The 72,089-nt window shown below is 42.5% G+C and overlaps 1 long non-coding RNA gene across 3 annotated transcripts; it reads left to right on the plus strand.

Moving 5' to 3' along the window:
* Window positions 1-8,024: 8,024 nt before the first annotated feature.
* LOC135579520 (uncharacterized) lies at window positions 8,025-39,662 on the plus strand. 3 transcript variants are annotated; one of them, XR_010472721.1, is made up of 7 exons: window positions 8,025-15,235; window positions 17,122-17,239; window positions 28,751-29,148; window positions 33,541-34,667; window positions 35,133-35,224; window positions 35,569-35,744; window positions 37,837-39,662. It is a non-coding gene; the product is annotated as an uncharacterized LOC135579520 (long non-coding RNA). The 3 variants fall into 3 exon arrangements; XR_010472720.1 differs by having other exon boundaries at window positions 8,028-17,239; window positions 33,541-33,589; window positions 34,585-34,667; XR_010472719.1 differs by having other exon boundaries at window positions 8,025-17,239.
* The last annotated feature ends 32,427 nt before the right edge of the window (window positions 39,663-72,089 follow it).

The following is a 72,089-nucleotide window of genomic DNA, read 5'->3' on the forward strand; positions in this document are numbered from 1 at the left end:
ATTGCTTGCAAATGTCCAGACTGGTGAAATTATAACCCAGAAATACTGCAGTCCCATTTATTTTCTGTTACGTTTAATCACCACTAATAATTCAGTCGAGGGTAATTAATCTTCACTGATCAAAGTACAGGAAAGGGCTGAAGTACGGTAGCTGCATCATAATGATGTGTAATGCTGATGCTGCACAATCGCCTGTTTGCGGAGAGATGTGAAATTGTCCTCATTGGCATACAGTCAATGAGCATGGGTTCATTATCACTCAGTAGAGGACAGCGGCTCAAATAATGAGGTAAAGAAGCACAAAAATACATACATAGGCAGATGCTTGCAGCTAGAGCTCAGCTCATTCTCTGATCTTAAGAAGTGTGTTTGGGGAAACCGTGGTAGAGACCAGTGAGGGAAAAGACATTCAATAACCAGTGAGGAAATGACATTCAATATTTTTTAATTTTTTATTTGCTCTATCAGGATGAAGTCCAGCTTATGCTGCACTGAAGGAAAAAGGAAGTTTCACTCCCAAACCCCTCAGTTTCTCAAGAAAAAGGTCATGTTCCCAAGTTCCTTGTATCAGTCTCTATCAAGATAGCAGCTTGTTGTCTCCATGGAGCCAACTGGTACTTTTTTGGAAAGGACGCCTTCTCTGGGTGACTTGATGTGGCCCAGATGCCTTGTGCGTCTTCTCTTGAGAGAGGTGGTTCCTGACCAGAAGGTGATGGACTGTGGGCAAGAGATCCTGCAATGAAAGCAGTGCATAGCTGAGAAATCAAGAGAGCAGGCAAGCAAGGCGTCCATCTTAGTTCTTCTTTTACCACCTTTTTTCTATCCATATGGCCAGAGAGAAGGGACAGGGGCATGTTGCTTCCTGAATTACTTCAGCTAAATATTTGATATATAACATGCTTGAACTTACAAGGCAATGCTGTGCTGTCTTGAGTTTTGCAGATGACATTTAAAGAATCCCAGCAACTAATTTCTTTAGTAAGGGTTCATTCATTTTAATCTTTCAGACAAGGCCTTGTTTGGGAACTTTGATCTGATAGTGGTGTTTATTTTCAAAGTACCAAAAAAACCCCTTTCCATGTCTGAATATTCTATTTTAAATTCTTTTGATATTCCCTTCTATTGCTACTGCCACCAAACATCAATGGCGTTAAAAAAAACAACACCTATTACTAAAAAGACAGACAGTATTTAGAGCTACAATGGTCCTGAAGCACAGTGAATCAAGACTGGAAATCCATCGGTTCTTTGGCTGCTAAATGATTTCCATGCTGTGCTGGCATTTATCTTCTAGAATAGAGAAGCCTTTCAGAGAACAGCAAATATCTGGCAGGGGGCCAGAGGCCTTGGATATAAGACAATTAGCACAACAGGAGGAAAGAAGAGCTTCCGGAATTAGAGATGAATAAGAAATATTTGGAATGTGCACTTTAAGTTGTTGGTTTGACCACTTATTTCTCTTGGTTGCAAGTGTAGTGCTGTATTACTTGTCTGGTTTTGCGTTCTTCTGTAATTAGTTTCCCCACTCAGTGGTAGGACTGGTACATATCACACTTGTCATCCTCTTCTTCATCATTAAAAGGCTACTTGTTTGGTTCAAAGTAGTTAAAACAGTAACTTGCTGGTTGTTGCAAAGATAGACTGCTCCCTCCTAATCTGTTCTCTCTCTCTTTCCATACATAGCTTTAATTAGACATGAGGATTTAAGCCTGTACATTCTGAGGCATGTAACAGTCAAACTAATAATTAAGAGGATATATTTAGATAGTTTTACTGTACTTCTAAGAGTAAATCTTGACTTTTAAAAGTGCCAAAGGGTTTCCAGGCTTCTCACAGTATCACAAGCTGTAAATTTGCTCTTCTTATTGTCAAAGGAAAATATCCCAATCACAGAATCTAAACTGACTGTCAAATCTCAAATATTAAGAGGTTTCAACCATCTTATGCTACTCTGTTAGAAGGAGAAGGTATAGTTTCATTGATTAAGGTCACATCAGCTGAAATTCTGGAATTTCTCTAGTATTTACCTTATGAAGGTAAAGAATTCATGATAATATAATATCATAATCTTGGCTAGCGTTAGGGACTGAAACAAGAATTTACTTGAAAACTAACAGAGGTGAGACTTGTGAAGGCATCTTGCTGCACTATGCAGCCTTGACTAAGCTTTGGCTGGGATATCATGTCTGCCCTTGGACACTGCACTCCATGAAAAATGTAGGTCAGCAGAAGGAAGGTGGTTTGGAGAACTGAAAACTTGGATCTGGAAAAAACTGACAATATTTAGTCCAGAGAAGAGCAGACTCGTGTGTGATTTGGTGATCTTCAGATGTCTACCAAGCTGCTGGAGAGCAGAACCAGCAGTCTGTTTTCCACAATGGACAGAACAAGGAGTAATGGGCTTAAAGTTCAGAAAGGGAAATTTCATTAAGGCATTAGGAAAATCTTCCTGATGTAAAGGTGGTTAAGGACTGAGTGAGACTGTCTGAGTTAGCTGTGGAGGCACATCGAAGGTTTCCCAGAGCAGGCTAAAGCAACGTCTGTTAAAGATAGATTCATGTCCTCATTGACATGAATGGTTCTTGAAGTTGCTTTCATCCCCATTTTCTATGATTTTCACTAATTATGCTCTTCTGTCACAGGTTATCATGCTTTGCTGATAGGACACTGGGAAAATAGCATTTCTGGCCTTACATGTCTTTCTGAGTTCAGCATAAATTTGGGGTTATAGACCGCAGTGATGATCAGAGTAGATATTTTCCACTTATCTATGTATCTGTTAATCTATGATGATGAAAATGAAAATGTAAATGAAGATGAAATAATTTTTTCTTTGAAGGCTGCCATGTGATAATATTGACTATTGAAACCTTAAGCATTGTTTTCCTGAAAAGTGCTCTGTGGGAAAACAAAACAAAAAATACTTCATTTGGAGTTGAGCTAATCCAAGTGAAAATATTCTACTTCAGCAACTCAGTGGAGAGTGCCTGCTTGCAGGCTTTTGGGAGTCACAGCTTTGCTTCCCAGAGTGTGCCACAATATCTGTTCTTCTGCCTCCTCATGGTGTCTCATTGCATTACCTCAATGGGAGGCTGTAAGACCTCCAGAATGGCATAGTACAACCTGGTTTATGTACAGTGTTGAGGAACTGAGGAACCCACACTACATTTCCCATGGGGCACAGCAGTGGTTTCAGATGGACTATTCGTGTTTTTGAAATATGAAGTACTTCACTTTGCAGAATATATTGAAATTTAATCTTTTTGGTCAAAACTGGCCCCTCTTCAGTGGTTTCTAGGTGATTATTTTGATGAGTTTCTTTTTTTTTTTTCTGACAAAAAGCAGTGTTTTACATTGAGAAGACTTGTTTTTCGCTTCAGAAGATGCATGAAAAGAGAATATTTCACAGAAAATTGTACTTTCGGTGAAAAAAACCCAACCAACCAACCCTTCCTTGCCCTGTTACTGACTCTCATTCTGACCACACATGGTGAATTCCTAGAACTGAAAGTCTTCTTATGGTGCTCACTGCAGAATGTAGCGCTAGGATGTAGCCAGGAGCTTCATCCACTTCCATGGGACCAGCCCAGGGAGACAAGTTCCAAACAGGTGAGTGAGCAGTGATAGTGGGAATGACCCTTGGTTTGTGATTGTGCTTCACCGTGCGGGAGGACAGGGCAAAGGACTTTTCTGAATGACTTTTCTGCTCCCTTGCTTGGGATACTATCAGATTCTCCTGAATTGTTCTGTTGGGTGAATTGAGTTCTCCTTCTTCAGGGGACACCCTGTTTGTGGTAATTCTGTCCCTTATTTCTTGCAGTTCCTCCGGTCTGTCAGGAGCCCAAGGCCAGGGTCCCCAAAGGAGGCTTGCTCCTTGGGCCTCACTGATTGCTGCATCTCTTTTGCACCAGTTAACTTTATCCCTAACTCTTTGCTCCCTGAGAACTCACTCTACTCTGTTCCTCTTGTTCAAATGACCCCAAAGTGCTTAGAAACTCTGGCTTAAATGGCTTCCTACCCTGTGCTACTAGTGGCACTAAATAACTGCACCGCAGGACACCATGACACCCTCTCTTCCTGTCTTCCATGTCAAGAAAAATAAACTGGCTCAAAGCTGTGCAAGAAATATCTTCCCCCTTCTCCCAAGCCCTTTACAGCTGTCACGTAGGAGCCATGAGCCGGGCCAGACTGCCAGCCCCTGGGTTTGCATTGCAAAAACACCTTGCAACATTAACACAGCAGCCAGAGCATAACGGAAACCTTTAAACTGCAGTTTCCTTTGTATGGGGTCAGGTAATTAGCAGGGTCTCCTATTTGATTGGTAGTAAATGTAAAGCTGTATGGAAACCAGCTATCTGTGCCCAGAGTAGTTTCACAGGGGAGACAAGCAGCGTCAAAATAAAATCTCTGCTGAGTTGACACACTGTCCCAGAGCCCTGGGGTGACTTAGGTCCCAGTCCTGTCTCTTCCAGAGACCTGGTGTTGGGCATTTGGCTATTCCAAAAGTTTTTTTCTCTCCCCACTGTAACATTAGCTTTTTTTGTCTCACTCCCTCAAAAGCTGCTGGAAGCAACAGGCAAAACCACAGTTAGCTGCAGTGAAGCCAAATCCTCACCCATCACAAACAAGCTGCAGGTTAGTGATAGATGCCAGCTACAGGCTGAGCCCCATGTTTGGAGTAGTGTTAAACCAGCCCTGTGTTTTACAGCACACGTGGGCTGTGCCTGGCTACACGAGAGCTACTTGAAAAATTAGCACACAACGGGCTGCTCTTTACCAACATCGGACTTGCGAGGTGAGACCAGCCAGCCCAGGCTGCTGGGAAATGTCAGCAGGCAGCACCCTCAGGCATGAGTCAGTCTGTTGTTCTGGGGAAGATCTGTCATGTCAGAACCTGCAGGGTGGTGACATCCTTGTAACTCCTCTGGAAAAGTAAAAAGAAGTGCAAGCCAAAGGTTTTAACTGAGTTTCATGCTGTTGTGCTGTATATAGGTACAACTTAAAGTCAAGCAATTGGGTAAAGAATGAATTAAACCCAATAAAGAACAAAATGAAGATAGTTGTTTGTTAGGTACAAGGAGGAACACTTTCCCAGCTGTAATCCTTCAACAACCAGACAGCCTGTAGGTATCCCCATGTTGAGTCTGGTTGTGCCTGAGTGTCCCCCTCCTGCCTCTCCAGTCCCTCCTCCTGTCTTTGCTCATCAGCTCTGGTACTAGCGTTACACTGACAGCAGATCTCAGAAACAGAATGGAGAAGGGATACAGGAACTTTGTCTCCTTCCTTCCTGCATATTACAAAGCATATTCTAGCTGCCAGCATTTCTAGGAATGGGTCCTTTGCAGAAAGGACAGTCCAGGGTCTGTAGTGCCCCGTGCCCTGGATGGGATCCTGCACCCCACTGTTCCTGTACAACACAGGCAGATTTCCAAATGAGGAATGGGGAGCTGCTTGGGTGAAGAGTTTCTTGGAGACAGTGGCTGGTCTCAGTGAGATACGATCCTGCCATTCTTGTGCTTCTTGTCACTCAAACCAGGTGCCTTCGTCACCAGAAGTGAAATCCTTTACTTGCTACAGCTGGTCTTAACTGCGGCTGAGATCAAACTTCAGTGACTGTAAATCATCTGCTCTCCGTCCCTCTTGACTGCATTTTAAATACATGTGTGATATTAATTATAGGTTGTCTTTTTCAGACCTATACTTCTGCATTACTTGTTGCTTTAGGAGCTGAAAAAAGAGCCACAAGAGACAATGGCTCTACAGTGGCTTTTAGCCTCTCAGGACAAATCCCAGAGCTGACATCATCTGCAATTATGGTGCACAGATCCAACCACCCTGACATAAGGTGGTGAATTATTCATGATTTGGCAGCCAGCATAGATGGAGAGTGTAGTTTAAGAAACCTCAGAACTGCAAGACTGGTTTGTCACCACAGTCCTATTAGGCCAGTGGCCTATCTCTAAAAACAATACTTTGGATGATGGTCATAGAGCCTTAGGGTAGATATATGTGGAATAAATTATTTCCCCTTGATTTCATGTGAGTTTCTTGGCTAATATCTACAGGCAGAAGGATTAAAATCCTTCCCAGATGGGTCCATGTGGCTTCTGCCCCAAAGATTTTGCATTTTAAACTGACCAAAGCTAAGTGCAGGATGAACATGCAATTGCAGCAGATTTGGTGGGTCAGTGCAGGGTGAACTAAAAACCTTGGATAGACAAACTTTCTGTCTTGTTCTAACAAACCTTTGCTCACTTCTTTACTGGCCAAAGATGAGGGACAGGGACCTTGGCCCATGGGACTGAGAGGAACAATAACCATAATAGAAACATGTGAGAACTGTAGTTGAGGCTTGCAGACCATTGAGTTTTAAGAAGCTCAGGTGAACAATGCAAATACACATCATTCTAGCTAGGGCTAAAATAAGGGTATGGAGAAAAAGGGCAATCCTTTCGCCACATATTGATCCATTATATGAGAGTCCTATCATGGGATGGAAAGTTAAACCTGCTATAAGCAACCAGTGTGACTCTTCTAGGTGATTCTGCATCATTTGACAGAGGATTCATATTAGACTGAGACCACCATGGGGGCCAGAAAGGTAGGAAATACATATTGTCATCAGTGTTTTGCCCCTGTGGGACAGGGAGCAAGCAGAGGCTTACCCAAAGGTGACAGTGCCATCATCTTGGCTGGCTGTCAGAACATCAGCACGGGTACTGCAGCCTGCTGGGGCTCTTGTAGCTCTTTCTTTCAGGAGACACCAGCAGTTTGTGTCTCACTATAGCCCATCCCTAGTGCAGGCCAGAAACAACCTAAAAGGCAATTCCTGATGTGTGATAAAATGTACTTACTGTTTGTCTTGAATCTTATACAACTTTATCATACACCATCATCATCACCGTAATGAAAACACATTTATTAATCCAGGAACCCTGGGGAAAACCAATCAGGCTATTGTTTCCTTTGTGAGGGGTATATCTTGTTACTCAGAGAACACCACTCTACATCAAATACCCTATTGATTACCCTTTTCCTTCAGGCTTTTTTTACTCAGTCGTGTTATCCAGACATAAAGTAAAGGCTGGAATAAATTTTCAGAAAATGGTGAAACTGCAAATGAACATGTACCACGGATTTTCACAGCCAGTAGGGACCATTATGTTCTTCTAGCCTGACCTCTTTTATAGCTGAGGCCAGAGAATGTGACCAAGTAACTTATTTATGCAATATTAAAGGAAACCTGTTCTTTGTAAACTGCATTTTAACTAGTCATTGCTCAGGGAAGGTGTGTTTGTTAGACTGCTTTTACATGTGCTGAAAATTTTGTTTCATTCCCTTCTCGTTTCCAATTTCAGTCTTTGCATTTCCTCCAGATCCATCTACCTGGATGTGCTGGAAACTCTGGATAATGCCAGAGATCCCAGCAGCCTTCCGCAGTGCTGATGGCATGGCATGTGCTTGGGCATCTGTTTGGAGGATACCCAACTTCTCCTCATGAGAAACTAAGGGACAGGAAGAGGTATTGCATGGTCAAGAATTACATATCCTTTCCTGAAATAAATACTGACAAAAGCGTATATAGCCCATTTGAAATTATTTCTTTCTGCTAGTGGAGATGATGAAATGTGTGGTAGTTGTCCAGGAAAAAATATAATTTGATTTTTTCAGCAGCAATGTAGAGTCCTGTTCCTAATCCAATGGGGCATAATGGAGGATCTGTTATAGTGTCTGCAGGACATCATCCAGGCAGGGATGAGCATGGTCTGCCCACACTCCTTGTCAATGAAGCCATGTGAACATGGTGCTGAGCTGCAACTAATAAGATTCAGTGACAGACACGATACATCAGCACAGGCCAAATTTGCGACTGTTGTCCATACAGTGTCCCTTGGCTCCAAGCAGAGCTGGAGTCTGCTGGTACCCTGCTGTGTATTGCATTGCCAATAATTCCTCTTTAAGCTGCAACGTCCTTTTTCCATCTGTGATCTGCCTGGCTAATTGCATGTATTAGGATATTGCATGATGACTAGGAGCAATGGAGTAACCCTTGGAGAAAGAGGACTTGGCAGATTTTTCATCGAGTCCTGGCACTTTTGGGGAAACTCTTTGCCATAGAAAAGAAAGTAAAAGTAAGTGATCTTAGAAGTTGGAGGAGTAAAATCTGGCAAGGTGAGGTTTATGGTGCTGTTTGGCATCTTAAATTGACTGTTGTAGCTACACTTGAAAAGTGATATATAGGCTGACTTCAAAGGGAAATGGTGCTATAGTCAATTTCTTCTGAAATGCTAAGAAGTGGAGTGTCCATCAAAGGATAGATTTTGGCCTTGGAGAATTAGATTTATGTATATTAAAATACATCTGAGTCATAATTTTAATGCATGATGTTTTAATGAATGGTAAATAAAGGCCAAAATTTAATGCTCCTATTAAAGAAGAAATCCATGTAAATAAGATGCGCCAGAAACAGCTGAAAATAGAGCCTTTTGCAGACAGGTCGTTTGAATTTCTGCACCTTCACATTAAAAGTTACATGAAGAGTTCTAACCACATTGCCACCTAGCAGCCAGCCAGGAGAACCAAAACATAGCACTATTACAATCTGGCAAATCCAAGTCTGTCTGCAAAACAAAATCCCAATAAAACACTAAGTTGCAGGAAGTCAACAATTTTATCCAGTTAGGCAGGATAAGTGGGCTGGTGCCAATCTGGTATCTCACACTTCAACAGGATAGACACAGCTGCAGTGGGATGCTGGTGACAATTTTTCGTCCAGCAGTCTGGGATGAACATAAATCTGCTTATAAGCATGACATTTCTGTGGAATTTAGTAGTCCCTTACCCTGCAATTCAAACTATCTGGTTTTAGAGTTTTTTGGCATCTACTCACATCTGAGTCAGTGTGATGGCTCGAAGGTAGAAAACCTGGAACTGAAAAAAACAGATCCTTCTCCTCCTTCAGGAGCCATAGATCAGCATTAGTGTGTTGCTGGCTGGACACCTGCGTTCTGCCCCCACCTTCTGCACCAATGGAGGTGGGAGCCTCACATCCACACACCCCATACCAGAGCAATCCTCCTCCGAGACCTTGTCATCCCTTTGTCTTTCTAGTCCCAGGATGCTGCCAGATGATGGCCACTTAATGGGACGTGCTCCCAGCAGTTTACAGCCTGTTTTGGAGAGTGGAAACATGTTCAGTGCTGAGCACTGCAAAAGGGGAACACTTTTGTGAGTGTGCTGGTGATCTAATGCAAGCAAGGATGCTCCATCTGACTTAGGACTGGAGGAAGCCACCCTACATGCCCAGGAATTATTCCAGTAGTGCTTGCACTCGTGTGGGTTATTTTGCCTGAAAAAAAACTCCAACAACCAAAAAATTCACCCAGAATGCTAAAAAAAGGAGACCAAATTTGATGTTTAAGCCTGTAGATATTACTGCTATATTTATAGCTACCCAGTGTCATGGGGTACCAGACATGGAGGAAGAGCCAGTGCCTGTAGCAAAAATCTGTTTGGAGGAAGCTGTAGTGAGACCCATCACTGTTAAAGGATCTGATTTACAGAAGAGGGCCACAAGATTTTCTGGAAGGACCTATGTGATAGAGCAAACAGGACAGAGAAAATATGGGGGATTTAGCAATACTTAGCAGTGCATCTTGAAAGGCAGAAACAGCAACAGGTGTCTGCAATAGTGAAACCATTTGTAAGGCTGCCCCATCACTTATCACCCCTTGACCCCTTGTATTCTGGAGACCTGGTGTGTCTGAGGGCCAGCACACATCCCCTGCCTCTTGTGATGAACACCAGAGTGAGCTTTCATGAAAAGTGGGGTGGTGGTGATGACAGAAACATGTTCTGTCAAAGTGACATTCAGTTCTGGGCCTTGCTTATGGTATGCCTGCGTCAGCTTACATCCTTGAATATTTTAAGCCTGACATTCACACCTTGTGTTTTACTACCTGCAGGATTGGCATCCTCAGTGTACTTTGAAAAAGATGCACCACTGCTCAGAAATCTCTGCAATAAATGTTGTGTTTTAAGCATTTATATATGACAGAAAAATGTATATCCAATTAATACCTCTGATATATATACACACATGTGCCAGTAACAACTTTAAAACTTTCAGCATTTGTTTATGGTGCATAAAATTCAGTGGTATTCATGCTGCAAAAACTGGAAGGATAACATGAATACATAAGGTGCCTTAGGGCAATGAAAGTTAGTTCTTAGAGATATTTGTGACACATTATTTAAAATAGAATGATTAACTTTTGTTACTCCAAATTGCTTCTGTTGGCCATGGATATAGTAAATCCATTCCTAGTCTGGCTACTCCTCTCCTTCACTTCCAAGAAATCAAGTTTTTGTTATAAAAATATACATGTAATTAAAGGACATGTAATTCAGCAGAAAGTATTTTAAATGCATAACTGATTATCTGCTTCCTGTAATTGCTGGTTTGTATATTGAAACTTAGATTGAGTTGGCAGACAATAAAAGATTATTTTTTAATTAGATATACTCATCCTTATCATTTGGGAATAGGGGGATATTTTCCACCACTGTTATTCTTCCTATCCAGGAACACACACTAATCTCTTGCTTGATATCAATGTCATTTTTTCCCAAATGAGAAACAAACAGAAGCCTGCCTCTCCTGCAGGAACAGCGTGGCTAGGCACTGTCGTTTCAGTTTGATAGGATGCTGGTAGCAGGATGTATATGTATGCATTATATGACACGCACCAAGACTACATATCAGGGCCAGTTTAAAGTACTGAGGTTCGCTTACAATCCCCAAGGATTTTTTGCATTCATTCTTCATTAGAAATTCTACTTTTGCATCAGAAGATTGTCAACACAAAATTATGACCCGCAGTTTATTCTTTTATGGGGTCACAAACTAATTTTTTTCTTTTCCTTGTGACAAACTAAGCAATTGTTAGCTGTTTTAGAAGGCACTTCATGTAACCTCTTGCCCTGCAAACTCCATCTAAAATGACAATCTCTAGAGACCTTTCTTTGCTTGATAAACTGAGTTGCAGCCTACCTCTGGTTTAATGTACAATATAATGGGCACTGGAGTGTTAGGAGCTCTCTGGTAATAGTGTGGCTGCAAAATATGATGTCTAGCTGGTGACTTGGGAGCAACTTGCCTTCAAAGTATGAGCTCTCAATTTATAATTATTTTCTCCTGTGAGGACAACATTTCAAAGTCAACTATAGGGTCCCCACACCTCTCCTACTCATCCTGCCCTCCACCATACACAGCTGCATTTCTGTCATGTGGCGACCAGAACAACTGATTTCATGGCAAAGAGTGGTTTTCCATGTACTTCTAGCTGTTCTTTTATTGTCATTCAGCCACTAGAAAAGGAGGTGGCGGAACACTGGCTAACCTTACCAAGTCCTGTGAAGAGAGTAGTATGAACCCATGTGTGCTAGCACAACCAGTGCTTGGATCACATTCTTAGTTAGAAAATGAAGTTTTGTGATTCGGGGGACGTGACAGAACTGTCCCTCTAACTGAAAACATACTGAATTTTGCTTGCTCCTAATTTTTAGTTAGACTTCTCCTTTCGACACCTGCAGTCTCCTCTGCTTCCTCCTCCAGATCTTATGCTGTTGCAGCTCTGCTGGTGTAACTCCTATTCATGCCATCCATTATAATTTTCTTCCTGATTGCTGTAAATCTCCTTCTACTGCATTTTTTTTTTTCCATGGACCTCTCTCTAAACAAAAGGGATGTGATTCTTCTCCCCCTCCCACTGGCTTTAACCTGTTGTAGCTTGACATGTCATTATTCATGATTTAAATGAGGTTAAGTGAGACTAGAATGGTGCACTGAGATTTTCATTATGACAAAGCCATGCTATTCTCTTCATGCAGGCGATGGTATTATATCACCCTGTCCCTTCACTGATTTCAAAGGCTTCCTTTTGCCCCGATCAAGTTCAATAGTATGCTAAGGACATTCAGATCTTGTTTTCGAACTTGCCTGACCCCGCTTCTCTGATCTCATATCCACTCCCACACACATTTATTTGGCTTTTCTAATCTGGCTATCTCCTGTGGCTGCCCAGCTCTGAGCATCTGGATATTCACTGTTATTTATACTTCCCATTTGTATGATGCTTCGAGCTCCTGAGTAATTTCCCCTCTCTCTGTCTCACCTTTGAGGCTTTTCTCGCCCTCCCAGCTGGTGAGCAGGCAATCCTGCCACTGTCCCTTTCCACCTCCTTGGGATGATGCTGGTTGACACCACAGGCTGCACCATGATGCCTGACTGCAGAGCTCCTGGTTGGGTTGGGCCGACTCCTCTTTCCCTTATGATTTCAAAAGATCTGGTTGCTCTTCTGACTTGCAGCAACTGTCCAGAACCCCTTTGCTGCGCAGGTGTTGGTGAGCACAGCCATCAGGACATGACCGCTTCCCTTGTCTTGTCTGCAACAAAACTCCTCACTCCAGCATCCTCAGTCTAGGGCTGCCTTCCACCTCCTCTCTGCCCTAAAGGGGACACACTGAGCAGGGTGTCTGAGGAGGGTGATGGGGTGTCCCCCAAAAGCATGTGTGGCTGTTCCCTTCTGGGCACACCAGAATCATGGGGGGTGTCTCTAACTTCAGGTCGAAGTGGCAGAACACAGGTATTCCCAGTTTGGTGAGCACCCAGGGACCCTTCTGTGATTAGAAAGTGATAATAAAGCAAGCTTTGTCAAAGCTGATGTTTTCAGGCTGCACTTTAATGCCATTTACTCAGGATTTATGCTCCTGCAACAGGATCCTCACGTGTGCAGGCGTAGGCTCCTCATTCCTTCCTTTCAGTAATTGCTTGGCTGCCCTTTATGTGGAGAAGAGAAAGTGAGAGGTGGTGAGCAGCTATGTAACCTCCAGCTGCTACTGCATCTTCAGGAGGCCTTTCCGTCTGGCAGGTGTAACCTTTGGAGAAGACATATGTTACCATCACTCTTCCTCTCCACCCACCGAGCTACAGCTGAGGTGATATGTCATCAGATGATTCAGAGAAGAACCTCAGGGCAGGACTGCCTGAAATATCCTGGTATCAGATATACTGATCATCTCTGGATGACTTCCTTACTATTAGGGGACATATTACAATAACACGTGGGTGTCCTGCTTCCCTCCTGGAGCAGAAATTTGCATGTGTATATGTGAGTCTTGAGAGGTGTGTGCACCTCCCCAGTGCAGCCGCAGATTCTGTGCAACTTTTTGTCTTCAAAATAGGTCCAGCAGTGCCTTTAGCAAAGTGTGGTATTCATGCATTTGAGATATATGTAGACAGAAAGGAAGAGAAGGCTTACATTTCTGTATAAATGACAGCATCATTGCTGGAAAACTTTTTAGGGATCTGCCACCATCCCAAAAGGTGCGATAGCACTGAGTGACTCCAGAGAAGCTGTGTCTTTTTCTGAGCCTTAATATCATGTGTGAGGCTAACAGGTCAGAGGAGAACACACTCTGACTGATTTGTCCTTCACCTGCACCCAACATTCTCTTTGCAACACATATGTGAGAGAGCTGTGGAAAGAGATGACTGGGGAATTTGACCACAGGGGAAATTGTGTCAGGTCTGTTACAGCCCATTATGCAGAGAAGATCAACCCTGGGACATGTGTGACAGTCAATCAGTTGTCTTCCATGGGAGTGACTATGGCTGGGAAGGAACAGGATTGTGCTCCTGAAATCTCAAGGTGCTTCTCTGGAGCTGACAAGTTGTTTCCATGAAATCAGTTTCTCAGAAAACCCCCAGCCTTTCTAGCTGGTGAGGCTGAGGTCTCTTCTGCTGTTTCTTCAGAGGGTTCAGGCCCTTTCTTGAGGGCTGGAAAGGTCCTGGTTCCCTCCCAGTGTGATACTTTATCTGTTGTTCTGCTCACAGCAGAGCAGGAGGGGTTGTTAAGATTCTTCTTATCCTGTAGAAGTGTTATGTTTCGAGCTATTGTACACTGTGGACACACAGTGTAAAATTCCCCTACAGAATTTTAAGTTAAACAATTATTTACCTCTGTCTGGGATTTCAGAGGCTCTGACTGCTCAGGCAGAGTAAAAGCTTCAGGTACATTTTCTGCATGTGCCCAGATAAGCTATAGAGCACAGGCCTTTGGTCTGTACACCAGACAGATGTTCTGTATGTGAGCAATCAATGCCACGTGTTTCCACGTACAGACCATCTGTGAAACATAGGCATAGAACGTCTGATACTTCCTGAAAACCTGGGACAGAAATATGGCAACCCTATGGTTGATGCTCTGCTATGTGACTGACACCAGAGTTTCGAAAGGACTTTGGACTTTCAGCTGTTGCTGATTTCAGCATATCTCCCAGAGCAGATGCTGAGCAGGGCTTGGACTCCGTGGCTGGGTCATTTGGTAGGACAGATGTTGCACATGCAGGTCCTGAATAGCAAGGAAAGGTGTGGAAGCTCTTAAATGGGAGGTGATTTGAAATCTATGCTGCAATGTGGAAGGCTGCAAAGTACAGCTGGGGTCAGGAAGATATTTTAGCATGAATCCAATGTGATGAAAGGGCCGTGTGGCTTTTTTACTGGAATTCTTCAAATACAAAAGAACGTACATACTTGTATTAATATCTTTTATTTATTCACTTATTAACCATCCTTGAAATTACAGTCTATTGTAAAAGTATCACAATTTTATTCTCCAGTGGATGCCTGATTAATATCTTGCAAACCATGCATGCCCTGCCAAATGAGAGTGATGTGTGTCCCAGCTGATAGCTGATTCTTTAAGTGAGTTATTGTCTCACTTAGCAGCTGTAGTAGACTAGACACCCACTTGATGCGCCCTCCCTGTGCGGAACAAAATTTACTTAATTTTACTCTAATTTAGAATGGTATTAGCATAAACATTCAGCAGTGAGAAATTGCCCAAAGGCTTTTCTCTTGCATTTTCCCTGTGGGGGGATTCATATTTTAAGCTCTCCCAAAGTAAAAGGTCATCCCATTTATTCCAAGCCTTGCTGGAGAGTAACCTATAGCCAATGTTTATACAGAACACTCTCATTAGCCCAGTCCTGCTGCCTCTTGAGAGTATTTTGAAGATTTTTCAAATTTGCAGCTTTCCCATATCTAGGTATGAAGAGAAGATAGCTTTTGGAGCAGACTGCCTGTTCTTGGAGAAGGAAAGTATAAACATTGGGGATCAAAATGTCCATCATCCCACCCGGATTTTCACTGCCTGTGGAGTTCCTGGAGCAGGTACCTGGGCACAGTTCAACAACGCTTCACATCCAAGTTCATCTCAGCCTCCTGTCTCATTCTTCTCATTTGCCATTCCCATTCCTTTCCTCTCCCCTTTCTCTGGACTCTCCTACCTACCAAGTCTCTGTTTTGGTGTGCTGCCTCACACTCGTACCTGCAACCACAAGAAGACGGAGGTGATATTGAAGGTATTTGTTTTTTTGAGCTTAGCTTATCTCTCAGATGTGATTTGCCATCTTTTTGTTATCATCAGCCATCCTACCATTCTTTATCACTATCATATTTGCTGAAAAATCAGTGCAAAATACCTGTATAATTTTGGGGTTGGAACCTTCAATTCTTTAAGTTCTTGCCCACTCCTTTCCTCTGAAGACCCCATTTCTATTTATTCCTGTATCTTTTGCAAGGTCTCACTCTGCTTGAGTTTTGACATTTCTCATTTTAGTGTCAAGTACTGTTTCCTACGCTGAGTCACTTTTTTCCCCATTTTTTATTGGCTCTCGGTTGATTGCTATTATCCTTTGTTGAGGTGGTTTGCCACTCACATTTAGAGTAATTTTTACAGGCTTTGTTCTACCGTGCTTTGGGACATGTGCTGAAGATAGTTTCTATACTTTCAGCTGAAAGGAATCTTGGGCCTTTCCCACATTTACGCCTTTCAGTTCTTTAGTCCAGCTGAGTTCACTAATTGTTTCCCCCCTTAATTTCTCAAATTTTGCCCATTTGAAATGTAGAACCTTAATTACAGAGCTATTTTTGTTTACTCTTTCATTTAATTTAAACTGAATCAACTTGTGATCACTCAGTCAAAGGTTATTTTCTTTGATCATTTCTTCTGTAATGTGCTCACTATTTACCAAAACCAATCCTAAAATAGCATCAGTGGTTCAGCACTCTTTGGTGAATTAATTTGTTGGCAATTACATCTAAGACTGTCTGGGCCATGCTGCCAGTAGTAGCTTCTGTCTCTGTGAAACTGTATTTATTTCCCTCAAATTTCATTATTTAATGGCATGGTACATCATCTGTGATTTTGAAAAAAAGAAGCAAATCAAATGTTAAACAATCTACAGAGGACAGAGAACACAACAGGGAGCATCTTTATGGCACTTTGTAATAGTATGCATTTCTGGTACAGCCCATCTCATAAAGGATACATCACACAGGGAAAAGGTCCAGAGATGGGCAGCAAGAATAAAATATGGAAGAGCTTCTGTCTGAGGAAGAACTGACTGGAAAAACATCTGGAGATGAGATAATTGAAGCTATTTGTACTGACAGACAGGGTGTTATAAAGATGGTAAATAAGGAAGGGTTTATCGCTGTCCTCCTACACATAAGGGTATGTAAGGAGGTATCTGAAGAAACCGGGAGATGGTTGTTTCAAAAGGGGCAGAAGGAAACGTTTCTTTGTATGTTATGTAGTTCTGTGAAATTTCTTCTTGCCACAGGTTGTTGTACCTGTTTATAGGGTTGAAAACAAACCAACCAGCCATAGGCAGATCAATGGAAGGAAAAAACCCAGTGGACAATACTGGCAGTACCTCTGACTCACAAAGCCCATGTGTGCAAGGTGCAAGTATCACTACAGGCTTTCTGTCTTATGTTCTGCCTTGGACACCTGGCCTTGGCCATCGTATGGGACAAGATAGACTTCTAGTCTGTAGGGCTGCTTCATAACTCCATGTCCAGTGATTAGAAAAGGTCTTCAGCATACTACAGATTATAATGCCTCCAAAATGATTCCCAGTTCATAAGCAGGGAAAACACAGGAAGAATAATAGCGATGTATATTTGATTTTTCTCTCTTTGGAAATTTGTACAGGCCTGGATAATGCTCAGTTCTGCATGGTAGGTACTTGCCATTTCTGCTTAATTTTCAGGCACCTTTTCAGTTGGAAATGGTCTCAGTGCCTTCTCCATGCTCCAGCAAGCAACACGTCACAGAGTAAAATGCCAGGGAAGAACAGGCTTCTGCTTGCGGTCATCTAAGGAAAAAAGGTGAGTGAGATCAAAGAATTAAGAAAATGTGATTATCTAATGACTATGACCAAGTTAATGGCCTCATGTGTGGCATAGTTGTTGCAACGGTGCTCTCAGGCAGCAGAAATGTTGTGAATATACTGAGACCACAGGACTGCTACCAACTTTTATCCTGTTCTGTGTACCTCTCTGTTCACAGATGAAGCTGCCAAAACTGAGTTCATAACATGCAAACCTCTAACAGCTTCCTGATGTTCCTTTAATCTTTCACAAATGCTGCATTCATCCTCCTTGCAGAAAAAGCACAAGTTTTTTAAATCCTGCAGCTTCCTAGGAGGTCTAAGTTTTGACTTATGATCCCCCCCCAAACAAAGGTAACTGGCAGCGTGCAGTTGTCATATGTACTTTGGAATTGCTTGAGCTATGGGTGTGAGTTCAAAGGACTGGGATCCTCTTGGTAGTTGGTAGTTGGCCCTAGCTTATACAAAGACACAGATCTGTCTTGGCACATGTGGGGAGAATAGTCTGTCTTTCCCAGATTGTTTCCTGCTCCAACCTTTTGTCTTGTCTGTTAAGGTCATTAGTTCCTTGGGCAAACTCTCTGCAGTGTTTGTTCAGAGGCTAGAACAAAGAGATCATAACTTGGTCCCTAGACACTACTGCAATGCTGCTATGAATGATCCTTTTTTTGAAAACTACACAGATCATACTGGTGAACTCCCGCTTGGATGCTTCCAGACTGGTCATATGCACATCATTCTGATGATCAATTTTCTGTGGTTGCTTTGAAAAACACCAACTTACTATGGGTTTAATATGAAGAGGAATATAAAGAAGTAGTGTTCCCACTATGCGATAATCCCCTTTGGATATTTTCCAAGCTTCCTTCTTCCTGAGGTTTTGTTTATAGAGCTTTTGTCCCTAAAATTCTTTGATCATTGTGCCTACATTAGTCTGCTTTTGGAGCATCTTCAATTAAAGCTCATCAAAAGTTGATATTTTTTTAAATTCACAGATACATTTAATAAATACATTTAAATTCCTTCCTACTTCTTCACAATCCAGAGTTCCTATTTTTTTATTACCACATTCTATTTTAAATCCTTTTAATCTTCTTCACCTTCAGTGTATCAGCCTATGACTGATTGTTTCAGCACCTCCTCAAATATATGACTGGAATTCTTCATGTCTTATTCAGCATTTCAGGCTACCTTTCTGTGGCTGTGTCATCCTTGATTTGGCTCTTAGTCATAGATATTTTGTCCTTTCATTTGTACTTTCAATCTGTAAAAATATTTCCTCAACTTTTTTCTGTGAGAGGGTCACCAAGAGCTTGCTGTCTTCATGTAGCCTACTGGTTCCTGTCTCATTTAGTGGCTTCTGAGCCGGGGTAATAGAGTGACTCACCAAAATATTTTGCATCTCCCTATATCGGTTGAAAGAGTCCTTTTGCATCAGTATGCATTTATATATAAATATGTATGTGCCATCCTGCTAACTTAGGGTTTTATTTACCTGTTCATGTGTCTATCAAACATTGTTTTCAATGGAAATTTCTTCAATGTCTCTCTGCTACTTTGAAGTGATTTCTAGACAGCTACTTATCAAAGAATATTAACATTGATGGAAGATCTATTTCCCTATTCCTGCAATTAACCATTCTGTCTATTGAAAGTGTTTTTATGGGCCCATGACTGAGGCAACAAAATGAGAAAATTGTATCTGGTAATGCAGTAATACTTTGTGTAGCAGAGGGTAGTAGGACCAAGTACAAGGAACTGAACAAATGTGGTGTTCCACTAAGCACACAGGGAGAGAGGAATTTAGCTTCATTGAATTTAGTTAGCTATTAACTTCAACAGAGCAAAGAATCCTCTCTCCCCTTCTCCCTTGCAAGATTCTTACATAACAGTTATCCTCAGAGCTGGTCTTGAGAAAAGGTGCTATGTAAGCTTTGGTAGTCTTAAATACAAAGGGTTTTTTCTTCCTTCTATTCCCCTCTTTTCTTTGATGTGTCATTGCTTTATATATTCTGAAAGTTAGTAACTGTCAGGATTTTTGGACCTGACACTTTAATCTTTGTTGATCAAGAGTATTATTGGCTACTGTAAGTCAGGCCAATTTCAGCAGAACAATTATTTGACAAGGACTATTTACTCTCTCTGGTTTGAGGCATCTAATATAGATGGTTGAATTAGGCATCAAGGCTCCCTGTTCAGTCACAGGAGTTAATCTGGTCTGTTTCACATGAAAGTTCATTCAAATATCATTCTTGGATGATGGTGGGAAAACTATGGGATGCACCTCCTGGAAAAATTATATAGGGAATGAGTTTGCATGGGGGAATAGTACTGTATTCTTGCCTTTTCTCATGGTTCCCAGAATAGACAGGCACTAAATCAAGCTCTGCAGCAGACCTGCTCTGCACACCAGTGCTCGCTGCTGCAGCTGGTATCAGCACGACTGTCGCTCTGCTCTCACTATAGCAATCCTTTCATATGATACATGAGATGTTCTGGGCCTGGATTCAAAGGGCAAAGGGGAGAAGGATAACAGTACATACTCTGGCTTTTGAGCGGTTTGTTTACTGGAACATCCTTTTAACCATTCAACAGTGCATGCTGTCGTGTTAGGGGAAAGTCATTAATGTTGCCCCTGGTAAGAGGATCAAGTAATAGTGCCATATGCTCTTGTGCAGTGAAATGCAGTCACTGCCTCGGAGACTTTACAAACTGAAAAGCCAAATTAGACTTAGTTTTGCTTATTTTTCTTTTCTCTAAGGGTTAACACCGTCGCTTCTTCACCAGTGTCACTGAAGTACCTAACTGTACTGGTTGCACCTGTGCAAAGCAGAGATCTAGAGGAACCAAGTAAACAGTTTATTCCTTAAACAACTGTTTGTCCACTGCCTGACTTTGTTTTAAAACAAAGTTTGCTTATCCACTTGTTCATGGAGTCAGAACTCTGTGCCACAACTCCTTGTTGTGGAGAGTTGCTTATCATGACTTCATCTCTACAACCTCAGATGATCCCTAAAGACCCTGCACCCATCTGCAGAGATCTGAAGCTCCCTAGATAGGTATGAAGCCTTGTCAGCTCTGTGAAGCCATTATTAAGAGAGAAGAAAATGAATCCAAGGGCAAATTTGTAGCATTGGATCTGGTGTGTTCTTTGCAAGAGGCTCAAATCTGTGTTTGCTTCCACCTTAATCCACCCCAGCTGACATGCATCAAGCATAAATCAGCACAAAGCCTGGCCCCTGTACTGTGCAAACATTAACTAATTAATCCTCCTTATAGCCATTGGAGGCTGCAAAGGAGCTATTATTATATTTCTCTTCATAGACTGTGTAACTGAAGCAGAGAGGGTAAATGATTAAAGGACACAGACATAATGATTGTCTGACTTGGGTACAGAAGGACTCTTGGACATTGCTGGAGCACTTTTCACATTTCTTTTTTAGCAGTCCCAATAGATTAATAAACAGGAGGAGCTGTATAAGCTATTTTGAGACAAGTTTCAGGGCCTTATCCTCATCTGTGTTACAATTATAAATCTAGAGAAATTCCATTTGCTCCTTGGGGGGGTTTAGAGCAAGGCTGAAAATCATAATCTGAACATCACATTAATATAAAATGTGTGGAAAAATACCCAACAACAAGCAAAGTGCAATACAGAAAATAGGTTTGTTACAAGCAAATTGGTTATGTTTGGTTTTTTTTCTACATTAATGCTGTCCAGGCCTCCCCTGTGTATTCTCAAGGAAATGACTTCGTTATATCAGTGAAGTATATTGAAAATGAAATCCGTGGTAGCACCAAATGTGCCCAGACATGACAAGACTTTTAAATAACAACAAAAGAATTCTATCTCGTTTCCTGTTTGTTCCATGTTAACTTAAGGAGATTGGTGCTGACTTTCTGGAATGGCTGCAGCAAGCTGTAAATGATATATGAAAATGAAATGAAAAATCTCTGCCCAGGCCACTGTGCACAGCAATCAACGCTGAGCCAAGTTAATAGCTGTTTGCTCCTGTACTCTCTGACGTGAAATGGAGCCAGAGAAGCCATCAGTGCAGAAACTGGAACAACTGCCTCAAAATGTCCTGGACAGGATGTCTGTTGATTCTTCACCCAACCTTATTTTTGGTGGTGGTGCCCTTCATAGGGCTGGAAGGGGAGAGACCCAAATGTTTATAACGTTTTCTGTATAAGCCAAGGGGTTCACTCGTGGGAAAGTAACAAGTTCGGCAGTGATGCCGCCTTCTCCAGTCCTGTTTTTTTCCTGCCTCTGTTTCCCAACTTTGTTCACTGTCCTTTTCCCCATTTTTATCCAACTGTATCTGTATTGCAACATCAACACCCCTGGGCTTTAGGGCTGTGCAGATAAAAGAGGTTTGCATCAAATGGGTGTAATTAAGCGAGGGCATGTGCGTTGGTATGGTTAACACCTGGTGATTATGTCAGCAATGCAATGGGCATGGTGACAGAGGGCATTTCTGGTGACCCAGTTACTGAAAGGCTCTCTGGTAGTCACTGCAGTGCAACACTGCAAACAGTCATTATTAATACCATTAAGAATTAATGCAACCCCAGGTTCTGCAAATGCTCTGCCATGTGAATAGTCTCTGTGGAGATAAAGAGGGCACTACAGCAAGCATACAAAGTTGGTGTCCAGGCTAATGACCCACTGGCTAGAATTTGCCCTTCAGAGCTTCAGGCTTGACCTGTTCCTGTGTCCTCAGGTGATGGGCTGACCGAATGTTTCAGGTAACACCCCTCATCTGCCATCCCCTTTTGGACATTTACTATGTAGATCTCTGCTCCCTCTCTTGTCCCTTTTTGGCATGAGAAACTTGTGCAAGCGTAAGTAAAACTAACAGAAATTTTAAAATAATACAAATTAAGCAAAATGCCCTTTTAAGCAAAATGCTCCTTCACAGCCTAGAAGCAAAGGCAGACAGGATTTAATTTAGGCTAGTCCTCTGCTGCATTTCAGATAAAGGATTTTTAATCTAGTTGTAGGTTGATAAAAATACCCCTCTCTGATCCTGCAGGCAACTTTTTCTGCCAATTTTCTTTGCAGAGAGGAAGAGAGGGGAAGAAATAATTGAAAGAACGCTGCCGCATAGAAAATGACACTGACAGAGTAATGTACTTTGGAACTGTGTGCTCTGCCAGATCCTTGTTTTCTACTATTTTTTTCTTACTTTTACTTCAGAAATTTAAAGCTATTGGTAACTATCAGCATGATTAGGTGATTTTTTTTTACTTTTTTTGAGCCCTAGCCAGGTAGCAGTCTTTTAAATACAAAATGATTTCTCTATTCTGGAGTGTTATTTCAGCTTTCACAGTACAGCTTGTTCCTTTCCACCCCAAGCAGAAATTTTTCAGGGTTAATTTATTCATCTAATTGCTGGATGCACATGCGGTATTGCAGTCCACAGTGATTTTATGGACTTAAGGCTATGGTAATGACTTAATAAACATGCATGTGTACATGATTTGAAGGCAATATATATTCTCTTGAATATAGCATTTCAGAAAACACGGCATGAAAAATAAAAAGGTAGCCAGAGGCATATCTCAGTGCAGGCGTGAAATGCTGAGCTTTTAGTATTTTTTCCAAATTAAAGACTCTGTTTAGAAAAGGTATTACCTGTCCAGTTGTCTGACAGTTCCTGAGCATTTGAATAACCAAAAAAACCCTCGAAAAACAACACTTCTTTTGGCTTCGTTTGCCTCCATGTTATTCTTTTGAGCCCTCTAGGCTCTTAAAGTTAGTGTGCACGCATCCACAGGAAAGCAAAGCTGAGCTGAGTAGAGAAAAGGAACAGGACAAGTTTGACGGACAGCTTTCAGGAACGGCATGCTAGAAAAATCTCTGATGCTGTCTATGACAGGGTGAAGGGGGTCAGGAGGGAGGGACAAATTTGAAGGGCTGTTGATTGAAGGGTTGTTGAATTAAGCCACACCAGCTTAAACAAACCCCAACACAAAAGCAGCTCTGTTAAAGTGTATGAATTTACACTTGTTTAGTGTTAAAAGGAAAGGAGGTTGGACTCTGTAGCTGTTGGGCATTTTTTTTACGCTTAAAAGTTAAAACGATTTTCACTTATCCCATTGGCAATTATCAAACTTGATGGTCTGGATGCAGCCTCCCTCTTGGGAATGAACCACACGCTGCTCAAAGTGGGAGCACATGCCCAGGGATGCTTGTCCTGCATATGGCTCTTTCTTACCCTGTCCCCTGCTCACTGCCAAACCCAGGGTACCAGCCAGGATGGGCCTTTGAGTGACTCCATATGGCAGTTCCTTTGCTCTTCTAGCAGTCTATCAGCCTAATGACATTTGCTGGCAATACTTTATGAAGCAGTAACATGTTTTTTTTCTGATGAGACCGATTTCCATAGGCAAGCAAGCTTTTCATTTTGAGTTGTCTCTTAGTAACCACGGGGGTGCCTGGTGAAAGGGTGGGTTAGCTGATAAATGGGAGAAAGGAGCTGCTGGCAATGAGAGCTCTTGTGCCCGTTAATGGTTGGATATTCAGTGATTTTGGGTGGGAGCACTCCAGTTCCACACCCTTTGCTTTCTTGGATATATAGTGCTGTATTGTTTCATAAATCTTGTGGCATCCAGATCATTAAACCACGAGAGTAGGTGCCAAGTAGTTGGCCAATAGCAGACATAAACTTCTCTGGGTCTTGGAAAGGTCTGAATAGGTGTTCTAGCTGCTCCCTAGGGCTGCTACCTGCAATATCAAATACTTCAGGATATTTTTTTCCTGGAAATGGGCAGGTCACAAAGCTTTTGCAGGGGTTTGTATCTTTAGATCAATTTTGAATAACATTTGGCTCAGTTTTGAAGTATTGCCCTGGTCTGGATACTGGAGGCTCACCTGTACTTAGTGTCTCTGTTTCGGTGAGCTGCAATCAGATAATGTCTTACTACAGCATTTGACCATCACTAGAGGTGGAAAACTCCTCTTTGGTTGGTCACAGTGAAGCAAGCTCCTGCCACAATGGCTTTTTATGACCTTGACCAGATGAGTCCCCTGGGGGATACCCGTGAGTCCTTCAACATGCTGTGGATTTGGATGCCATCTCAGACTTTCTGGCTCTGGAGGCCATTCTGGGAGATGGACAGTTTGATTTGTGAAGGTGGATGTAGGAAAGGCCTAGAACCTTCAGATAAACTCATGGTACATGGGAAGGAGCATCCTGCATCCCACAGACTTGGCCCGTTGCCGAAACAGTGATTTTCATGTTTTGGGGAGATAAATAGTGATGACTTCTTCTGCTTGTGCTATGGCATCCTCTCTCCAAAAAGATACTTTTTGGAGGGAGAGCTGGTGAAAGACAACTCATGACTGTGTTGCCCTGCCATGACTGTGAGACACACTGAAGATCTTTCTCTGTCTTTCTGCTCCCATGCTCCCAAGAAGCCAAGTTTAACCCATATTTCTGTTAAAGTAAGGGGCTCTTGTTGAAAACTGAGCCACTGAGGTGCAACTCTTTTGGAGCCTGTAGTGGTTATGGCTGTCAACTGCCTTGGTTAGAGCCACACCACCCTCCAACACGCTCAATCCAAAGGCAAGAGGAGTGTTACTATGGATTTCAATTGGTTTGATTTGGCCTGGAAGAAGGTGTCATGAAGTGGTCTCCCACTTTTACATTTGTTATCCTGGTTACTTAAAAGCAGGAGCAGTGTCTGTGCATCTGGCCGTCACTACAGAGCAGCCGTAGGTCCTTGCTCATCTTGCTTAATGACAATGCTGTCAACTTAAGGATAATATTAAACCCAAAAGGGTGATGAGTTCCCTCTACCCTTGGCATGCAGCACTGTGTTTCCATTCTGACTGTAGTTCCCATGCTGCTTGCTTCTTCCCAGCCTCCTTATTTTTCATTTTGCTTCTGCTAGTTTTGCTAGTGAGATCCCATTTGTCAAAACTGCTTTATCGAAGCAGGGAAAAGATTTGGCTGGGGAAGCGAGGTACACAGCTTTGCAAAGGACGTAGTTAGTTCCACAGCCCGAGATCACATCAGCAAAGAACTGAAGGTGACTGCAAACATTTTACGGAGAATGTCATTCATTATTTGTACATACAGCCAAGATGAAGCTATTCCTCTTTGCCCTCTTGGGAGGTGCTATTTAAATGAGAAAAAGGCAGGTCTTTCTTCAAAGAGCATGCAAGCTAAACAAACAAGGCAAGGACAGGAGAAAATAAATATCACCCTGGCTACTGAGATCAAAAGCAAAGGATGCTGAAGGATTTGCCTGAGTTGATATGAACAGTCCATAGAAGAGCGGAGGTGGGATCTGAACCCAGAGCCTCCGACTGGGTGAGCAGTGTCCCCTGAAATACTGTGTGGTCAGGAAAACTGCAACATCGTCAAATCCAGCTGTTCCCTGTGAAATATGACATCTTATAAAAAGTGTCAAACTTAAAAGAAAATCTGTTTACTTTTCTCACACTATTTTTCTCATGTTGCAACTGTTATTTTTCACATTTTTCATTGCTATTTGATATTGTTACTGTATTTAGTAGCTAATTCAAGTTATTTTTGATAGTAAAATAATTGAGATTCCTGAGCCTAAATGTTCCAGGATTCCCGTTCTCAAAAACATTTGCAAATTAACTTCTTGTTCTGGTTTTGAATGAAAAGAAATTGGAATATGTTAGCATTTGTCACAGGACAAGCCTTCTGGTGAAATGTGAAGACCAGTGTAAAGTTTTTTAAAGTTTTTCATCTCTTCCTTCGTTATCGTATCTTACTTAGTTAAAAAAATATAATTATATTCATTGCATCAACATATCTGTTAGGAATACATTTGTGTGGTTATCAGAAAGACTCAGTTCTTAATTACCTGCAAAAAACCATTTTTTGCCTGATACACTCTGGTACTATGAATACTACTCCTTAATTAACTATCTTAATTCCTCTAAATCAAAGAAAGATCATTTGGAATATTACCATGAACACATTTTTGTTATTACCACCAGCTTTATCCTCTGCATCAAAAAAGAAAAAAATCTCTTATTTTTTCCTTGAGCTGAGGTGTAAGGTTTTATTTTCTTGGGCAAGCAAGGGAGAGCTTAGTTCATAACTTTTAACTCTGCATTTCTAGGGGCTGCTCAAAACAGAGCACACCCTGGATTCATTTTTCCCCCTGTTGTCACAAGCTGCATGGTCCCAAAGGCTGCTCCATTTAGGACAAGTTAAGTAATTGCCCCCTGACAGACCTCCCTGTCAGCTCTTCAGGATATTGGTGCTGTGTTGTTTCATGGGAAAACACCTAAAGTCAACACAGGGAGATACTGGAAATAGCATTCAGATGGTCAGGGGATATCTAGTGGGCTGGATGGAAGCACATGAAAGAGTCAAGCAGAAACAGAGCAGGGAACCATTTAATGGAACCATTTAATGACTGTTCCTCTTTTGGCTGCCAGGATTTCCCTGGAGCAATTGCCCACTGGTCAGTGGTGAACACATCTGTTGTTGGTAGATGCTAAGATTTTTCTGCTGACTTACGCTTGTCTCAGGCATGAAAACCCTGCCTGGGGTAGGGGTAGTTAGTGGTGCACAGCAAAGACATGTGGGGCTGATTAGTTACAGGCTGGATAGGGAGAGAGGGTGGATGGCTCCTCAGTAGAAATGAAAATTGGACAGATGCTTTGCCCCTGGGAAGTGGCTGTTCAGGCTGGGGCTCATTCCACATGAGGATTTAGGTGCCCAAAGGAAGGCAGAGGTAAAATTAGGTCCTGCAGGCCAAAAATATAGCAGGAATCAGCTGCTGCCTGACCCTGAGAGTGTCTGGGTTAAACATCTGTCTAAATATCTGGAGCAGTCTGTGTGTCTAGGGCTGCCCTGCCTGATTGGGAACCAAGGGCTTCACCTGAAAGTACATTGAGCACCACTCAAAACCTCTCCTGATGTTCATGGGTGGCTTTTTCAGCTATTTGAGAAGAGGCAAAGGCCATGTTGGTTACATCCGAGGAGAGGAAACATCAGGAAGGGTGTTTGATGACTGCAGCTCTGCAATTAGGTAATGAACTTCTGCCTCCCTCCTGCCTCTGGACTTGAGCCTGTTTTGAGTCTGATCTTCAGTCTGTGAATGAGGGACAACTGCCTGTGCTGGTGGCAGGTGACTGAAGAGGGACCATGATTACCAATGCTATTCCTGTCACAAGGAACTGGGAATTTTTTAGTGATAAGAAGGATGCACTTCAGGTTCTTTGGAGTGCTAGGCTGCAGCTCTCCCTGTGCATTAATAAAACACTAGCAAAGTTGAAACTGGTTAACTGTGAGGTTTTTTTTGTTATTACCCACTTATTCTTTCCCCTTCCCCTTCCCTTTCCCCTTCCCCTTCCCCTTCCCCTTCCCCTTCCCCTTCCCCTTCCCCTTCCCCTTCCCCTTCCCCTTCCCCTTTCCCTTTCCTTTTCCTTTTCCTTTCATAGAGCTTTGCTTTTATGCTTTTCTATTAGACAATTCTATGCCATTACTGTGGATGAATTAATCGTATGAGAATGGCTGTGGCTGTCCTTTACTGATGAGGAGGAGGGCAGGAGAAGTGACTTCAGTGTTACTTTAATTACCAGTCTCATTAATTAGCCTCCAAATCAAATGAGTTTTTGCTCAGAGCTGTTTCCACAAGCCAGAATGTCCTTCTGGAACTGGCTTACACCTGAAAGGGTAATTGCTTCCTGACTTTATGCTTACGTATTTCCAAAACTCAACAACATCACATCCAGCTTCATCATGCACCTCCTCTCTATACAAAACTGGACTTGCCTCAATTATGAAAGTTCCTTATTTAGCCCCATCTTAAGACACATGCCTGATAATAACCAAGGTGTAGCCTGTAGCTGGAATTGCTTGTCCTCCGCTTGCCTGATATGATCAGGACCAGAATTTCCACACTTTGGTTTGTATCTTGAAATAAGTGGGACTGGCAAAATCCATGCAGGCAGACTCAAAATGGATAGGGATGTGCACAAGCACCCACTCAGCAAACACTCACCTCAGAGCTCCTCCTGCTGAAATTCCTGAGTGCTGTGTCTTGGCCCACAGGATACGCTGGTACAGTGTCAAATGAGCAAACAAAAAAGAGCAAAAAAACAACCCTAACCTATCAGGAAACCGCTTTCCTCTGGCGGTCCCCAAGCAAATGTGGTTCTGGCGAGGAAGGAGGATGAAAACGATCCCCTCTTTGTGGGTGCGCTGCACTGGCTTGGTGCTGCTGCTGCAGTGTTGCTTCTCTATAGGCACTTTATGAGTGATGTGACAGCTTCCCTGACTGAAGTAATTCCAAGTACTGTAACATGAAGTGTCAAGGCAGACAGTAGAAAACATTTCAATCCTTTTCATTAGAACAAAGCACTATTCTCTTGACGGCTTTCAAATGCATATTGTTTAGCTATTATGTACTAACCTTGACTATTATATTCCAAGCACAATAGCAGTGGGAGCTTTCTGCTTTTTTGTTCGTTAGTGATCATGGTAAGAGGATTTTTTTTTTCTTTTTGCAGGGTCAGTAAAACATTCAGTTATGAAAAAAGAAAAAAGAGAAAAGAGAAAAGAAAAAAGAAAAAAGAAAAAAGAAAAAAGAAAAAAGAAAAAAGAAAAAAGAAAAAAGAAAAAAGAAAAAAGAAAAAAGAAAAAAGAAAAAAGAAAAAAAAAAGGAAAAAAGAAAAAAGAAATATTTATGTTGCAGTAGCAATAAGAGGGAAGTCTGAGGTGTCCCCTTGTGTCTGTGGGTCAGATGGTTCCCAGTATGGATTTTTGCCCCAGTGTGGCTTGTATTTCTCTTGACAGAAATCAAAGGCTGCAAGTGCATCCTGCCTAGACTGCTCGTATGACTAGTGACAAGCTGATGCTGAAGTGACTGCAATGTTAGCTACTGAAAGCCTCAGGCAACGTACAACAGGTAAACGGTTAATTAAAATGATTCTTCAAGGATACCTTTAAGGGAACATGAAGCCTTTCCAAATCTCCACAGGGAGTTATTGATGGAAATTGCTGCTCCACGTTTCCTCTTGGGGATACACACATGGTGGGTTACCTTAACTATTTCTGACATTTCTTCTGTCTGACCATGAGGTTTCTGAGATGGGAAGATTAAATTTCTTCTGTAAGAATGAGATGTGACACAGGTGAAAGCCAAAAATAAAGATACAGGAATCTGTAAGCGACACATGAAAACTCCTTTGAAAGCCTGAGCTCTTTCCTTGGACCAGGTGGGCCATACACACTAAAAGATACAAGTTCTCCTTTCTCTCTCAAAGGGTTTTGTAACCTCTGCTTGCCCAAAGGCCTGACTGATTTTTTTCCCCAATCTTCTGAGTTAACCTTTTCCAGTTTCCACCATCTCATCTATTCCCTATATTTTTTTCCCCTCAGCAACCTCATTTTGCTCCATTTACTAAACTATTTCTCAAAGTAATGCAATCCCAACCACATCTAAATCCTTCTTCCTCACCTCTTTATCTCTTTCCATCCACTCCTACCTTCTCCCTTTCACTAGCTCCCACTCCCATTTTTTCCTACCTCAAACTCTAAGATTACCCTCTCCCACTGCCATCCCTTCCTCTCCACTGGTTTCAGCTCTTCCCTCTCCACTGTTGGATTTTTTTATCCTTCCTCAGTGCCAACGCCTGACAGAGAAGGAGTCACTGATTATATGTCTTCATTGTAATTAAACTGGGCCAGAGCCCATTCTCTGGCACGAAGAGCAAGTGGCAAAGCCTGGCTCACATCCATACAGCTAAACTCCCTTCCTCCCAGAACAGGATGGCTTTATCCTTTCTGCCTATTGGGAACAGCCCTTGGCAAGTGCTCCTCTCTGAACCCTGCCCAGGCACAGCCTCCAAGAGGACTCCCTAGGACAAGCCAAAACTGTGCCAGGGAGCATGCTAATAATTAAACACTATAGACTCTGCTACAAGCCTCAGTGCTGTTTAATTTACTCATAAGTACCCATATGAGAGAACGGGAGAGGCAGTGTCCTTGTGTTCAGTGCAGGTACAAATCCACACTGCAGCTACACGGGCCGGGTAAAGCTGCCTAAACCCAGCTTGGCCCATACGAGGACACCAGACTCTGAAGGCTCTGGAATTAGTTATATTTCAAGCATAAACTTGGCTAAATATGGGCAGGATTTTTTAATTTAGTGGGGGTGTGGGAAGCATGTCCTTGGTTAAACTCCTGCCCTCCAGCCACCACTGGCAAGTTCCTGCCCCAAAATATAAGCTTCAAAGCAATGATTTCCTTAGGATTTTTAAATATGAGTGAGAAAACATAGTTTTTCCTGATTTCCCCCTGAGGTGAGGATAGCAAAATTCATCTGAAAGAGAACACCCACGCAGCTGAGAGCAGGGTCTTACTGTGTGTAGGCAGTGTAAAGCACTTATTACTAAGTGGTAACACTTCTATCTGCCACGTGTAAGTGTGGCTACACATGCAGACTGCGGGGTTGGTGCTGGCATAACTCCTTTGACAAATTGCATTTATCTGATGCCAAACTGGTCCTGTATCAAAAAGAAAGTTCTGAGCTTTTGGACTGGGTTTGGGAATGATGTTTTATACCAGGTTAGTGTGAGATTATGTGAAGGCAGAAGTAGTGCTGGTCTACTGGCTGCGTGGTAAAGCCCTGCAAACCTGGGACTTCGCTCTCACCCAGGGGTAAATGCAATGTGGAAATCCTCCATAACCAGTGACTCTGATATTCAACCCCATTCTGAAAGGGTTTGAGACAAATAGTACATATACTGTGTGTAACACACCTGGTGCCTGTATGTATGTGTGTGTATTTATAGATTGCCAAAGTCTAACATCACTACATATTGAAATGATTAAAATAGTGAGGTAGGTTATTGCTGTTCCTATAGCTTTGGAAGTGTCATATACAGCCAGTAGTAAAAACAATAAATAATTACTGTATTACTTAATTGTAGTGTTATTTCTGAAATAACCTTGTATATTTTCTGAAGATTTTTCTTGTTTTTTAGGCCTGAAATAATAGGAAACTGATGTCTGTAATCCAGCTGTTTACTTTTTTAAAAAATATATATGCATAGATTGGATTACTGGCACTCTGCATTAACAGTGAAGAAAAGTCTCAAAAGCAGCTTTTCAGTCAATGGGTCTCACCTGGAATTTGTCTTGGACTAAGATTTCAGGTTTGGCCTTGCAGACAGTAGTATGTTCATCACCATATGCTTCATGTCACCACCTCCTTTTGTATAGCATGAGTGAGGATGACTGAAATATGGGGACAGCCGAAGCACTCTACGTGCATTTTGTCACCAGTTCCCCTTGTTTTTGCTGCCAGCCTGGGAGTTTGTCCTCTCCTAATGCAATGATGGCTGTGTGGGAGGTTGGAATCGGGCTCCTTAACACCATGTTTGGTTGTGTGGTCCAAGACAGAACAGTTATCTTCTGCAATACCGCCTGCATGCCAGGCTACTCACCTTAGCTTGGGGTGGATGTGATCCTTGGTATTCCTATCTAGTGGAAGGATGCTTTCTTCCTACAGTTTCTTTTCCCCTCCCCAAAAAATAGTATTGTGTTTTCGTGAAACCAAAGCACGTGTTTCATGATGTTCAGATTACATGTGTACTGGCATGCAATAAGTCCATCCAAGGCAATGGATAAGCTCTGTTGAGCTTATTTTGTGTTACAGGCATAAGTAATAGTGTGTTTGTGCGCTGTGTGGGAACTGACAAGACTGTCTTACTAGGGAGATTGGCAGTAGAAGACTATTAATGTGCAGATAAAGGAATAGCGTTATTTCCTGGTGTTGTTCAAGTCATTGGCAGATTTCCCTTTGACTCCAGCAGAGATGGGAGTTGAGCTGAGATGCTTGCCTTTTTATGGACAGATTTTTCTTTTCAACTCAGAGATAAAGATTTTTGGAGGGGAAAGGCAGTGACTGTCAAGACAGAAGATGGCTGTGAAATCAGCAAATGTGTTGGCAGATCTGAGTGCTGTGGGACACATACACAAATCCTTGAATAAGCAAGAAGAGGTTTCCAAGATGGGACCCTATCTAGAGACAAATAGGGCAGGGCAACCAGAGGGAAAGGCAGGCCACCAGAGCAGAGGTGAGGGCTGGGAGGAGCAGGCCACGACCCTCAGCACGGTGCAGAGAGCCCCCAAATTTCAGACCTTTGATCTCTTCTTGGTGTGTCACATAGATGTCTCAGCAGGCTCATGGACGAATGGTTATCAAAACACTGTCAGCCTCTCTGAAACAGGGAAATGGCAGCTAAATCACGAAGTCTGTAATTAAAACCGGATTCAGACTGGCATCTAAAACTTGTTCAAATTGATCTAATGCCTCTGCTGGTTTGCTGCCCTTCACACCTTTCTGAGTTGCCTGTGCAAACACTGCAAGGCTGCAATTTGCTTCTGAGAGAGAAACACTGTATTTTCTTCATACTGAGAACTGCTCTGGGCTTTGCAACTTTGCAGTTTTTGGCAGAATCCCTTGCAATTTCTTTCTCCTCCTGCCCTGTGTGGGTGGAAGCCCCATGGAGAGGCCAGCAAGGTAAATAGAGCTGCGCAGATGAGGTTCAGGGAGTCTTTCCACTGGGGAGATGGAGGCCTTGTGCTGGAAGCCAAGTGTCCTCAGCTGGACCCCATTTCATCTCACTCTCCCATCTTCCGCACTCAGGAAGGATTTAATCCTTTCCAATACAAGCCTGGAGTATTAGCTTGAGGAGATCTTGGATTTCTATGGACTTTGGCTCAAATCAGACTTCTTTCCACTTCAAAAGGAAACTGCACAGATAGCCTGATTTATGCACATAGCTTTTGCTGGGGCTTTACGAACACTTCCATGACACAGAGCCTTTCCCCTCTGAGTTTCTCTCCCTCCCAGTTTCTCCCAGCTAGGCAATGTTCCCTGTGCCAGTGTGGGGGGCTCACGTAGCTCTTCTGTGAACCAGAGCTTTTTTCTAAGTGTGTCCTTCCATTTTGGTGAATTAAATCAGCTCATGTGGGGATCTGCTGGGCACTGGGATTAGCACAAGCCTAGGGCCGTGGCGAGGGAAGAGTATATTTGGGGAGCTCACTCTTTTTGATCTGTTCAATCAGCTCACCATGTCTCAGGTGACTGTGATGACTGCCGCACGCCTGTCCAACACTTGAACAGAGCAAGAGAAAAGAAACTACAGCATATTCTGGCTTTGTTACAACAGTCTAATGTTGCACTTAACCTTGCTAGCTTCCATGTGTGAGTTTTAATTGTGCTGGTGCTGTGGAACCTGCTTTCTGTTGTGTCCTGCTCAACAAAGGCTTCAATGGGTCCTTTTTGCAGGCGTGACCACCTCTACCTGAGACAGATGTTATTCCCACCGGAGTACCAGGTAAGCCCAGTGGCTGGCATTGCTGATCATCTTGCGGTACTGAAGGCTTCAGTCCCCTCTTCGTCCAAAGGCTTGTTGTGGTAGGGACTGTGAGGTCTCAGAGGCAATTTGTGAGCTGCTCTACTTAACGGATAAGACTGTTGTATAGGAAAGGGCTTAGTTCTGGTGAAGAATGCCTTACCTTGAATACCCTCAGCCAGCCAGCCCCATTCAATCAAGTGGAATTCCCCCTTGATTTTTAATTAACTGTCTTCCAAATTTAGTGTTTCCTTTTTTAGAGGATGTAAAGAAAGCACAAACGTAAGCTTTCTGAAGAATTTTTTCTCTGTCAAGATGCAGCAGCAGAATGCTACACATGGGATTATGAAAAAATACCCAGATTCTCTGAACGGAAATCGCTGATTTTCCCTCCTTCACTCTAGATGAAATATTCTTGTCAGTAACATGAAAAGCATGTCCCAGCAGTCCAAAAACATCTTCAAGCATGTAGCTGTCATGGTAGCCAGTGTAGGTTGAAGAATGGGAGTGGTGGAAGTGATAGGGATAACTGATAATATGTTCCTAGAGATGCTGAAAGGAGAGAACTGGCTACATCAAAATGACAAAACAGCTCTTTGTCCAGAGGCAACAAGAGACAGCTGCTCTTAAGGGAGGACAAACAGGGAGATGAGGCTGACCCCACCCTGGGCAGTGATGGAGCATAGTCCTGAGGGGCATGGACATGGTGGGCGGAGCTTGATGGGTCCATCAACATTCCCAGACCAGGCAACAATTGAACCAGATCCAGAGTTCACATCAGGACTACCATCAGGAGGAAATAGATCCAGGGCCAGAACCAGAGCTGGACATATGGCTACAACATGGTGCAAAGTCCATCCAGGAGAAAAAGACAAAAACAGGACTGGAGACAAGCAACAGAGTAGCCCTGTGCTTATGTAAGTCAATAATTTGCACTTGCTTCTTTTCTATTCAAGATGTCTTTTGATCATTCCAAGGTACTTCTGAGTCCCACTTTGTGTCCAGAATGTTTTGGACGCCATGCGACAGGAAAGCAATGTGAACTGAGGAGAAGAGCACAGTATCTTCCCTAACATTCATTTACTGTAAAAAAATCCATTACTTTCAGTGAAACATTTGCTGGCTTGTCTTCTTTTTAAATGGAATTTCATAAGGCTTTTTGAAGCTCTCTGACCTAATTTAAAATAATCAATAACCATGCTAGAGTTAGTGGGTTTTGGATTTTATTCAGTGCGGTATACAGGTCTTTGGGACAAAAGGTCATATGATCTTTCTTTGATGAATGATATTATTAGAACAAATCTTCTATCCAGGCAGAGATGATCTGTTTCAAGTATTGTCCAATATTTATAAGATAAAAGTTGATATTTTTGTTACCACACATACTTTCCTAAAAACTCAGATTTATCCAACATAGCAGATGAGCTTGTGTTGAACTGTCTCAAGGATGGAAGCATGTGCATTTTATTATTATAGTGTCATCTTTATGACCTATTTTATCACATTTTTTTTACCTGGTATTCAGGGTGACAATAATTTGAGGATGCTATTGGATACAGCAAGACCAGAAGAAAAAATCAACTGTCCACAAAGCTCAGTACATCACCATTATCACAGGTAGCATTCCTCTATTTGCAAAGCATTTAAAAGGCTGGCTTTCTAAGAGCAAGGCATAGTCACCACTGTTTATTTTTGTGTTATTATCTCTGTTCCACACCACTAATCATGTTTTTTTTATCAGTCAAATTTTGAATTATTAATGGTGATTAAAATTCAAGGCTTAATTTCAGAAGAACAAATCCTCTGCTCTGAGCACAGCCATTACATTGTCTCTCTAATTGTCTTGTTCACCTTTCCCCTTTGTATGACACATCATTTCTTGTAGGCTGGTGGTTTTGTTCGATTTTTTGGTTTTGAAAGGACAAAATTACCTAAAAAAGGACTTAATGTCATCTCTCTAGCTTGTCTAAGAGCAAGTAGAACAACTGCCTCCTGAAATCAGCACTTTGAAGGGATGGTCCCTCCTAGGTGAGAGGCAAGTAATGAAATTTTGCTGCAAAGTAAAAATCATCTGAGAGCAGAAAACAGGACAATCCTGTGAATAGAAAGCTGGAAGCCTCCAAGGAGAACCTGTGAGGTGAGGTTTTCAGTCTCTGGGGCCTCTTGACCATGTCTTCTTTGCCTTCCTTCTTGACCTGCCAGGGCCTGCCTGTGTGGACTTCCTTCTCCTAGAGGTCCCTCAGCTTTCACCTACAGCTTTTCACCTACATACCCTCAGCTTTGCACTGAGATGAATAGGCTTGTGATATGGCTTACAGTAAATTAACTTGCTTGCTCCTTCCTTCATCAGAAGGTAGTGCAGACATCCCCTGGTGATGAAGCAGGGAGGTCTGGAAGACATCCTTGGCATAGAACCATAGTAACATTTTCGTTGGAAGAGACCCTCAGTGATAATTGAGTCCAACCATAATGTAACCCTAGCACTAAACCATGTCCCTAAGAAATATCAGCCTAAAAATTAAACTGTTTTTTCAGAGCAGGAGTGAAAAAAAGAGAAGCTTAAGTGATCATCCCCTTTCCAGTGCTATGCAGATTCCTTGTCTGGTTTGAGAGTTTCACATTTGTGCCATCTGGGCATTTAACCAGGTACCAGAGACTGAGTATTGACTTCAGGTGTCTTAGTACTGCAGTGTCTGCAAATGCAGTAAAGGGAGTAAGAGAGATTAGATATAGTGTATGGAAATTAAACAGCTTTAACATGCCTTTAGGCACCTGACATAGGAGCAGCCAAAACCTCTAATTACCTGAAAGTTTGGCTCCATGAGTACATAGGGAAGCTGAGCACTGGGCTTTCCACTTAGAAGAAAGGAGTGTTAAATACACAGTGATCCAACTGTATTTATATTAAAAAAAAAAAAAAAAAGATAAATTTTCCATCTGTTTTTTGTTTTGCATACAGAGAAGCTTCAAAGAATTCTTCACTGTTTATTTTTATAAATGAACATATAAAAACATATATACAACTGTACAAATGCACAATATTGACCAATGGAAGGGTGTGTGTGTACATATATACACACACACATACATTAAAATATATCTTGGTGGTGGAACCAAAACTACTTATTTGTTTAGCAAACAAACCCTACATTTCAGTCCTCAGCACAAGGCACAATCCCTCAAAAAGTACCATTGTGTTAAGAAATTACATTTTTTAACAACTTGGGAAACTTTCCCTGTGGGAAGGACAGGAAAGGTCCTCTCCTCCTGGTTGCACAGTGGCTAAACATGTCCCTTGGGTGCATCTATCCTCCTGCAGACCTCTCTGAGAACGCTGCAGAAGCTGCATGCTGACTGTTTGGATCTGCCAGCAGCAGTTTTCTGATTCCAAGTACCACATCGCTCCCTGGCACACGTATTTTCCTTGGCTGAATCCCTCAGAGCCTTGGTGGCTGTATGAGAAAGCTGTGCAAAGCCTGGTTGAACACGGAAGCTTCTGCACCTTGTACGTCTTGTGTGCAGGATGAACCAAGGCAAATCCCAAGTCATCTCGTTGCATTTGGAGTAGTGACAACTCTTCGACACGTGGAAAGGGGCCAGCTACCAGACCAGCTCAGTTTTTCTTGTTTAATCTCTTAAGCACATTTTCAGGCTTAACTGCTTGAGTGGCAGAACCCCCATCAGCAATTTAAAAAAGCAATTATTTTGAATCTGTTCAGAAAATATTTTTATCTGCCAGATTCTGCCCAGCTACTGCATATTAGAAATGGTATGAATCACTCTGAAATATTAATTGATAAGATTCATGACCTTAAAAAGATTGTTAAGAGTAGGGATATAAGGTTATGTACAGTTTCATTCTGGCCAGGGGGATCTAACAGTTTAGTGAAAGAGTGTTAATTATCACAAAGATAGTAGAAAAAGCTTCAATGGAAAAGTTCCCTATATAAGCGGTTGTGCATTATGCCCTTCACTTAGCACAAAAAAAAAATACAGCAAATGAGATATAACTCTGTAGATCAACACTGGAAAAGTCACATTTCCAGAAAGTCTTTTTTTTCCATACCACTATCCTCTTCTGAGCCACCATAGCAAAGGCTTGAGTGGCAGCTCCGTTTCCTCTGATCTTCCTGTTACTAACAGTTCAGTTTTCATAAGAACAATCTATTGTCTGTAGTTACTGAATGACATTTAGGAAAATTTCCATTTGTGTTTTTCTGTGCATGCAGTGAAACTTCCAACATCCTCCACTGGTTATCGCAGTGTCAGAGATTAAAGAGACCCACTGCCTCGCCTAATTCACTGTGCCTGCCTTTCTCCTGCTCAAGCTTGTCCTATTTTTCAGAAGTGTTTACCTGATTAGCACATGCAATCACTGATGTGTGCACAAGGCTCAGTTTGGGTTTTGAATGTTCCCTGAACCTTTCCCTCTAGATCAAAGCTCCCACGTCCTCCCCCGCCAGATCAGCCTCCTGCTGAAGTCGGTGTGACTTTGGCTGTTAACTTTGGCCCGTGAACGCATTCCCGGAGTGCAGAATTAGGTGTGCGCTCCCACACTTTGCTGCATCAGGACCTTTGTTAGAAACAGAATCCGAGCCATCATGTTTTTACATTATCAGTCATTTGTGAATTCCTTATGATTTTTTTAATGACTTTTGCAGAGAGTAGTCAGATGCTATTAAAGTTTTACTGAATTAAATTGGAGAAACTAATTTTGCTCTTAGTGTTTTATTTCAGTGTGTAACTTGATTTTTAAGAAGCACTTTGTACTGCATGGCGGTTTGCATTTGCTTTATAAGCATAACATGAAGGTTTCCCTGGAGTCATGGAAAAATTGCCTTCTACGTCCCCTATCTAATTAACACTATGTATGTTGCCTAACTCCTTATAATTCACTCCCATGCACAGTATATAAAACATGATTGGAAAAATAATTTGAAGCAATGAGAAAAAAATGCCTTTTGTCATATAATATGGCCAAATCCACTTTCAACCAAATTAGATTAAAAAAGTAAGGACAGCAGCATTGAGATATCTGATGCTGAAAAGAGACACCAAAGGCTTAATTAAAGAGTGTGCTTATGTTTTTAAAGGAGACTGCGTTTAAAGCATAGTAATGAAACCCTTCTTGCTGAATAGCTCGGTGACCTGTCTGTGTCTGGGGCTGTAGCTGCCTGGTTCCCTGGTGAGAGCCCTGATCCGATGTCCAATGGGTCACAGAGGAGCTGCTAAAGCCCCCGGTGTGTTCTGGTGGGTCACAGGTTTCCAGGAGGGAGAACAATCAGCCAGCACATGGTTAATTGCAGGGCTGGAGTCTATTGTGAGGATGTAGACAGATGAGCCGCTGCAATCAAGTAAATCCAAGTATTGCCTCACAGCTGAGGGGGTGGTAAGACTTAAAACCATTCTAACTAGATTGTAAGCACTGTCTGACCAGACTGAGGATTTTTTTTTCTCCTTATTCCCCGTGGAGCCCCAAGGACTAATATGATTTGGAGAGAGAGCAAGTGTCAGTGGACTCAATTCTTGCTAGTGCATCAGCAGTGGAACTAAATTCCAAATGAAGAGGTTAACCCCTCACCCTCTGCAGATTCGTTGAAGTTAATCAGATTGTGTGTGCATAAGCCAAGGCTCTGCTAAAGGCAAGAGGACAGATTTTGTGTCCTGCATAAATTACACATGGAGGCAGAGAGCTGGGACACACGCAAGGGACTGAATCAGTTCAGTCACCCAGTACCAGCACATGTCATGCCAGCCAAAGGCAGCTCGTGCTGTAAAGTTGTCACCTTTTCTAGGACCTGTGACAGCAGGACTCGGTTCTGGCCTGCCACCTCTTTGCTCCTGTCATGTGAGATGGACACCCCCTCCTCCACCTTCCTTGGGGAGGGTCAGCTCGTGTGGGACCCCATGAGCCTCTTGCTTTCAGATATTGCTCACTGCAGGGCTCTCTTCTGAGGGCTTGTCACCACCAGCCATATCTGGGTGTTTTAAGGTCATGTTGCACTTCCTTGCCAGAGGAAGAGAAGGAAAAGACATAAATATATAGTCATCTTTTCTATACTTGCACTTAAGAAATAAACATTCCGTTTTTATGCTTATAAGAAGATGTGGTGTGATTTCCTGAAGGAGGAGGAGGGGGGAAGAGGGCTGAGAACAAAAGCAACTAGGAAAACAAATGTTTTTATCTTTTAAAAAAGTGTTTATTTTGTAAAAAAAAACCCACAAAGTCCACCATATTCAGAAACCACTGATTTTCCAGTGTAAAGAAAGAAGAAAAAGGAAATATAAGTTCCTCACTTGCTGATTGTTTTGGGGAAAGTAAGTGGGTGCAACACAAATTTTCTTCCCTGTACCAACCAGCATTCTGTCCTTTTGCAGACTTTCAGGGATGAGAGCTCACTCTATTTCCTCTACCCTGGAGTGGGGACCACTGCTCACCCTCACCCGTCTGCCATGTGTTCTTGTGTGACCATCCCACCATGGCTGGCGTGTGGGTCACCCCGTCGCAGCCCTGAGGGGCTCTGCATTGCTCCTCCAGGTGTCTTTACACACCCACTGACACAGCAGTAGCACCAAGTCTGTTAGGTTATAATTTCATGGGGAAAAATGGACTTCAAAGGTGTCTGGTAGATGTCTCACACAGGGTGAGGAAAGAAGACACAGTATTTGAAAAATCAAAAAACAGGGTGTGAAGTATACACTGGTGGCATAGCCGTGGTGGTCAAAGGGATGTAACTCAGACATTTTGGGAGGAAGTATTTTACACCAGAAATTAGTAACTTGGCTTTAGCAAAAGCCAGCTAAAGTAAATGTACCTTCTTAAGCAAAGGCTACCAAAATTATTAAGTTAGTTCCTTCCATTATAAATGCAGTCCTCTCTGCATCATCACATATATTACATGTAGGACCTAAGGTGACTTGGCATCAAGCTTAAAATATTTTTGTACCCTCCTTCCCATGAATTCTGATTTTTTTTTCCCTCATGAGAGGGGGAAAAAAAAGGCAAGCAAAACAAACAAACAACCAACCCCCTACCTCCCCTTTTGCTCTTATTTTCAGATGTGTAGTATTTAAAGTCTCCCTCCTCCCTTTCTGACCTTGGTCCTGAGCTTTTCCTGAGTGGATCATGAGATGTCCACATTGGGTGGGTTGGTCACTCTGCCACTCGTGTGAGGTGCTGGAGGACTCTGCTGTGGATTCAGAAATGCTGTAGGTACTTGATACACTGAAGAAATCAAGTATGAGATGTTTATTAATTGGGAAATGCATATGTCATATGCTGAAATGGAGAGTAGAGAGAAATTGATTTGGGGCACTGAAACACAGGCACTGCTGGCTGAAGATCATTAGCTTTTTGCTAAGGGAAGGGATCAGTCACAAACCAAATTCCTTCCTGCATTAACCAAATTGAATATTGCACTGGATATATTTCTTATTAAATAAAATCTTTCCAGCTCTAAACTGCAGCTGTCAGTTCTTGAACTAAAAATATTGAGTATTAAACTTGTCACCTGGGAAATGACATCAATATAATATTCCAAACATATAGTGGTTGTTTACCAATCTCTGAGCTGATAAAGAAGGTACACAAAAAACCTATAATTTGGGATTGCATAAAAAGCACCAAACAGCTTCCAAACTGAATTGAGACTTGCTTTCCTGGTCACTGCAAATGGAGCTTTATGCCTGCAAAGCTGCTCTTCTTTGGTTTTTTTTTGGAGGCTTGTGCAGGCTGTGGCTGCATTTATATTCTGGACTAGGAGCATTCCTCAGTCCTGGTTTTCTAATCTAGATCAGGTTTGTTGTGTCTTGGCCGCAGCTCTGGATTTTCCTTCTATGGAAACGAGCATCTGGTCGGGCTGTGTGCTCCCAACCTGCTCTTTGGGACAGGTTGTGAAGTCGAGTGTTTGTGCAGGGAGGTGTTCCCACTCACTCACCCTACGAACAGCTTAAATTCCTGACTGCTCCAGAGGTTCATTGCTCAGAGACTTCCAGCTCCCAGTGCCCTGCAGCCCAGTGAACCGAAGAGGAGACTGGGAAAGCCCAGAATCCAAATGGCCAAGCAGGAAAAATGGACAAAGTACTGTAAGACTGGAGGTATTTTAGTTCTGGCTTCTCCCTGACTGCTGAGATGGTACCCCTTGACAGCAAGCTAACACTGATTTTCCCCTCCTTTTTCAAGGGCATGGCGACCCTGGCCAGGACTGTGGTGACTTAGGGCTTCCATTACAAAATATTTTACCTTGAAATGTTCCCTGAAGAATTTAGAAAAGAAACTAATTCATTTTTAATACATTGAGTCACCCTGACTTTGCCTCAGCTCCTGCAGGGCTGTGAGGAGTACAAGGCAGCCTCATGGAGCTGGTTTATTTGGAGGTAGGGGAGGGAGCAGGGGGGTTCTCTTCTACAACTTGTGTTTTGCACAGCTGCCAAGCTGGTCCTCTGCATGGGATGGCTCTTTGGCCTGATTCACAGAGCAGTCAGACTGTCTAACATTAAACTCCAAGAATAATATAAAAATAAAAAGCAATTTCACCCTGTTTTCTAGCATCCTGAGCTTCTGCAGGAGAGTCCTGGTTTCTGAAAACAACTTTTATTCTTTTTGAAGGTCCTCTCCTTTTATACAGAAGGGCTAAAAACCAAGCGCCTATATTCAGGTAACCAGGAGTTTAGTGTGCTGGAGAGCCAGTTCCAAATATTTTAACTCAATCCCCTTTCTGGTAAAGATCCATGGACAGCTTTTGAGCTGTGCATGCTCAGCACGAGCCATTGCTGCAATAACAGTCAGGAGCTGGGCTCAAGCACACAGTCGGGCTGAGGCTCAGCAGAGCGGGGTTTAATTCCTCAAGCTGACACGGCTTTCCTGTGTGATTCTTGGCAGGTCACCAAATCTCCCTGGGCCTCACTCCCCGTCTGCAAAATCACACCTCTTGGACCTGCTGCCTCGAGAGAGAGCTGGGGAGAGGTCATTTGTTATTACGTGTTTATAAATTGGGGGCTTTCCTTTTGGACAAGGCCCCCAGACAATCTCATAACACCAATCACGAGATAAAGCAGGCAGATGCTGGAAAGGCTCCAACCACAAAGTGGTCGGGAGGTATAATGCAAGCTGCTTGTACGGCGCTGAAAAGACCGTCCTTTTGTAGCTCACCCCTTGTGAACAACCCATTATTTATTTATTAAGGAGTAGTTTCTGAGTCACTTTCTTCTCTACATTATGAAAACACTGAGAAAGTGAGTCATTGCGAGGAACAGAGCCTACAGCACTTATTTCTCACCCTGGAACAGGAGGGGGAGAGCACAGCAGGTGGGCTTGGAAGAGAGGGAGACATGCAGCTTGCTTCTCTCCAAGGATTGTTGTCTGATCTTGGGAAGGTCACATAGCCACTTCAAGATTTAGACTATGAACTAGGAACGGTGGCTTGGCCTTGCTCGGAAGTGTAGTTTTTTTATAGGATGACACCCTTAGAGAGGTGAGCCTGTTGGCTTCTGTGGCAACAGGGTCCTGAAAAAGAGCCTTGGACAGAGAGAGTGATAAAAGTTCAGATGCAATAATGACTCTAAATGTGTAAAAGGTGGCAGCAAAGACAGCCAGAGTCATCTGTTCCCCATGTGTGCAGTGGGTGGGAGAAAAAGGCATGTCCTGAAGCTACAGCAATGGAAGACATAGCTTAAATGTTAGAAAAAATCTCCTGGAAATGGTTTTGAATATTGGAATGGATTGTCTGGGGACAGGGTGGACTCTCCAGCCCTGGGATTTTAACCCCGGATTGTTGCACATCTGGTTGGGATGGTTCAGGTGGAGCTGCTTCAAGCTGATTTTTTCTGGCTCTGTGCAGAGAGGAGTTGTCTGCTTTCCCTGAACTGGCTGGCCTTTAGCAGAACCCTCTACTACCGACTGTCTCAGCATATCGCAGTGCAAAGAAGACAAATATTTAATTTGTCTTATTATTTGCTTTCTTTGTTTCTGTCCTTCTGTTCTTTGATACCTTCCCTTCCACCAGTAGCACAGATAAGAAAGCTCAGTGCTTTCCACTGTCTGAGTAAAATTTGCCTCTCCATCCATCAAACTCTCCTTTGATTTTGACATTGTCCCTTGCTGCCTTCCCCTCCATCCCCACTTGTAAGACTCCCTCCACCCTGCAGGCATCATGTAGCTGTTTTCAGCTGCACACATTTGCTAATCAGGGGATTTGATAATGGTTGGGCTTTAGTCTTCTCCTCTAGCTGGTAGGCTGTTCATTGAAGTGTTCTGGGTACTGCTGCCCAGCTATCAGGAGAGACATTAGAAAGACTGGGACCCTGGAGTCTTCCTGAAGCTTTAATCTCACAACTGAGAGCTTCCTGCTAATGAAGAGCAAGGAACACAGCAAGATGAAAGTCCACCTCTGTGGCTGGATTTCTTTCACTCTTCTCATGATGTGAGCTGAAACAAGTATCCCCTCCACGTCCCTCTGGCAGAGCTGTCCATGCCCATTTCCACCCTTGCTCTCCCCAGCAGAGCATCTGTGTAGGCAGTTCTTCTCTCACCTCTCCTCTGTGTGACTTCAGCCTGGGTTTTGCTCTGGCCAGGCACTCTGACCTCATGAAACCACCTCTTGTCTGAGATGATGCTCCCTGTCCTGCTCCATCTGTGGCAGACCCATCCCTCCCCATCAGCCTGTGCAATGGGGGACTACATATCCCATGGGACCTGGGAGACACCAAAGGAGCAGTGTAGGTAACTCTACTCTGCCAAGTCTCCTCTGGGCACTTTGGCTTTCCCATCCTTGCCTCAGACTGCGAGGTGGTATCTCCAGTCAGCCTTCTGCCCTGTGAAGGTCTCTAAATCACTAACATTCCCTGTAAGGAGCACAAGAGCTGTCCATTGCTGTCTCCTTCCTGCTGGCTGACTTAGCAGGAGGGCCACTGGAGCCACTGATTAGGAATCAGGGTGTCACTGAATTGAATTCACTCCAAAACAACCAGTCTTTCAAGAGGAAAAGAGGTGAAATCTCACTGCATGAGCTAGAAAGCATTAATCCGTGGTGCCTTCTTGCTCTTAGGAGCAAATAGTTTTGCAGGAAGGTTCTGGCCAGCACCACTGGCAGCTTCGTGCTGCTTGGATCCCAAGGAGGTGAAGGTACCATCTGTGTTGCGTTTGTGCCACTGACAGAAGTTGAGATCTCAATCCTGATCTGCTTCTCCATGTTGGATCTGTGTGTGAAGACAGCTGGTCAGTTTGGGTATAAAAGATTTTCTCTTTCTGCTTGATATATGGTCACCTGTCACTGCCCAGGAAGAGACTTGTGTGAGGCTGTGTGGTATCCCCTGCACAATGGGCAGGGTTGGTTGGAAAGCAAAAAAAACAAAGAATGGTTCAGAAAGTCCTTAGGATACAACACTCTGAGTGTTTCAACATTTCACAGGCATTTTTCAGGAAGAAAGGAGAAAAGCATCTCTTTTTGCAGTTCAAGTAGACAGTATGAGGGATGCTAAGTGCCCTCTACATCAGCCACTTGCAGAGGTTGTGGGTGGAAAACCTCTTGGATGATCACAAGGACACAAAGGTGTAAGCTGGCTACAGTGAATGGTCACCATATTAGCAGGAAGGGGTTTCCACCCATCAGAGCTGTGAGTATGTGCAGCAGTGAGAGTGGAAAAGCTGCAGACTAGTTTTAAGATTGAGATTGATGGATTTTGAATAGTCTCCTGAGTCCTACCAGTCCTATGTTTCTGAAAAAGATACTGGAGAAAAAGAAGAGCTACAGCAAGCTGTCTTCAAAAGGAGAATGAAAAATTAGAAGTGTGGGAGGGAGAAATGGGAGGCAATATGCTAAAAGTAAAAAAAGATTAAAAACGCCAAAAGGCACCCCCACCCTCTATCAAATGGTGCAGGGAACATAAATTAGGCTTTGCTACTTCCCCTCCTCATCAGACAAGAGCTTCCAGTAACACTAAAAGGCAACACATGGCAAACTTATCCCCGTGTGCATGTAACCTGTGCTAAATGGCTGCCATTAGACATCACCGAGTCAGAGAGTCTAGCAGGAAGGATTAGAACTGGATAGGGGTAATAAGAGCATCTGTGGTTACATACGAACGGATAAAAATAAGCATTATAAACTCACAGGCAACCTCAAACTCCTCAGGGCAAAGAAACTTCCCTTATAAATTGGTTATTCCATAACTGTCCATGGCATTAACTACTGTCAGAGACAGGATACCGGACTAGATGGGCCCCTGGCAATTCCTCTGGAGAAACTATCTTTCAAAAAAAAAAAAAGACCCTAAAAAAATTCCCTGTAACAAAGAAGAAATTATTGAGTTGTTTATTAAATAAATTAATTTGAATAGGGAGAACAGCAGTTCCTTTGTTTCCTCCTCAGTTTGGACCGTTGGTCTCGGAAGGGAAAATGAAACCACTGCTCTGAGTAGCAGAATAGCATCATCAGTGCTTGCTTCTTCCAGAATAAAAGGCCTATTTTTAGAGGATTCCAAGTATTAGTGATATACTGAGCTGGCAACTGGTTTGGGCAAATTTCCAAACCCATCTCATTTTCCACATAAGTTAGAGATTTCAGTAACATAAGAAGTGGCAAAGAGACCTGAAAACAGTGTTTTGCTATCTTTACAGCCAAACCTGCTGTATTTAATACAGTTTTGGGAGGAAGTGTTTGGCAGGATTTGATGCGATCAATATTAAACCACGTTGAGTTTTGGAATGGGTGTGTTTTCATGCACATGCACACACATAAGTGCATACACACTTTGAATGTGCATGTATAGCTATACACACAGTAATGTATCCAGGCTTTTATATTAGGTTCGTTTCTTGCTTAATTATGCATTCATCCGTTGTCTTTTGACATCTATCTGTCTACCGAGCTATCTGTCTACCTGTCTATCATGGGACTTGTCTAGTATTGGAACAGAAGTCAGGCTCTAAATATGGTGCAGAGTTGAGTGCCTTTGATTTAAAAGCTCTAATAACTCTGTTTTAAAGAAGAAATACAGATGCATGAGAGTATGATAAAGGATGGCAAATGCTATGCCTCTGAATCACTGTAACAATTGCAGAATCCCCTAGTCAATAGTTTGCAGATACCTCACCCTGATACGACAACCACACTAGGTAAAAATTGCATCTTGCTTTAACAGAAGTAAGTGGTTTTTATAGCTACCTTCCAGAGTATCGCAGTGGAAATAACAGCAATTTCAGTAGTGAGCCTTCCATCACTCCACGCAATCTGCCCTTCCTTTGCTCCATTTTTGATTGATCATACATTTTGCATAGACCATTTGAGCTGGTGATTCCTATGCTTGTTCTCTGTCTAAGAGTCAATCTTTTCACAGAGGAAAATTACAGCTTAGTTTTTTATTTCTGCATTGGTGTGGTCCTCAGGTATTTGTCCTAGATCTTCAGCTCTTTTTAGGAGCGCCTTTACTGTGACATGATCTTCCAAGTGAGAACCAAAGCTAATTTCATATACTTCAAAGTTTGTCCCTATGCCTTGTGTTTCATAACGGCTGGCTGCAACCAAAAACTTCAAATCAGCAATGGAAATTTTTAAGCACAGAAACTTACGTGGAGTTAATACAGCATGAAACTGGGCTGCACTATTTTCGATCTGCAACAAGAGGAACTCAGTGTATCTTGGATACTGCCTCATATTAATAAACATGTGTGGATTTAAAAGAGGTTGGAAAAAGAGAATCCAAACAGATCCAAAATCAAAACCATATAAAGTGGGGCTCAAAATGCACCAAAATTTGTCATTTAAAAATCGTTGATTTGCTTGGTATATTGCAAGTGGTATGACTTTCTGGTCATGCTGGAGTTTCCCCAGTTGCACGCTTCCATCTTGGTCTGGTATCAACTGCATGTCGATGCTTGCGTGGTCTGTCTTTACTGCAAACTGTTAGGTGTGGACAGAGAGACACAGGGATAAGTCAGATAGTTTGTCATCAGATATGATGTCATGAGTGCCTGAAAGTCACTCATTCCTGAGTGGCAGGGCTTCCTGACAGAGTCCTTGCCTGATCTGACAGCTCTGACAGCTCTAGGAGCTGCTTGGAGAGGAGCTGGCCTGTCAGCCCTGGGGAAACTCCGACAATCCAGTGATGCTCACAAGCCCAGGACAAAGTCAAAACAGAGAGTGCAGCGATGCATTTGAGAGAGGTGGGTTTTCCTATGCGACCTATAAACACCAGGTCATACGGAACTTTCTCCTGAGGATCTTTGGAAAAGGAAAGCCCAGAAAAGCAAGTCTGTTACCAGTGGCACATATGTAGTGCAGCTACTATCGTTAATGTATGTGTGACAAAGATTTTACCCTCTCATTAGTTAGGAACTATTATGAGGTCACAATTGGATAAATATTATCCTCATCTTAGAATCCTCTTGGATATACAGATTGACATTTCTAAACTATTTTTTAATTTTAGTGCACCACATACACATAGCATAGGAAATGTAGAAATGTTTCTCTTGTCCAAATATTAATAAAAATATTTGTTTCAACTGATTTTAAAACATTTTGGTAGAGTTTTTTAAATATCATATATTAAAAAAACCTTATAAATTGTCTAGAAAAAAACAGCTTAGATGAAACCTGTATGGTTAAATGATTTGAGCAAATATATAAATGAAAACTTTTTTCAGACACATCAAAGATTAAGATGTGACATTCAAAACCTTTCAGTGACAACAAGTTCAACAGACTCAAACCATTTAAGCTAAGCAATTGCCTGTGTATTAACTCTCATTTGAATGGGATAGATAGAAGCCAGGATAACTTCATCTCCCAGAAATCCCTTCTTTGTGAATCTCTTCCCCTATTCATCTTCATTAGGGTTTGTTTTGTTGAGCATGTGTCTTCTGGGAAATGGCCTTTTAGGCTCAGGAGGGGATCTTCTAATACAGCCACCTGCAGCTTTGCTTTGAGTGTCCTTCCTGTTGCTTTGTTTTCCTAATTCCTGCTACATTATCATCTAGTTTGCTCTTAGTATTTTTCTTAGCAAAGGATTTATTGTGATTCAAATACTTTGCATCCTTTTAAATAACATGACCATTTATTTAAAGATTTGTTCTGTCCTCTTAAGCTACTCGCCACTCTATGAAACTGATGTTCTTGTATGTCCTGTTTGCTGTTGAGTAACATCTGAAATGAATGTTACTCACCACCAAATAAAGGCCTTGGGGTTATTTTTTTAATATTTTTATTTTTATTTTTTTATTTTTTTTTTAATTTCTGAAATATCAGTCTCACAAAATCAATCTGGGCTTGGAAGACTGGGCTGTGCTCTCTTTCTTGTGGCATCATTGAAGAAATCTGCCGTTGTGACAATGCTATTGAAGAGGCAAGAGTTGAGCAAATGGTTCTTGCTCTCTCACTGCAAAGCCTGGGGGAGTAAACATGTACTAGAAACTGTAAACCAAATAGATGCTGTGTAGAGGGGCTTATAGAATCATAAAATAGTTTGGGTTGGAAGGACCTTCAAAGCTCATCTAGTCCAACCCCTGCCATGAGCAGGGACATCTTCACCCAGATCAGGTTGCTCAGAGCCCCATCCAGCCTTGTCTTGAATGTCTTCAGGGATGGGATATCTACAGCCTTATGTGCTGCTATTAAAGTCAGAAGCAGAATCCCATTGTGTGCTCCACATAGTGTTACTACTGACGGAACTCAGTGTGCATAAATCAAAAATTAAATTCAGGAAGCAGCTCTGTTGAGTCTGAAAGTGTTATTTTTCACAGACAGTTTTGTGTGTTTGTTTGTTTAACGTAACACCTTGGACACCTCAAAAAACTTTGTTCCTTTTGAGATCCTGACTTGTTCTTACTGCCTTAGGACAGGTGGAATTTTGGGGTACACAGGAACCCCAGGATGTAAACAACATGCTGCAAAACACACTGCCCAGGCCTCACTGCTGAAAGGGCTTTCTGTCTTCTTACAGGGCTGAACACTAATAGCTTCCAAAGAAAACACAACATAGCATGGAAAAATGGGTCTGTAATTGGACAGGATGCTGCCTAGGTTAATGCTATATCTTTATGTACTTGTCTGCGTCTTCAGTGCACCTGTGCATACGGACACATTTGTGCATGCACACCAATTCCTGTGCATACGTGCCTCCTGAAGAGAACTGCCAGGAGTAATTCTTGTCCTTCAATCGTTGTGCCCACCTGTGCTCGGCTCCTCTCACACACCAGCGCTGCTGAGGCATATTGCAGATCTCAGCCCAGGGAGTGCCTGTGCAGGCACAGCTTTGCATTTCTGGTGGTTCAGTGGTGTGTAATTCTCCCTGGGCTACGCCAAAATAGCTGTGATTTGATCTCTGATAGCCCTATTCAGACTCAAAAACGCCTTTGCCATTTCCATCCACCGGGCCAGGCGACTGCTTCGCAGTCGTTTCCCACAGGAAAGGAGAAGTCTGCACTGACCTTGTGCTGGTGAAATCCTTGGCTGATCCCAACAAGGTTCAGCTGCTGGAGTAATACTGGCAAAGCTGACATCCTCCGGACTCTGTGGAACATGACTGAGAACAGCACAAACTGCGCAGCCCAGGAGAAGGAAGGACAATTAAAAGAAATACCCCCTTTTCCCACACACAAAGGGAGAATTGATACCCTGGTCAAAAAGCCATGTGGTGTTACAGCAGCTCTTCATTAAAAGCATATGTTTATTGACGTTAATAAAGTGTCAGAGAGGATGCCTATGCAGTAGAACAGATATAAAAACATCCTTTAGAATTTGTTGTATATGGGTGATGTAACGTGAGGAGTGAAGTGTCTTAAACAACAAAATGGGAGCAAAGATGTTAAATACATATTTTATATCACAGCTGAAACTTTACTCCCTGTAAAGTAACTTTACTTTTGAAAACTTTTCTCCCTGTAAATTAATCTCTTACCAGATCTGAAAGATCCAGATAAGACACTGTAGCCTGCATCCTTAAGGGAGGTGAGCTGTTTCACAGGGATATATTTAACCCTTTGATTTGATGAGGACTCAAATCTTCACTTCTCTTCACCTCAGACCTCCAAAGGAAACTGCAGGATCTGGTTGGTGAATGTGGCATTGCAAACACCTAGCCTGAACCCAATCAGAGCACATGATGAGCTTGTGATCTCTCCCTGAGAGCAGCAACATCAGCTTTCTCCAACCTGATTACGAGAATAGTGATGAAGTGAGAAGCACAAGCCCTTGTGACTGCAATGTGATACTGTGTGCTTGAATTGATTGAGAGAAGAGGAAGGAGTGATGGAAAACATCACCTGTGCTGCTACACTGACCTGGCTGCTCTTTTGGATTGTATCTGATGGAGCAATCAGCATGGTGCTGCTACAAAGATTAGTGGAAACAGAAAACGTGCAAAATATTTTCTATTGACAGAACGGCTAAGCTAACTTTACAGTTGAAATCTTACCTCTCGCATTTTTTTGGCTGATGAGATACAAGCCCCAATCCTTTCATTTTATTGTTTCTAGTACCTTGTGACTCCAAGTGCAATTGATGAACAAGGCTGAATGGGTACATTTGAGCAGGAATCTTCCCCAGCCTGAATGCTGGAGCAGTTGGCGCTTGCAGAGTACTGCTCTTTATCTTGTGAAATTAGGTGCACTTACCCCTAAGCTGTCAGGGTCTTGTGCACACTCCCTGCAGACTCTGCAGCAGGTTTGAAAATCTAGTATGGATGAGATCCCTCCTGGCTGGTTGGAGCTGATCTAAGTCTGCATAGCTGCTGAAAGGCTAATCCCACCCTATTCCTTCACACTCATCTCCCCTTCAGCCATGTGCTCACCCTACCTAACTCACCCTACCTACACAGTAGTGTGGCTGCTTTTCAGATGTCTCAGGTCTGTGAACCAGCTCACCATCTGCTGAGTGCAGGGAAGGAGGCAGGAACGTGCATCTGGAGGTGGAGGGGAAGACAGAACCAGTCCTCGTGGCAGCTGTGCAGATTAAATTACTTTAAAGCAAACCGTGAGCATCCTAAATTAACACTGTGAAACAGAGTTTAATGAAGGTGGTTGGTACCTCTCAGCACAAAGTCAGTGCTTTGTGGCATGGGGCTAAAGGCTTCTCCTTGCTCTTGAGCCAACAGATGCTGAGTAGCTATGCCCGCTGTTTAAGAGCAGCATTTTGCTGCACAAGACATCGTGTCAGCTTTGCAGTCATAGTAATTTCTCCACGACAGGCAAAGGAGCTGCCCCTCAGTGAGGGATGTGGTCATGTCATGCTTCAAACATAAGCTGATTTTGCTCTGGAAGTGAGATACTGCATCCTCTGGCACCCACACACTGGGCGACCTCTCCTCCACGCACACACCCCGCCAGCTTTGTGCTTTGAATCCTCTGTGCTGAGAATAGTGATAGTCTAGTCTTTTTTTCCCTGAGATTTGTTCTCTGTGGGGGATCAGCCATTTCCAGCTTCTTCAGAGACAAAACCTTTCTTTTCTTTAATCCTTTAGGGCTGCAGAAGTGACAAAGCAGTGGAAGATGGGAATGAAAATCTGTGCCAGCTTTCATGCGATTACTAAGCCCTGGTTCCAGATGCTTTACCCCCAAATGTACAGACAAAACACAAACAGCATTTCACTACAGACTATCTGTCCCACCTGTGAAGGGAGAGGGTGTCTTGATGCACAGGCCAAAAAGATTATGGCTTGATTTTGAGCCTGGTTGCAGCTTTAGAGGTGGTAACTGAAATATTATTTCACCACGGGTGGGAGAATGTTACACGGAAAGAGAGGAGACCTGGTTCACACCAAACGTGCTCGCTGCAAGCTCACATGGAATGACAGCTGTCCTCTAAAATTATAGAGAAAATATTTGTTTACAGACAACATTTGCAGAGTAGAGGCTTCTTTTATAGTAATGGACATAGGCTGAAAAGGTGACTGCTTCGGGATGTTGCTGTTGTGTGAAGCAAAGTGGTGATAATGAAAATTGTTTTGCTTTTAATTGAAGCAGTCTCTACCGCAACCACTCCAGTCTTATCTAAGAAACTTGCAGCTGGTAACTACATCTCGGTGAAAAGTAGATCCTCACTTTTGGTAGGTTTCCTTTAGAGCTATTTTCAGTGTGATTGCTTTGCTCCCACTTGAGGGGTGGGAGGAAATCCAGCCAAACCATTGCTTAAGCTGCAGCGGCCTAGAAGGCATTTTGGTGAACAGTTTTCTGCAATGGTTTGTGCTGTATCAAGCCAGACTGTTTTGCAGTGATGATTTTGGCTGATTTTGGCTGGTATTTGACTGAGAGGACAGGAGAATGGTGAAATGGAAGGGCATAGCTTTGGTTCTTACGGTGCTGACTGAGATGAAGGACTATTGATGCCTATCAATCACAGTGGATGTACAATAGAGGTGTCCATGCTAGTTCAGCTCTACAGCAGCAGTTCTGTTCAGGCTAATTTAGCAGTCCTGTGCTAGCTGGCAGCTTCTGGGACTTAGAGGAACAATGGTGTGTGGCACATATTCCACAGGAGAAAAAGGTTTGCTGCTTTGTCTCAGGCATAACTAGCGACTTGACCTTGTTTTTTCCACATCACAGTACTATATAGTATCTGAACACCATTCTAAAAAAACCTCCAAACAACCAAACTGTTCTGCGCAAGAAGTTAAATGTTTAAAGACATCCCCTGGTCAGCAATCATCCTAAATCAATATTTAAAGAGGTAAGTAATTCACTGAAAACACTATTCATTAATTAGAGTATGGTCTGGACCACAACAGCACGGTCTCTGAAGGCATAGATTTATCTATATTTGGTTACTGAAGGATATGTGAAAAGGCTGGTAACAACTGTCAACAATGGTTCATCAAGAAGGCTGCTTCCTAGTGTAAATGTATTAACTATTGAGACAACTTTAGCTGGCTGGAGCACTGCAGAAAACAGCAAATGATCTGAAACTTACATGGAATTAATTGCATTTGCCTTTGCAGATGTCTAGTTCATGAGCAGTGGAGTTTTGGAGCTAGCAAACCTGAAGGCAGCCCTAAAACCTGACTGCCTTCAGGTTCCTTCTCAGACAGGTAGCAGTAAGAGAGTTAATTTCTCCTGTAACAAGTAAAATTCATCTGGGTGTCACTGCTGGAATCACATTTCCCATGTATTACTCTTCTGTGAAGATGTATTGCAGATACTCATAGAACCAGAACAGTTGAGTTTACCCTAACCCACACTACATGACCAGCTTGCCAAGAACCTAAAATCATCATGTGGTATCTCGTAACACTTTACTACCACTGCAAAGTGGCTGCAGCTCCCATGATCTTGCACCCCTCACTTCTGTCAGAATCAAAGTACAGCATTCCTGTACTGGGAAGATTTCTGAGGCTGCTTCACAGTGTTGTATATGAAATCTGCCATGTTTGGTGTTTTTGTTGTTGTTGTTGGTTTTTTTTGTTTGTTTGTTTTTTTACCTAAAACTGTATATTGTGTTTAGTGATGGGCCTCCTTGTAAAATAATGACTCATGGCAGAAAAGTGAGGTTTAATTAATGATCTGACTCTGAAATGAAAGAGGTAGCCTCATCTTTTTGGTCTGGTGCAGAGATGACACGGGACTTACTTGTGGTAATGCTGTGTTTGCACTTACCCTTATAGAGATGTAGGAAATCAAGCACAGGGCTTAACTCTACTGTTACTGATTGCCAGATAATTTAAGGCTTCCTATGCTGTCCAAATTCTTTAACTAGTGTGGTTTCAGCTAGTTAAGGAAGACAAACATGGATGTTTGGACTCACTTCAGCAAAGTACTTTAGCATTCATCTGACACCAAGCACACAGGCGAGCTGAATTTCAAGGGTCATGTCTAAATACCCTGCTGAACAGGAGATGGATAGCTCTGTATTTATCCAAACAGCTCTCTCCTTCATAGACAGTTTTTAAGCCAGACATTTTACTGTCAAATTCTTAGTGAGCTTTGCTGAGATTTCAGCTAAAGAGAAAAAAAACACACATAACCCACAGGGGAATGTGCCCATCTGGCAGAAGACCCATGTGAGGCTGCCTCAGCTGCTGTAGCTCTTTAGTAGAAACAGGCAGGTAATGCTTTGGTTGAGGAAGTTCTCAATTAAATCGAGATTGCTTGGGGAAGCCAGGGAGTCTGCTGTTGGGGGTCCTTAAGAATGACCTCCAGGAATGATGCAGGTCAAGCTGATCCCATGTCAGAGCAGGATGATGGACCAGATGACTGGCAGAGGTCCTTTCCCAGGGATTTCATGTTCCCAGCAGAGCTGTAATTGCATGAACAAAAGGTCAAACGTTTTATACTCACTGTGTGTGCCTCATAATGAAAGAGTAATAGGTAACTGTTAAATCAGTTTTAATTGATAAAACACCAACTATCACTTAATATTTTAATCTGTAGGTATGGATTTCACCATAAGGTGGGAATTAATAGAAATAAATAACTCATTTTTCAAGCATTCATTAGTCAGTTTCATTCTTATTTGTTCATGACCTGAGTAATCTGACCTTTAGGATCAGATCGTAAAAAGCAGTTTATTATAACCATAAATTTTGTGAAAAACACAGATTCTTTGTTGGATTGACAGTGTGCTCCATCACATTAGCTGGTATTTTCAGACTCATTGCTAGGAGCAAGTTGTACACTAAGGGAGGGAGGAAGGGAGAAAGGGAAAGGAGAGGAGAGGAGAGGAGAGGAGAGGAGAGGAGAGGAGAGGAGAGGAGAGGAGAGGAGAGGAGAGGAGAGGAGAGGAGAGGAGAGGAGAGGAGAGGAGAGGAGAGGAGAGGAGAGGAGGAAGGAAGCTGGAGATGAATGATACCATGTATCACCTCACTGATACACAAGGTTTCACTGTCAGGACAGACTGACTAAGGAAAATAAAGAATTTATTTTTGAATTAAATGCACCGAGGTAGATGTTTTTAACAATCACTGGTGATATGACTCAAAAAGTAATTTACTCCTAAGTTCTGAAAACTGGTGAATGACTTGCTTGTGATACATGCTGACTAAGTGTAGCCAGGCTTGTCAGGGACAGACAAATGACTAAGAAAACCCTCCCTGCTACACAGTTATTGCTCAGCTTGCATTTACATGGGAGATAGGTCTGAGAAGAATGACTACAGCTTGGCTGTGTGAAGGGAAATTGAATGTCAGCTGCCAGTTGCAAAAGAAGCAAAACTCCTGGAAACAGTCCTCACTTTGTCTTTTGAAGATATTGAGCAACCAGGGTGAAATTACTCCCAACCTGGGGGAGAAACAGTTCAGCCACAGAGAGCAGCTTCTCCCTCTCATCATTCTGGGTGGATTTAGCATGATGGGCTCAGAAGTCCTCTTGGGTATTGAGTCCACACCAGTTTGTATGTGGGTCTGAGGCAATGCTCACCCAGCAACTAAACCGATCAAACTGAACTCTCACACAGGTGAATGCTGGAGATGAGCTCTGGAGCACAGCTGGAGATAAACCAAAGCTTGCTTTGTCCATTAAGGCATAGCTGAGAGTGGTCCATAGTTACCATGATGTCATGGCAGACATGAAGGGTGATGAAAGGCAATAAATCTGTCCCTGAGGATGGAGAGGATGCCTCAACTCAACTTTCTTGCAAAACTGCTGTGAATATGGAATTAGAGATATGTCCCTGATTTAGGGACAGCTCCTGAGGAAACTAAAGATGAGGTCATCAGGTGAGTCAGGAAAAGGCCATGATTGAGAGGATCCAGTGTGTGAGCACAAAGCATCACTGTCTGTGACTGGTGAGCTTCCTTCATTCTCGGAATAGTATCTGAGAGCTGAATGAAGTGATTTCCACCCCCTCGCACTGCTGGTGGGCTGACCTCAGAAGAGAGTGGTAGAGAAACCAGCTGGGACTAACTAGCTATTTAAAATGGATCAAAATTATAAATAGGAAACTTCCTGAAAGGGTTACTGGGCAGGAGACAGGGAAACACCCAGGACATTCAGAAACAGCTAGCCAGTGAACTTGGAAAAGAAACAGCAAAGCAAAGTGGTCTCTCTTCCACTAATCAGGAGAAATAAAGATTTGAAATACCCCCTGGAACTGGTGGAAAATCAGGTCAGGAACAGAAATATTCATGCATTCACTCTACTGGAGGGTAAAGAATTTCCAAACCAAATTTCTTTTGTGGAAACCTGGCTCCCTAAGGCTTTGAACGAGATGCAGAGAATGTCCCACTGCATGTGGTGTGCTCGTTCAGGATCCCTGCCAGGGCAGTCACTCCCAATGACAAGCAAAGCAAAACTGAGCTGCCAAATTTCGAATGTTCATGGTAGAAAGGAGGCTCATGACAGTAGAGAGTGCAATGAGGAAGTGTAAGTTCATTTACTTCCAAATCAGTCTGGGTGTCCTCACTTGATATGCTGTTGCCTCAGATAACATGGGTTCAAGACCAGAATCTTCTTGTTCTAGAAGCTATTCTAAGTGCAAGACAATTCCACCTGAAAATTAACACAAGAGACCAGATTGATACACCATGGAAGATGAAATGCATGGAAACAGGTGATGACCTAGGGCATAGTGGGATGTGATACCCCAGTGCTTGTGGAGTCCAGAATCAGACATAAGGGCCTTCTATGGACGACAGCTTTCAAGTCTATGCAATACATGTCCTTAGCCCCAAATGCTCGCTCTCTTTCAAACTCGTTAATTCCAAGGGCTTCCCTTCCCCTATCTCTTTGGTTTTCATGATTGCCCTTTTCCTGCCAGTCTTCTGTTTGATCTCATGTTGAGAATAATCTTGGTTCAAGTGTGAGATTGCATCAGAGATCTCCACAGTCACTTCCAAACAACATCACTGTGATTCTGGGGGAGTGCCAAGCTCTGCTCAGCCACAGGTTGCCATCTAGATGTGTGACCTCATGATGATTTCACTGATTTTTCTCCAGTGACATCTGTTGGTGGCTTTCAGCTGCTCCCTGACTCCAACCAACTCATCTCAATGTTTTGGAACGGGCACCCAAACAGCCTGACACAACTGTTCTTTGACACAACTGTTCTTTTTGAAACATATTTTTGGATGATATTGTCTCTTCCTCCCTATTTTAGACTAATTTCTGTGTCAAGCAGGCAGAAAGAAAAGAGAAGAAAACTTTCTCATTTGTCTGTGCTTTGTGGAAGGTGAATCTAGGTTTTTTTACAAAGTTGTGTAAAACACCCCAAAGTATTTTAGGTACACCAGCTGCATTTCAATTTTTAAAATATATATAAAAATAATACAGAGAAAAAAAATAAAACACACAAAGAAAAAAATGTAGCTGTCTTTCTGTTATCTGCAGGCTTTGTGCTAAAGAGCCTCTGTGTCAGGGACATCTGAGCTGCTGGGGCCACTGGAGTGTTGTGTCTGTTTTGATAGCGTGGAAATATCTCAGCCCTTGTTAAACCTGAGTATTCACTTTATCAGCCAAGGTTCTCTTTGTAGCACTAACGACTTTTTTAGTTCCCCTTTCAATGTAAGACTCTTGTTGTCTCAAAGTCTTCCTCCTGACGTGATGAATCACCCCATGAATTTGCCAACCTCTCTCTGGTGAATAGAGGGAAGCTCAGGCCACCTCAAGGGTTGTGAACTGGGAGGGGAGAGTTTATGAACACATGCACACATGGGCTTCCGTGCCCCAGGAAATTCAAAAAGGATAGCAGCAAACACTGAGCAGCACGGCTGTCACCAGCACCTGGCAAACATCACTTGTTTACAGCTCGGGATCTCACGTAGAGCATGTTCCAAGGAGGCAGGTCTGGGCAGGAGCAGGGAGAGGCCTCCACGGCCCCATGGCACCCAAGCCAACCAAGCCGTGACTCAGTGAGCAAACACAGCTGAGAACTGCAGCCTCGGCTGGCCCTGCTGCAGTAATACCTGAAACTTCTCTTTGCTTCCCAAGGGGATTTACCAGTGAGGAAATAACCAGATGAGGCAGGAGAATGGTAGATAACGTTTGCCTCCTTTTGATATAAATATACTTCCAGAACAGCATCCTTCAGTGCCAGCATTCCCACAAGAGGGAAACAATAAACAAACCAAGTTGTTGTAGGACAGTCAGTAAATAATAATAATAGCAACAGTAATAATAATAATCCTTTCAACTAATCCCTTTTTTGTCTTTTGTAAATGGGCCTACTTTGACCTGACACAAGCATGTACTGGGGATGCTGCTGCATCATCTAAGGAAATGGCAGCTCTTGTATTTCCCTGCTCCTCCTTTCTGTGGTGCCCCATCAGCATTTTGTGAGGCCAGTTTAGGACACATGAGGGGGAGGCTCTGAAGAAATCCCTCTGATCTCATGGCCCAACTTATTATTTTGGAAGCAAATCCAACCCCTGGGAATTGAGGGTGCTTTCTGTGAAAAGCATTTTCTGCCTGCTTTGGTGTTCAAGATGTGCTGTATAAACTTAAAATGCTTCTCTGGTAGAAGCTTTTCAAGACGCATATCAGGTGGTCAAAGAGACACAGAAATGATCCCAGGGTCCGGTTTATGTCAGCATTGTAATACAGAGGCAAAACCTTCCTGCCCTCCAAAAAGGTACAGCTTGAAAAATGCAGTCCTTCAGGATGATATTATATTATCTAAGTTCCTATTACTGCCCCTTGTGCCTTAATTGCTACATGATGTGAAAATGCAAAATAGGGAGCAAAGGGAAAATCTTTTAACATTTCTTGCTTTAGAAACTTAGCAGAATTTCTTACTCCTTTGTGCAGAAGTTCTTCATAGAATTGCCTAGCCTCCAGATACTGTGCATTACAGGTGCTTTAAATGTTAGAGGGTCCACCCGAGAGCCCCAACTGTTTTCACAGGGATAAATATAGGTGGAAGAATTGTTTGTAATGAATATCATTCAACAAACTGCATCTTCCATTTGTGAATTGTCCATGAAGAGATTGTAATTTTCTTGAGCTGTTTGCTGAATCACTTCTGGAAATCATTCCTCACTGGCAGCTTCATGGAGAGCAATTTGCTGGGAGCATTTCATATTCAAAGTTTGCAGCCTGAGCTATTTTTATGAGTTGTGTCAGTTCCCTGGTAGGATCTGTTCCCTGGTTAGGTGAGTAGAACTCCTGAAGTTTGAACTTCTGTTCTGAGTAATCCCAGTTATGAATATGAATTTTGAAACTTTGCAGAAATGTCCTAAAATGTTTGTTTGAAATAGACTTGCTTTTTGCAAATATTGGTAAAACATGGAAAATAAAACCAGCAAGTTTGAGGCAAATACATCACAGCATTCAAATGAACATCATGGCTGCTCTAAGTTCCTCTGACCAGGCTTTGTATTTTCACTGTGATGGCTGATTTACAATCAGTAGCATATCACATCAGGTCTAACAGTTTTTGTTAAATGGTATTATTCAAAAGGTAGGGATATAAGAGAACGTGTCAGAGGTCAAGCATAAGCAGAAAATGTTAACAGTGGTGATGAGCAGGTGCTTCATATGACTTATTCAGAATTACTGAGTGCTTGACCCTGATCTTGCTCAAACACAGCCGTTCCGCTGACTTGGGCAGAGCCTTTTGTGGTGTCCTTCATCTCTGCCAGCAGCAAATTAATTTCTAAACTTACCTCAGCTGAAACAGTTGGCAGGCAAGAGATTAGCTGGAATTAAGGTCGCCTGGGAAGAAAACCCTGCCCCTAAATTCTCTGAGGGAGACTGTTCAAACCTGAGACTGCAATGGAAGTCCTAATGGTGGATAAAAACAGAAGGCTTGTAAGAGAAGGTTCATGTTTCTGTTAGCAGTGTTGTATAAAGTTGTTCCAAAATGGTTTATGTTGCCAAGGATTGTTTTCGTTTGGGCTGGGCTTGGCTCTTCCTCTTCATGTCCTCATGATGACAGGTCATGTTGAAGGTGAGGGAGGGTGGAGTGTGTAGGATTGTTTCCTCCTCCCAGCTACTTGGTGCTGCTCCAAGCTGTGCAGAGCTTGTGAGGAGAGATGTCCCTGTAGAGCTGGGGTGTGGAGCTAAGGGCCAAGATGGTGTCTACAGAGACAACATGGTCCTGTCCTCTCCTCTTGCCCTCCCAACACCAGATGCAAATGGCTGCCTACAAAAACTTGGCTTTTATGGTGAGACAGCTGAAGAAAGTCAGCTGAAAATGAGACTTATGGGTTTATTGAACTGGAAAGTAAATAAAGCCTTTTAATACTTGCTTCTATCCTCTTCCAGTCACGGAGAGAGAGAAGGCCTTATTGTTTGGTCACAAAAGTAGTATTGATAAGGGCCTCAAATAATCCCAGCAAAATCTGTTCAAATAAAAGTTATCACAGCACAAAGCTGTGAAAAATCAAAGGGTTCACAGAGTTTCTCATTCAGTCAAGAACTAGCACTCCCTGGGAGCCCAGCACCTCTCCAAATTAACCTAGCAAAGACAAGATGCCACTGGCACTTCTCATCCACCTGGAGACAGACAGAAACCAGCCTGGCATCCTTCCAGAAGGAGCGAGCTAAGGGCATGAAGTGGTTAACAGAAAATCCTCAGTTATGGGTGATGAGGATTCAGCCCAGAGCTCCTACTAGTGGATGCATTGTCGGTCTTCCTCAAATGAAAGGTCTGTAGTTAAAAAGGCAGACAAATGAACTACTTCAGCCCAGTAATGATTTCATAAATGCACGTGTCTGAGTAATGATTCCCTGTGTTATGCCTTCCTCCTACTCATATAAAACCATCACGCCTGGATAATCTAACGCTTTGAATTAACCCCCCCTGGTGTCCCCATTCTGTGCTGAGAAATTCTGCTAGTGTTCAGCAAATCGCTGACCCCTATCAAGTCCTTACAAGTACAAAATCATTCACTTTATTTATATAAGTCATCCTACAGGCCAGATTTATATAGCAGATGAAGTAAATGCACCTGTGTTGATGCAGTGGTAATTTCGTTGTGTTATGTCAGGGGGAGTCTGCTTAAAGACGGTGACTTTCATGGTGCAGCTTGAATGGGGTTTGGCTGCAGAACAGTACAGCTGGCCAGCAAGCTGGGGTGAGCAGGAACGAGACTGGATCTGAAAGTGGCTTTTGTGGCTGTCCTATTCCTAATAATACATATTCAAAAAAAAAAGAAAGAGATCCATTTTGAAGAAGAGGGCAAAACCCCCATTCATTGGCTGTATGAGGATTAACAAGGTAGTTTACCATAATATTAGAGAGGGAAAAGTCTTTTTATGGAAAGGACTGTGGAGAAGATTATTGTTTTTGCTTGCAGTTGTTTTCTTTGCTTCCCTGTTGTTCTTTTTTTCAGTTCTGTAGAGCAGGCTCAGAAAGTGGCACAAATCATATTATTTGTTAATGCGCTAGCCTGCTGAGTGGGAAATTTTTAGTGGTCTGCAAAGAGAACATGCATGTTTCCTGTTATTTGTTAATCACTTCTATGTGCATAACTTTCAAGGACTGTTTAAAATATTTATCCTCCTTTTTCTGCAAGGATTTGTGTTAGTTCCTTCCTGAGCTCAAACCTTGAGGGGATACAGAAGATAATACCCATAAGGAACAATGTAAGGTCTTCAACCTTCCATTTGAAATCTGGAAAAGAATCCCAAGGAGTTCTCCATCATGGCAAAGGAAAAAAAGATGTTCTGTTTAAATAAGCAGCTTCACACAAATTCACCTTTTAGCATTGCTAAGAAGAAGCGTTACTCCATGGCAAGTGACAACAGTGCTGTCTGCAAGGGATTGGATCAGTCACAGAATAAGCCCTGGCTTGTCGCAAACTTTTGGTGAACCAATAAATGGCCGGCCTCAATGCATTGTATTGCAGCTATTATGCAATTCTACCAAAGACAGACAATCCTGCTTGCTTGGTTCTTAGTTGCCTCATATATCTGCCCAGGAGATAGGAAATAGCTTAACGAAATTGACTACAGTCAGACTTCGACTCCTTTACTTTTTTCCTTCCTGATATGACATTAACTGCTTGTCATATTGCAAGTTCCTTTCAGTTTTTTCATGGTGTGAAAGTCTATTAAGTCAGTCATTCTGCATAGATAAGGGAAGACAGGGTGTGTTCTGTGGCAAAGCCCCACAGAGATTTTTGTTCCTGTTGGACCTGAGTAGAAATCCCTGGATGGAGTGTGGTGTTTCTGTATGGGGTGAACCACAGAAATGCATTCTAACGTTACAACATTTTTTTTTTTTATTTGAAAGCTCTTTTTTAAGCTTGAAAAAGTTGAGGGTGTAAATTGATTACTCTTCCCTATGCAAATAGCTTTTCATATTTGTCATGATATTTGTGTGTCCTTAATTTCTCACAAGTGTTATATGTGGGATGGAAGTTTTCTTTTATCAGTTGATAAGGCTTTGTTATAAAATGCCCATCATCCATCAGGGAGAATAAGGCTAGTGATTGAAGTCACCAATTACAAAATCTGTATACTGAATATCTAAAGGTTACAGCTTGCAAACAGCCAGCTGATGAGGAAATATTGTGTGATACCAATCATTAATCATAGCCTGCTTAAGAATGACATTTTCAGGAATCAAGATCAATTTGCCAATGATTCACTAGCTGTAGAAAGAACTAAATTCATGGCATGCGTTATTTGAAGTGAGTGTTTTGATCAGTTCAGTAAGTATCAAAAGCTGCTTCCCATAGGCTACAGACGAAGGAGGAAATCAAAGTCACCTGTTTTTCACATAACTTGTTTTTTTCGGTTAAATACTGTCATCAAAAGTTTGTCATACAGAGACAGAGCCTTGTCTCTAGTCCTGTATTACATACAGTGAAATGCTCGCCCCACTGAATCTGGTGACAAAATTCTCATTCATTTCATTAATCAGTCAGAGGACTGATTTTTATTTACACACTGGGGAACATTTAATTATTTACCCATCAGCCTGAGAGAGCATTTCAAAAGGATTTATTTAAGGTGCTGTTCTTTAAGAATCAGTTATCTTGAGGCATGTGATACCTTACACAGTTCGCTTTGTTTAAATACCTTCCACTCAATTAGCTCATGTTTTTATTCAAAAGAGGAGATGGATAGGTCTCCTCAGCTGGCAACACTTTCAGAGTGTGTCAGGCCAAAGGGAAGCTAATTAGAGGGAAGAGAGAAAAATGTGGAAATTACTGTTTGCAGAGGGCACTGTAGAGAGAAAACTTTGTTTTGAGCAGCGCTCTCTCTCACATTAAACATGCTGAAGCTGTACTCTTCTGACCATAAGATTAATGATGCCAAGCCAAACATTATACCCATGTCTCAAGGGTCACAGGCAAACTTCTTCTTTTATCATCTGTTTCTCATTTTGCTGGCCACTAAGATATTTACTGAGGAATTAGTATATATCCAGGTTTAAGTAGATTAAACTAAAAAACATGCCACTGTTTACTAGATACATCTGCTCTCATTAGTATAACTTGTTGTTGTTGGCATGAAACAGTTTAATTAAAACAACAGCATAGTTTTCTGTGGAAGCAGTGCCTGGTCCCAGTGGGCTCTTCAGACAGATGTGAACAACCAGTGCCTGCCGTGGTGGCTTCAGAAAGAAGCCAGAGCTGCCCGATCCCTGTCACCCCCTCAGATGGTTCCTTCTGGAAGGGAGGTGGAGAGTTAAGCATGTATTAGACCTGTCTTTTATTTTTTTTTTCTTCCCCAGTTATTAATTATTTAGTTTAGTCCAACTCATCCCATTAATGTCTATGAACATTGTGTATTTATTAGTGACTTGGGTGTGGGATACATTGGTTGATGAGCTACCAAAAGCAGATAGAGGCCTTGGGATAGAATCATTTTGGTTGGAAGAGACCCTCAGGATCATCGAGTCCAACCATAACCTAACTCTAGCACTAAACCATGTCCCTAAGAACCTCATCTAAATGCCCTTCACACACCTCCAGGGATGGTGACTCCACCATTTCCCCGGGCAGCCTGTTCCAATGCTTGACAATCCTTTCTGTGAATATTTTTTTCCTAATATCCAATCTAAACCTCCCCTGGCACAACTTGAGGTAATTTCCTCTTGTCCTATCACTTGCTACTTGGGAGAAGAGACCAACATCCTCCATGCTACAACCTCCTTTCAGGTAGTTGTAGAGAGCAATGCAGGTATCATCTCCACAGGGAATGAAGTTGCATCTGCTAAATACTGAAGGGAAGTCTGGAGGTACCATCTCCCCTGTTGTCCACGTGGCTGTCACAGAGCAGTTTCTCAGCACTGCTGTGCCCCAAAACTCAGATGGGTTCTAGAAAATCCTGTGATTGCCTTGGAAATTATGAAAAAGTAAATTAACGGGGTCATTGCCTTCTGTTCTCTGTGTTTTGAGAAAATAGTTGGCAAATGTATTCAGGGACTTTTTTCCTGCAGTAGCATTGGTTAGAAACTGGACTGGATGAAGAAACTACTCTGGCATGTCAACAACATGCAGGTTTACATAGTATGTGGTCAATGCATGCTCACTTAAGTCAAAACCTGATGGTCAGGCTACTTATCTTGGATTTGGGAGTAGGATTTAGGACATGCCCATTCTAATCAGCTTCACTAGCCAGGAGCCAGTGTTTTCCTGTTTTCCATGGGAAATCCACTCCAGCACTGAAATACAAGCATCTGAAATACAGGCGTGTTTGCCCAAAGCTCCATGGGATAGTCAACAGAGAAGAAAAGGTTTCTTCAGGGAGTGATTGGAAGAGAAGGCCTTGGGATCACCCCTCAGCACCTTTTCTGGTTATAATTTTACTAAAAATAAACAAATGTTCCATTTTAACAGGAGAGTGACTCAGTTTTCTAATAGCATGAAAGGTAGTGGAAGTGGAGCAGAAGATCCAAGTCCTGCCATGTCTGACTGACAACATAATTTCTTGACCTCTCATCTCCACCTTGGAATAGTCACTTGATGAAATAACACTGCTTTGAAGGGAAAGATGCTGTCATCTCTTAACCACTTTTGGTATGACAGAAAAAGAGTATCAGCCACCTACTCCTCACATAGCTAGTGGAGTAGTGTGGTTAAAGCACTTAATAACTCGAGTCTTGTGGTGAAATCTGAGACCTCTGCTTTCTGTTCTTCCTGAGGCAAAAAGCACAATTGTGTAGTTGAGTGATTTCTGAGGTGCTTTCAGGAAAGTGCCCCTTTTGCCCAGGCTCGTCGTGGTGGGCGCCAGCAGGGACCAGTCCCTGGTGCTCATGGGTTCAGGGATCTGTGATGTGCAGACACATGGGGATGCAAGGAAAGCAACCAAAACCAAGGAAACAAAGATGGTGATAGACATATCAACTCCTACTTGGAGTCTCAAGGTAAACCCCTAGCAGACCTGGAGTTAAAACCAGATGCCCTCAGAAGTCCAGAGGTCATGGGATGGAGCTGTTCCTCACTTGCCTGTTCACACCAGTGGTGCATTTCACCTGTTTTTTGTTTTGTGGTTTCCCTGGTTTTTGTTTCTAAGAAACTTCCTTACTGCCTGCTTGGTTAACAGCATGGATAAGCTGTGAAGGGGAGCCAGAGAGTAGTCTGAAATGAGGATGTGTTTGTGTGGACGAACACACTTTCCACGCATAAATGTAATAAAGGGAAAATGCTACATAAATTCACTCGCTGACTTTTGCTCTGGTGTCACAGCCCAAAAACAATCACCCAAACTCATCCATGTGTGAAAATTGTAATATTGGAAAAGGCTTCTATGTTTGCTATTTGTGATATTTCTTTAAAATGACTTTACTCTGTAAGTGGATACAGAAATAACTCTTCAGGTTATGGATCAGAGCGGGGAGTTGTATTTGTTTAGTAGTGTAGCTGCATTGATTGGCGTCCCCCTGCTCAAGAGAAATGTTTTTAACCAGCCAGAACAACAAACACTACTGCAAAGGCTACATGGGTTACATTGAGATCATTCAAATGTAAAAGCAACTAGGTGTTTCAGGAGCCAAAACACAATTATTTTTAAATGGCTGTGGTTAGGAATGGTTATTTATTTATTCTTTGAACACAGCAGCACCTACCGGCTTCAGCCAGAAATCAGGACTTCACCACAGCAGGTGTAAAAGGTAGTAAAAAAGAGGCTTCTTCCTCCCTGAGTGGTCTGAGTCTTGGCAGGAGGCAACAGGGAGAGTGTTTGGACACCACCAGCACAAAGGAGGAGCAGGAGGGGATGGGAAGATTGGTTAGACCCCAGGTTAGCTCCAGCCATGCTGGGCTGCCTGTGTCATGTTGGACAGGCTGAGGAACCTTATGGAGGGAAGGAAGCTGGTGGTAACGCGTTGTGCATGTTGCTGGGTAGGAGAATGGTGAAAGTTGGATGAGTGATAGGAGCTGGAGAGGTGTCAATGACTCAGTGTCATGCCACCATTTATAAGAGAGGAAGGTGAGGAGGATGTGTGGGATGCTGTGGGAGAAAGGGAGTCACCAATTAGGAGCACAGTGTGAGACAATGGGATGCTCAGAGGTGGCTGGAGAGTGGCAATGGTGGTTTCTAATGGAGGGAAAAGAACTGATCATAATATATATATATATATATATATATGTTTTTTTTTTTTTTTTAAATGAAAAGGTCTTTCCCGAAAGTCCACTTTGGGAAAAACTAAAGTTAATGATCAAATGATCAAAGGGCTGGAACACCTCTGCTCCAAGGACAGACTGAGATAGTTGGGGTTGTTCAGCCTGGAGAAGAGAAGGCTCCGGGGAAACCTTATTGCAGCCTTTTCATACCTAAAAGGAGCCGATAAGAAAGATGGGGACAGACTTTTTAGCAGAACCTGTTGCAGTAGAATAAGGGGTAATGATTTCAAACCAAAGGAGGGGCGATTCAGGCTGGACATGAGGATGAAAATTTTTTACAGTGAGGGTGATGAAACCCTGGCCCAGGTTGCCCAGAGAGGTGGTGGATGCCCCATCCCTGGAGACATCCCAGGCCAGGCTGGATGGGGCTCTGAGCAACCTGATCTGGCTGAAGATGTCCCTGCTCATGGCAGGGGTTGGACTGGATGAGCTTTGAAGGTCCTTCCAACCCAAACTATTCTATGATTCTAAGTTGTTTGAGTTGGAAATTACCAAGTTGGGGTGGTTGTGCCAATTTTACATCATCCCTGCAGGATGCAGGGTACCCTGGCAGCAAAAAACATGGAATTGGAAGTGGACACTGGTGTCCCTCCTTTTTCTTTCCCAGCTTCACTCCCTGAGAGTCAGACCTGTACCCCTGTTCCCCTGAAACAGAGACTTGCAGAGAGATCTGGGCTGTTATCGAGGCAGAGGCAGGTGCAAAACTTCTACACTTTTTTTGAACTTATCTTTCATTTTTTCCATTCTCTTCCTAGAAAATAACACTGAACCTTCTATGATAGTTTGTATTTTGGTGTTTTTTTGCTGTTGTTGTTTTGTTCTTTCTTTCTTTCTTTCTTTCTTTTTTTTTTTTTTTTCTCCCAAAAGAAAATTGAAATTATTTACAGAATTTATTTTCTTCCACACAGATTTTAGTTATTTACCATAGGAACAATTTTTGCTTAGGGCATCATTCTTATGGAAAACTGTGGTACTAGTCATAAAAGTGCAATCAAGAAAATTACTTTTGCAGCAGTATTTTAGATATATAAGGTCAAGAACAGCTTTGTTCAGGCCAGGAAGCAGGGAAAAAGAAGAGTAGTTAAAGTCTGTATTCAATTCCATTTTAAGATCTCTCTTTTAGAGCTGTCTTTGTATAATGGCTCAAAATGTCCAGGGAAATTCTGTCATTTCTGGTTTCCATCTCAGACTGAAACTGAAACAAGCAAACACTCTTACGAGAAACCTTGTTCTTATGAAGAGATTTCCAGTTTCCTATGTTTTCACCCTCATGAGGTTTAGATAAAACATCCAGATTTTTCCTTTATTAAACTGAAGCCAGACTCAAAACCTGCTGAGGTTTCCCCATCACTAATTAGAGCATGTATGTGAAATCATTTGCTGTGAAGGTGAAATGCAGTGTTAAATTAAAATCAAGTCATCAAGAACAACTTTCTCCTGCCTTGGCAAGTGTATGTGGTTGGTGCTCTGAAGGATGGTTTTTGTTTTGTTTCACTGTTTTCCTAAAGGATGCAGAAGGATGCAACAAAAGGAGCTTTTCTTTGTGCACTGGGCTTGTTCCCTAGCACCCTGGCCATCCCTACTTGGGCAGCAATAGGGGTTTCTTGGCTGTAGCAGGAGCCACGACGCTTTGCCCTCTTGGACCTACACTTCTTCCTTTAACCAAACGGTTTTCATTGCAGGAACTGCAAGCAAAGGTCTGTATTGCTGAGAGCTGGTAGAGATGCTCCAGATATGAAACTCTATGGTCCTCTCTTGACAACTGTCCCTGTTTTACTAAAAAGTGCATTATAGCATTCATTGTCTGCATGCATAGTTTGCCTGAGGGAAAGTCCAGCATCAGTGTACTATATCCATCATGAAAACAGCCACTTGCAAATGGAGGTAAGAACCTTGTTCTCTGCAAGCTGTAGGCAGAAAGCACAAGCAATGTTGATGAGCTCCTTCTAAAACACTGAAAGTCACGTTTCCATGCTGAGAGTTGGGTTGGTTGGTGCCTTGACCCTGAGCCATTTAAGATTTATTAATGTACAACAGAACATCTTCTTCAAAGTTATGGATGATGGTTTGCTGTTTTGGGGACTTCTTTAACTTTGCAAAAAGTGGTTGTTTGGGTTTTCTGTTTTTTAATGCCAAGAAAGCTTCCTGAGTGGGAATAACTGGTGGCTGTGAGTTCATGCTATGGTACTTCAAACTAAGAGTGAATTAATATTGTAAGAGTATTTAAACACAGAAAAATCTTACAACTGTAAATATTTTACCATCCTCATCTTTTTAAAATTGCTACTGGATAGGGTCAGTTAGTGTTCCTGAGATGTTTGGTCTGGATTGAACAAAACTGAAATTTTGGAAGGATGACAGATTTGTACTTTTAAAACCTGTGAATGTTACACAGAAAAAGCTGTCTGGCTTTTCTGCATGGTACCCAACAACACTAGCCTCTGAAAATTGCAAAAGAAATGCAGTTCACTGTGCTCAGCCTAAAAACTATATAAGAGAAGCAGACCCAAATCACTTTGTGATTACTTTTAGGGTAGCAATTAAAAAAAAAAAAAGAAAAAAAGGCCCACAAATAAACCAACATCTCCCTCCCCCCAACAATCTGTGAGATAAATTCCCTGGAAATTGGCAAACTTTTGATCCCAGTGACACAAATTATTGTGAGCTTGGAATGATATCAATTACTCTCCATTACTACCCAAGGGCTTGCTGCTATGGTGGTTAATAAGCCAAATCCTAAGGTGCCCTTTACATTTGTGGGTAAGGTTAAAAGCAATTAAGGAGCAGAAGATCTGTGGTGAAAGCAGCACAAGTGCAATACCAGTGTGGGTTTTTTGTGTTTTTTTCTGGTTAATCAGGGTCATGTCATTCAAGCACTGCTGGACTTGATCAGAAGATGGGCTCTGCCCAATGCTACCCAGGCTCAGAGGGCTATGGAAAACCAGCTCTCCCTTGAGTTACACCAGTGAGGAGCTGTAACTCACTGTTGCAGCTCACCAAGAAGTATAGGGTGGTGAGTACATTTGGATCTCGCTAAAGCAAGAAGGTATGGAGAGAAGCCAAACCTTACAAAAACCTTCCAGTACCTAAATGGGACCTACAAGAAAGCTAGAGGGGGACTTTTTACGTAGTGATAGGACAAGGGGTAATGTCTTTAAACTGAAAGAGAGTAGATTTAGATTAGATATAAGGAAGAAATTCTTCACCATGGGGCTGGTGAGACGCTGGAACAGGCTGCTCAGAGGAGCTGTGGATGCCCCATTCCTGGGAGTGTTCGAGGCCAGGCTGGACGGGGCTCTGAGCAACCTGAGCTAGTGGAAGGTGCCCCTGCTCATAGCAGGGAGGGTGGAACTAGATGACCTTTAAGGTCCTTTCCAACCCAAAGCATTCTATGATTCTATTAAATGACGTGACAGCTTTAGAAACTTTTGAGAAACTTTTCTACACAATAAACTATAAATATGTGGAAAAAACTGTTACAATGCATAATTAGCCATCATATTACAAGCATACTCCCTGTCTCTAACCCATCTTTAGTTTCAGTTTAGCTCCATCATTGGACCGGGGTACTCTGTGTGCATCTAATTATAGAAATCTCCTCAATAGGATGAGATAAAATCATCTCTTACTGTGACCAAGCCTTCTTGATCTTCCCTTTGTAAACCTTGCCATTTTTCCCTAAACTCTAAGTAATTTTACAAAACCCTTTTTGCAGTGGAGATCAAACTGCTTGCTGAAAACTGGACTATCCAGAGATGGTAGTTGATGTTAACAAAGTTAACTTTCTCAGATATATTTGTCCTGAGGAAGACAGAATCAAGTTTCTTTATGACCGGACTCATTTTCCATAAACTCATCTTGATTACATTAATTATGCTGCAATCTGTTAATTATTTCCTGATTTTCTCCCATATCAGGTTTTGCGTGCAGTCAATTCCAGATGAACCAATAGTTATGCAAGTTTTTATCAGTGGCCTCTTTCAACACTGGCACAATAGCATCTCCCAGGCTCCATGACTCTCTAATTTTCCAAGAGCTGTTATAAGTTGAGGTCAGTGGCTCAGAAAACTGGCCAAAAAATTTCTTAGAAAGCTGTGATCGGCATGGTCTTCGCCTGCAGGAATGCTTGGGAAAATTAAATCTTCACATACAAACCTCTTCGTATTGGACTCTGCAACTAGCTTGCTTTGGCTATCTAAATGCCAACACTTAGGCAAAGCTCGTCTCTCTCCAAAGTCAGCGGAGAGCAGGAAACAGTGCTAGAGGTGATTCATGCCATTCCAGGGGAAGAAAGGCCTCTGTAGATTCCTATCTGTCCCTACTGACCAAAGAAAAAGTCCAGTTGACTCAGAGTATTTGGTTGCTTGTTGAGTTTTTTATGTGCAAGAGGCAGGGACGTGTCTTGACCTTGTGCTCCACATCCTGTAGGCTGCACCCGAACAATTTGTGTTTCCCACCCTGTGACTGAAACAGTCACCAGATCGTGACCTTTTCTTGGAGATTTCTTTCTCAGATACTTTCATATGTGATTCACCATGTCTTGCTAACTACCCGTAGCACTGGTCACTGATATTAATGCCTTCACAGTATCACAGTATCACAGTATGTTTGGGATTGGAAGGGACCTCAATCCCCCTGCTGGAGCAGGAACGCCTAGGTGAGGTCGCACAGGAACATGTCCAGGCGGGTTTTGAATGTCTCCAGAGAAGGAAGCACTGCTTTTAGTTATTCTAAAGCTATGTTTTGCTCCATCACAGTTTTTCTTTATTTCTTTTGTAAACACACTTCGGTTAAAGCCAGGGCTTCTCAGCCTGTAGAGGCCTCTGTATATGTTTCTGCCTGGTAGCAAACACACAAGTGCCTTCACAGAGGTGTGTCTGAGTGTGCTGGAGATGTCTGTTTTAAGAAATAACAGAAAGCAGTGATTCCCAGCACATTTTCTATCAGCAGAGTATTGTTCCCTTGAAAATAACTGCAATAGGCAGGCTGTGCTGTGGTCAGACGAGGTCCCCCTTGCCCATCTCAGCCCATCCTTGCCAGTCCC

Source organism: Columba livia, chromosome 5, assembly GCF_036013475.1.
Source record: "Columba livia isolate bColLiv1 breed racing homer chromosome 5, bColLiv1.pat.W.v2, whole genome shotgun sequence".
Classification (NCBI taxonomy): Eukaryota; Metazoa; Chordata; class Aves; order Columbiformes; family Columbidae; genus Columba; species Columba livia.